The sequence below is a fragment of the Myxocyprinus asiaticus genome, chromosome 18 (genome assembly GCF_019703515.2).
Source record: "Myxocyprinus asiaticus isolate MX2 ecotype Aquarium Trade chromosome 18, UBuf_Myxa_2, whole genome shotgun sequence".
Lineage (NCBI taxonomy): Eukaryota > Metazoa > Chordata > Actinopteri > Cypriniformes > Catostomidae > Myxocyprinus > Myxocyprinus asiaticus.
In genome coordinates, this window is record NC_059361.1 from 15,594,450 (window position 1) to 15,666,538 (window position 72,089).

The following is a 72,089-nucleotide window of genomic DNA, read 5'->3' on the forward strand; positions in this document are numbered from 1 at the left end:
CCAGAGCAGATCAGGCAGATGGCCAGGAGACCCAGAAGGCCATCTCAGGGTAGGGACTGGATCAGAAGACCTGGTTGATGACCACAGAGCTGAAACAGTATCAGGAGGCCTGGGTGGTGAACCCAAATTGGAGAGTGGAGCCATGGAGGACTCTGAGGGTGAAGCCGTAGAAGGCAGAGCTATGGGAGGCTGAGCCGTAGGAGACTCGAGGGATGAAGCCATGGAAGGCAGAGCCATGGGAGACTCGAACGGTGGAGCCGTGGATGGCAGAACCGTGGTAGGCTTGAGACTAAGAGTCCAGGATGACTGAGAAATGACCTCTGTGGTCGTGGGCATGGACTGAGACTCTGGAACGACCTCTGTAGTCGTGGGCGTAGACAGACACTCAGGTATGACCTCTGTGGTTGTGGGCATGGACTGAGACTCGGAAACGACCTCTGTGGCCATGGGCGTAGACAGAGACTCGGGAACGACCTCCACGGTCGTGTACAAGAGCAGAGACTCGGAGACGACCTCTGTGGTCGTAAACCTGGGCAGAGAATTGGAAACGACCTCCGTGGTTGTGTACATGGGCAGAGACTCAGAGACGACCTCTGTGGTTGTGAACATGGGCAGAGACTTGGAAACGATTTCTGTGGTCGTGAACCTAGGCTGAGACTCTGAGACGACCTCTGTGGCCGTAACATGGGCTGAGACTCGGAGATGACCTCTGTGGTCGTGAACATGAGCAGAGACTTGGAAACGAAAGCCTTTCTCCTCCTCCTCCTCCTCCTCTGGGAGGCCGAAGTTGGTGGTGCAGGCTCTGGGACAGACGAGGCTGGCAACACAGGCTCTGGGACGGACGAGGCTGGCAACGCAGGCTCTGGGATGGACGAGGCTGGCAACGCAGGCTCTGGGATGGACGAAGCTTCCAGCTCGTTGGCTGTGGCAGGCATGGGTGTTGGCTCGTTGGCCGTGGCAGGCGTGGGCGTTGGCTCATTGGCCGTGGCAGGCGTGGGCGTTGGCTTGTTGGCTGTGGCAGGTGTGGGTTGTTGATTAACAAATCGAGAACATTGGAGCAGAAATCCCTTACATTTTGCTGGTGATCCATTGAATTTCTCAGGAAAGGCAAGCTGTGGGTTAATGGTGAATGTGCTAGGTGAGGTCAGGTAAGCTGCTGGATTGGATGATGAGGCTGAAGGATTTGGTGTTGGTAAACGGAAGCTTTGCAAAGTTTTAACAAGCTCCTCTGTTAACGATGACAGCCGGTCAAGCTGTTGGTGGTGTACGGCCAATACATCCGCTTGTGCTGAGGCCTCGTGGTGAGTTGCAGAAAAGCCGCTGGATCGATTTGTGGCAAAGTCTTCTGTAATGATGAGTCAACGGAGTTGAGATCCATGTGCTGCTTTAATAACATTAAACGTAGTAATACAGACAGGCAGGGGTCAATCACCAGCAACAGTCATATCAAAGACAATCCAGAGGGGTAGTCAATAAACAGGCAAGAGGTCAGGGCAGGTGGCAGACATTCACAGGTTATATCCAGGTAAATAAGGCAGTAATAGTAGACAGGCAGCAACGGGTCAAAACAGGGTAAACAGTCCAGGATCATATACAGGTAATACAGAAAACTCAGAGAATGCTCAGAAATGTCAGCCAGGGCAAAACAAGACTTCGAAATGACAGAGAGTGAGTGTGAGACTTAAATAGCTGAATGAATGGGAAACAGGTGAACAGGTAATCACTGACATGTACGGGGATTATGGGAAATGGAGTCCAGAGAGTCAAAGTCAGTCTTCAGGTGATGGAGCCCTCTGGTGGTGAGTGGGAGGAACAACAAAGGCGGGATTCATGACACCCATCCAGGTACTGTCCAGGCTCAACCCTGCTTAGCTTTAGTGGGCAACTAAGTGAGAGCTACAGGGTGATATGGCTGCTCCAGTTGCATTCACATCATCAACAAAGAAGGCAAACGCAATATCTGCCATTGCTTGTATGTAAAAAACTTTTTAAAGAGCCCATATTATGCTCATTTACAGGTTCATAATTTTATTTTAGGGGTCTACTAGAATAGGTTTACATGCTTTAATATTCAAACACTATTTTTCTCATACTGTACATTGCTGCAGCACCTCTTTTCACCCTCTGTCTGAAACGCTCTGTTGTAGCTCCTGTCTCTTTAAAGCCCCCCTTTCTGAAAAGCCCAGTCTGCTCTGATTGGTCAGCTGGTCTGTTGTGATTGGTCAAATGCTTAGAGCATGTGTCGGAAATATAATGCCCCTTACCATAAACGAGTTTCAGCTCCCCAGGCTTCCTGAGCACCACATTCCTGTGCGGGCATTATGCAAATGTGTTACATAGTGACATAGCTATGTCACGTAAGTAATGGCTGGACTGCAAACCAGGTATTTCAGGCAGTTCAGGAGCAGTGTTTTCTGTGGGAGAGAGTAACTCCCTTTGGTGTGGACTTTGTGCTTTGTTACTTTATAGACCTTTTACATGCACAAACAGCTATATTACAAACTAAAGGAAAGGTAAAATCCCAAAAAGCATAATAGGGCCTCTTTAAGTAAAATACTTTCTCCTGTCCCAGTAGGGCTTAACAATTAACTGAAATAAAATCGAAATCGCAATATGATCTAGTGCGATTTTCAAACCTTGAGGGCTGCGATTTAATTAAATAAATAAATAGTCTCAACGTGCTGCCCGCTTTGCTGCACCTATGTGCACGGCTGTTTTGTCTGTGGTGTGTAGTGCTTTCTTAAATACGTGTAAAAGGGATCATTGTATTACACATGTGGTTTCAGGGTGGTTCTGTGCTTCATACATACAATCTCTATCTATCTGGTGCCCTGAGTGACAGATGTGCACTGAGTTAAGATCAAGGTCAAGGATATCTTTATCGTCCCCGAGGGGCAGTTTGTTGCACAGTCAGCAGTAAACACACAACAATCAGACAAACATTAATAAATGGACAATAGATACAACATAAAACAAAACAAAAAAATCACATTTAATTATTTAAAAAGCCAATGGCAACTGGAACAAATGAGTTATTAAGTTTATTTTTCCTACATGTTGGCAGATTATATCTGCAGCCAGACGGAAGCAAATTAAACTCCTTGGACAGGGGGTGGCTAGAATAAGGCAAAATTGACTGGGCCTTCTTTAAAACCCTGACCTTGTACAGATGAGTTAAGTCATTCAAGGCCGTGCCTGCAATTTTGCTGCACACTTTAACGATACCCTGCAATCTGTTTCTATTTTTAATATTAAGTGACCCGTACCAGCTGACAAAAGAAAACATAAGGATAGATTCCATAAAACATAAAACATAGGAATAAAACATTTTCATAAAAGTACTATCAACATTAAAACTTTGAAGCTTACGATAAAAGTACATCCGTTGATGGGCTTTTCTACACACAGCATCCACCTGATACTCGAAGGTCAACTTGTCATCAATGACAGTGCCAAGATATTTGTACTGCTGCACAAACTCAACAGCCTGATCATTAAACACTACAGGGGATTTGTGTACGACTTACACAAATCTGTGAATTCTTCCACTACAGGGCCATGATCAGGGTCATTACTACTGAGGAGAGACATGATCACAGAATCATTGGCAAACTTAATGATATGAAGCCTCACATATTGGCTTTAGCACAGAGGACACACCCCTGGGGCGATCCGGTGGAGGAGAAAATCTGATAAAACTCCATTTACCTTCCCACATTGCGACCTTCCAGTTAAAAAATAAATCAGCCAACATATCATGCCAGGATCAATGCTGTGGATACTGCCTAGCCTTTCTGCTAAAATATGAGGCTGGGTACAATTAAAAGCTGAGGAGAAATCAATTCAAACGAATCATACAAAAGTCTTTGCACCCTCAAGGTGTGATTGAATCATGTTTAATAGGGTGCCCATTGAATCGTCAACACCCCGCCTGACCTGTAGGCAAATTGGAACGGTTCCAAATTTGCCTGCTCTATATTTAGAAGAGCACAATCCTTCACAATCTTCTCAAATGATTTCATAACAAGGGAGGTAAGCGCTGCAGGCCTGTAGTCACTGAGTGACTTTGGAACATTATTTTTTGACACAGGTACAATGATGGAATCTTTCCAAATATAAGGAACCCTATGGAGGTGGAGTGACAACTTAAAGATAAAACAGAATATATCTGCCAAATGTTCAGCACAATTTTTAAGAATACGACCTCCAATATCATCCAGCAAAGGACTTTTCCTTTCTTTTATGCCCCAGAAAAGTTTTATGACCTTGCCCTTATCAACATGTGCAATATTCTATTCAGGAACAGCATTTTTGAAAACTGTCAGTTCCTCACTGAAATCATGAACATTAAAACGATTATAAACAATTTTCAGTTCATTAGAAAGGTCAAGCTTGCCATCAAAGGAAATCTGACATTTCTTAGACTGCATCCCCATCATTGATTTTACATCTTCCCATGCAGGGCGTGAATTGCCAGTACTGAGCATATACTCAACTTTGTCCTTATAGCTATGCTTAGCAAGCTTAAGTTCTTTTTTGACTTGTTTCTGTAATTCCCTGAACTGAGTCACATCTCCTTTGTTAAAACTAATATTTCTCTGTATAATTGTGTTTTTGACAGATTTGGAGACCCATGGTTTATTATTTGGATAAATGGAAACTGATTTCCGGGGGATGACAAAAGCCTCACAAAAAGTGATATACTGTACAGTATGCTGACACAGTCTTTAAGTTCATTCAAATCGCCGCAGACATTTTTAAGCACGTCTCAGTCTGTGCAAGACAGTCTTGGAGACAAGTAACAGACTCCTCCGACCAAACCGGAACTAATCAACATTCCGGCTTGTTTCATTTCAGGACCGGTTTATAGGACAGAACCAAATACACAACATTGTGGTCAGACATACCAAGTGGAGCTCTACGAAGGGATTTATAAGCTCCTTTGAAAGATCCATAACAAAGTTCCAGACATTTCGTAAGTTGTGTCAAACAAGGTGTGCTATCGCGATCTGAGCGCATTATTTAAAGCACCCCAGATTTACTTTAATTGCACATTTACGTAATTTCACATACCTCTATGTTTGGCTGCTACAATTTACAATACACATTTAAAATAACCACATGAGAGTGGGTTTTTGTTGACAGCAAGGCAGATGAGAGCATTTCACTGCATTAAAAGGCTGATGTCAACTCAACTTCAAACATCCCTTCAGTTTTCAAAATAAAAGCTTCTACCGAAATTGGTTTGAAAAAAGGCTTGAGGGTTTACCGGGACTTCATAGTAAGTTAAGAAATTATTAAAGAAATAAATGATGGGGATGTTCCTACTTTTTATCTCCGATCTCTGACCATAAAGGCATTCCATTGCCTGATGCTTGGAAGATGACATGAAGGAAACAAAACTGCAATGCTCCTGTTAGCAGGGGTTCTCAGCGGGGGCGTTCAAAGGATGCCAGGGGGCGCTGAGAGCAAATTAGTGGGGGGGGGGGGGGGTTAGGTTATAAATGGGGGGCGTTTATCAGTCATAATAATCAAATCATTCATAAAGGCAAATGTAAAATATGTTAACTTGTCAAGTGGGTCATTCCTACAAATTTTAGGAATTTTTAATAGGTTTGTTAAAAGAATAACTGCTATTATAACGTTACACACTTCTGAGGCCGAACAGTCACATTTTAAATAATATAAATAATTTTAATTTATTGTTTTAGTGTTGTTTCATCTTGTCCCCAGAACTGTAAATAAAACATCTTTGACAAAAGACATTTAAATTATCATATTTTTTATTTTTCCATACAATAAATTGTTTAGTATTACAGTTACAGAAATACTCATACCAGCCCATCTGGCACCAACAATCATGCCTCGGTCCAAATCACTGAGATCACATTTTTCCCCCATTCTGATGGTTGATGTGAACATTATCTGAAGCTCCTGAACCACACCTGCATAATTTTATGCACTGCTGCCACACAATTAGATAATCACATGGATGATTGTTGGGTTCAGACGGGCTGGTTTGAGTATTTCTGTAACTGCTGATCTCCTGGGATTTTCACACAAAACAGTCTCAAGAGTTTACTCAGAATGGTGCCAAAAACAAAAAACATCCAGTGAGCAGCAGTTCTGTGGATGGAAATGCCTTGTTGATGAGAGAGGTCAACAGAGAATGGCCAGACTGGTTCAAACTGACAAAGTCTACGGTAATTCAGATAACCGCTCTGTACAATTGTGGGGAGAAGGGTTGGCGCTGTTTTGGTGGCACGAGGGGGACCTACAAAATATTAGGCAGGTGGTTTTAATGTTGTGGCTGATTGGTGTATATAAAGAATTTATCAAACCACTAAAAAGTATTTGTATAAGGTCCAAAGTATTTTATGTCCTTGGTAAACTTTTTGTGAGTGGATGGGTATTTTGGTGTGTAGTCAACTATAAAAATAAAAAATCCTTACCACAGTGGATAGGTTTCTCAGTGGACAGTGGGTTCTCTAATGGAAAAATAAAATGGTCAAGTCAAATATATTCATACAGGTTACGGTGGAGGGGAAAATCAATTCTCTGGCCTGCAGGATAGAGAGATACAACCATGAGGAAGCCCATAAGGACACATCTTATGCAACTCAGCATTTTACCCTGCAGAGCTTGGGGTAAGAGGTTTTAATGCACACCATTTAGTCGTGGCTCTAACTATTGCATTTTCATCTGCTGTCAGACTACTTCCACAAAACAATTATCAAGCATTCACAGAGTAGTCTGTTCAGTAAAGGTTATCATCCACAAAACCTTTATCCATTTGCTCAGTGTCACGAAAGAAAATCTTAATGAAATAGATATTGCAAATGCATTATTTTCGATGTGCAAAGGCAAAACACCATAATTTGTGAAAGCCATGACCAAAATCGAGTCTCTTAGACTTTGATCAGAGATTATTTAGCAGAGATTGGCCACTTCTATTAAAATGAATGGGAGAAACTGGAACGCTCAACCAGGAGCTCTGAGCACCCAACAGTCAACGGATGTAGACAGGAAGTCCCGCCTTACAGGTAAAAGAGCCAATCACCTCATAGATACTTCACAAAAAACTGTGAAGCCATCTTTCTCAGTTTCAGAGTTGGCGTAGTGTGTTTTGCCCAACCCGATTTAATGAAAATTCGTACATCATTTACGAGTTGGCTATTTCGTATGGTCTCGCACAATGTTGTTCGCATAAACTCGTACGACTTCATCACGTGCAAATTTCCGGATGTCTAATGCGGAAGTAAGCGCGAGTTCCACACACGAGGCGTTAAGGACATGCTTATTAATATTATGCCCTTACCAAACCCCTTATCTAAACTTAACCAATCAGTAGAGTGTGTAAACATGATAGGAAGCTGTTGTGTGTGACAGAAGCAAGTAATTGTCACGTATTAGATGGAAACGATGTCCAGCGATGTCATTGGCTGTAGTGAAAGTCGTAGGAATTCAAACGAGTGCAGTCGTATGATATCACACAAATTAGCCAAAGTCGTACAAATCCTGACGAGTACGCCTTGAGAGTGTGTTGGTTTGCCTATGTAGGGCGGTAATGTTTTCCTATTTCATGCACATTTTGGAAACAATATGTTACAGGGATCATGCAGGGAAAATGTTTGGTGCCAATGTTTTTTATTTTTTTATGTTTGCTTAGTACAAATGCACCACAGACCATATTAGAGAGCACATTAGATCTTTTCAGGAGGTATTTTTGTTTGCGCTTTACACAGCTCTTCCCAAACTCATGTTTCAGAGTAGAATTATGCTCATGATGAACCTAAAAGGAGACATCAATCCTTTGTCCACATCTGGTCATGTGGACTGTAAGAAAATGAACCCTCTTAAAACACTTTACACACTATCACTAGTTTAATTAAGCATATCCCCAATTCAAAAAATATATTTCCATAATAATTTATTTATTTGTTTGTTTTACCCAGACATACCTTCAGTTCACTTTCTTCCTACCAATGTCACAATATTTATTTAATGCAAGTACAATACATTTAAGAAATTATTCTTATACATTACTTTGTCAGTACATGCATATTTTGAGATCTTTTGTGACAGACTGAGGTGGCAGGTGAGCAGAGAAGGGATCAATATATTGCCAGTTTTTGACACATATCTGATCCAAAACAGGAGGAAGAGAGATTGCCAATGAAAGAAATGGATGAGCTGTACTAATGCTTCATGAATAGATCGATATGCAGTATCTGTGATCTTTAAGTGGCATTAGCATATAAGACACAGTTAACCTAATATTGCTATTATAATTAAGACAGCTGATGAAAGCTGGCTGTTCTTGCTCTGTTATAGTAATAAGTGAATCAAATGGAATGCAATGAAACTGACAGCCAAACTGCAGCTAAAAGACTATAGGGTGTTACTTTATGCATGTTTTCCGTGAATATATTGCCAGGTTCCTGTAATAGGTTACCATGGTAATTAAGTGACTTAGCTAAACAAAATCACGAAAAAGGGATGAACATATAAGCTGACAGAGTGACTTTTGCACAGAATATCTCATCTCTGTAGGTCCATATAATGCAAGTCAATGGTGGGCAGAAATTTGAAGCTCCAAAAAGCACATAAAAACAGCATAAACATTATCCATACGACACCAGTGGTTAAATCCATGTCTTCTGAAGCTATATAATAGGTGTGAGTGATCAATATTTAAGATTTTTTTTTATTTTTTTTTACTGTAAATCTTCACTTTCACATTCTTCTTTTGCAATTTACATTCTTTGTGCATACTGCCACCTACTGAGCAAGGAGGAGAATTTATGGTAAAAAAAAAAAAAAAGGACAAATATTGATCTGTCATACACATCCGGAATGGCATGAGGGTGAGTAAATAATAAAAGAATATACATTTTTGGGTGAATTTAAAGGGATAGCTCCAAAAAAATGAACATTTTGTTATCATTTACTCACCCTCATGTTGTTCCAAACCTGTATGACTTCCTTTCCTCCTTGGAACACAAAATGAGATGTTAGATAGAATGTTAAGGAGGGACTCACAGCCTCAGCTACAATTCACTTTCATTATCTGGGGGGGAAAAAAGAGAAGTATCAGCATTATACAAAATTTATTTTGTATTTCACGGAAGAGAGAAAGTCATATGGGTTTGGAACAACATAAGGGTGTGTAAATGACAACAGAATATTCATTTTGGGATGAACTTACCTTTTATAGTGGTAGCAAACTTGTTTACACCCTGTAAACAAAGATTGCAGGTACACAGATTAGGAAGTTTACCCCTGAATTGTGCAGTTATGAAGAAAACTCTACCGCCAATGTACCACAAGGCATCGTATTTTATTTTTAGGTCTTAAACTATTCTAAATGACAACTAGCCTAATCAAAAGCTTGAAAAGATCTCAATGCTATAACATAATGTTTGCAAGGAGAATTATCTAATTGTCCCAGTTTCTCTGACACATGAAATTTAATGATTAGGACTTATCTAACCAGATATCAACAGTAAGTACTGAGTTAAAATTTTAAGTATGTATGCATGTAAGGATCACAAGCTTACTTCCACCTAAATAGCCAAAAATCAAACATTCAATCAAACCGGTCAGTCAGTCATATAAATGGCAATTCTCTTTAAACATCAGTTAGAGAGTTTTTCTCCAGCTGGAGCCTGCTATCAAACACAGAGGAAACAGTCAAACACAGAGTGCAGTCTTACAACAGGTGCAGCCTGTTTCCTTGCTTTTCTTTCTTTTCTTTTTTTACTAACTCTCTGTCTGCCAACTCCCAGCTCTGCACAGCTGGGATCTTGGATTTCTATGTGTACACATGTGTAAATGTACTGAACAGAAACACACACACACACACACACACACACACACACACAAAACACTTCAATATACCTATTTTGTGTCACAGCAGGGGTGTCTGCAAGACTCTAAACAATAAAGAAGAGAATATGCTGCTAGCTGCCATGAAGCAAAAATGAAAATGTAAACACTTTCTCATTCAATGGACAGAGCCCAGAGAATAAAGCCTGTAGCAGTTTTCTAAGAAGGGGCACAGCTGCACTAAGATCTCTTTCCTTACTACACAGATTATTAGATGCAATATCATGACAATGTTCACTGTTTATAAAATCCCAAATATCTTATTATTCAATTATATTAAGCATTGTAACTTTATTATTATCATAATAAATAAATTTACTTTAATTTTCATTTGAACAATATATGTTGCTAGGCTGTTATTTGATATGGTGTCAAGGTATGTCTGGTTTCGCAGAGAGCATATTTACTGCGTATGCCATAGAATGAAAATGAGATTTTATCGATTATACTGCGCACACACCACTGCAATTATACTGTATGTCTCAAGCCCTCCATCCAACTGGTTGTCAAGCATTATGCTACATTGTGTTGTGAATACTTCCTAATTTTCATCTACTCTTCTTTCATGTGTACACTGAAAGAAAAAAGTGGTTTAGTAAATATAGCAGAAAATATGAAGTTATTTCTACATTGACTAATTTTATGCGTGAAATAGAAAATATTATGTAAATTCTACATTCAAACATGTAAAAATGAATACTCAAGGCAATACTAAATTGATATTATTTACTGTACATTACTGTATATGCATACATATCAAAAAATATCATGGAGAAGACAAAAAATTAAGGGATAATGTGTCACTGCCATTTACTGTGGAAACTGAGGATTTCACCAAGATAATACCAGGATGATATTTTCCATTAGGTATGGTATCCAAAAATGCAATCAATGTGTGTGCGTGCGTGCGTGCGTGCGAGTGAGAGAGAGAGAGAGAGAGAGAGAGAGAGAGAGAGAGAGAGAGAGAGAGAGAGAGAGATTTTGTTCGTACCATGCTACAGGTTTGTAAGTTTGCTTAGTTTTTTCTTCTAAACATGACTTCAGCTGTTTCACAAAGTCTGATCATTCTTTCGGCTTGCTTTTACAAACTCTCCATGTTGTAAAACCTGTTTTGGTGGCCCGAACATGCACAGCCTCTGATCGACATTTAGTATTCTGAGCGACGCATGAGTCAAAAAAAAAAAAAAAAAAAACTTAAGTATTTCCACTGTGTGGACATGGACAGAATTGAAACAAGCTATATTAGATGTCTCGCTCATGATTTGGCCCCTCCTCTTTCCGGCACCAGCGCCGGCAACAGTAGCTCCGGAGCTCTGATTGTTGCACTCTCCCTTTCTTTTAATGTTGGGAGATCTGATTCATTTCAGCGAGTCGGTTCGTTCAGACATTTCGGATCAATTATTCGATTCATTTGAGTCACTATGGAGTCATCACTTCAAAGTATTCCCAGTAGGTCCCCCGTGGAAGTTCGTAAGCTCTTAATTTCAAGTTTTTTTTTTTTTTTTTTTTTTTTAATACTATAGGCTATTCCATTTTAAATGGTCACACTGATTTTACTAGCTGGTTTGTTATTTTCGTACCTGCTTTTAAAAAGGATTTTGTAATACTCCAGTCTCCAGCATATCGAAAACCAATTTATACCTTCAAAGTTCTCTCATGCAAACGCTTCGCGAATCGGTTCGTCCGAGTCATGTGAAAGAACCAGCTCAATAGAACGATTCGTTCGCGAGTCGGACATCATTTAGTTCCTTCAGCAGAGTATTTCACGCGCTGCGCATTCAGTCTCTGGCGTCCGCCAGTGTTTGTGCGAGACAGTTGGCTCGGAAATTCCTCTGGCGGGAAAGCTACGGATCTCACATTCATGCTGCTGTCGGTTCCTGTAAACGCGCTCTTGGAATGTGGGATAAAGGCGCGTCTCGTTGGTGAGTGTGATCGACTTTTGCTCTTTCCCTTCAAGGACTGGAATGACTGATTTCGCAATAGGCTACATTTTACGTGGAAATCGCTCCACAGAGGGCAAATGACTCGCCTTTATCGTTCTTTCTTTTTCCTTTTTCTTTCTTTCTTTTTTTTCCAAACCACATTTGAAGCCATGAGTGGAGTAAACATGAACTAAATAATGTGGGCGTGATTGATTTTCAAACTTCTCTGTTGACCATTTTCTATTCTTATCATAGATCACATACCTGCTGATCCTTGACAACATGACAGGGGAGTTTAATAACTTGACGGCACTCTTGAATAATGCGACTGACTTTCAAAACCAGACGAGGGGATGCTCATTAACCAAGACTGGTTTTCAGTTTTACTATTTACCGACTGTGTACATTATTGTGTTCATCACTGGATTTATTGGAAACAGTTTGGCCATATGGATGTTTGTGTGTCACATGAGGCCATGGAGTAGTATCTCCGTATACATGTTCAATTTGGCACTTGCGGATTTTTGTTACGTTCTGTCGCTACCTTTTCTCGTTTTCTACTACTTTAATAAAACAGACTGGATTTTTGGACACGTGTTATGCAGGCTACAGAGGTTTATATTCCATGTGAATCTATACGGCAGCATCCTGTTCCTGACGTGCATCAGTGTGCACAGGTACTACGGTGTGGTCCATCCTTTGAAGTCACTTGGGAGGCTGAAGAAGAAGAACGCGGTGCGCACTGTCGCTCTGGTGTGGTTCGTAGTTGTGGTTGGAATCGCTCCAATTCTCTATTACTCGCGCACGGGTCAGAAAAAAGGCTACACTACGTGCTACGACACTACAACAGAGGACGAGCTGCAAGGTTACTTCATCTACAGCATGTGCATGACAGTGTTTGGCTTCTGCATCCCGTTCATCATCATCCTGAGGTGTTACGGAGGCATTGTCAAGGCCCTTATTTACAATGACATGGACAATGCTCCACTGAGGAAGAAATCCATTTACCTGGTCATCATTGTGCTCACAGTATTCGCAGTCTCCTATTTGCCCTTCCATGTTATGAAGAACCTGAACATGAGGGCTCGCCTGTACTTCCAAAGTCCAGACATGTGTGACTTTAATGATAGAGTGTATGCAACTTACCAGGTGACGAGGGGCCTGGCTAGCCTTAATAGCTGTGTGGACCCTATTTTGTATTTCCTGGCTGGGGACACATTTAGACGCAGACTGTCCAGAGCCACCAAAAAGTCCTCCAGGAAGGGAGATCACACTCTTCAGTCCAAGAGCGAGGAGACGGCACTTAACAGTCTACCAGAGTACGTCCAGAACGGGTTCAATCATGCCTAAGGGGTTCTCTGAGAAACATGTTTGTTGTGAATTGTGGACGTTGTGGAACTGAACACATTAACTAAGACCAAGGGTCTTCAACAGGGGGCCCGCAGATCATTGTTTGATCCACCATTGGCACTTGTAATAATCACTCACACACGAGCGATAGCTAGAGATAAGTGTATGAATTTTAATCCATTGACATGTTGAAGTTCCTCACACCTGCATTTCTTTTTAATCCTTGCTCATATTCACGCATCCTGTTGTATTTAGTTATGAACTGATTGGAACACTAAACACTATAAAGTGTGACGAAACTGAGCTAGTCACAGAAGCGCGCAGCGCGGACAAACCATTCACGCATCCATGCTCATCACGAGCCACTCAAAATGTGACACACATAAGGTTCAGCAACGCTGCAGTAAAGGGTTGCGTGGGTAAACGCTTTTGTTTTGCGTTGGTCGCGGTGCTGTGCGGTTGAGCTGCTGACAGCCTACAGTTTCTCTTATTATTAGTTGCATTTTGCTTTCAGAACAATAGCCTAATTGCCTGGTGTAAATAAATAATTACCACTGAGCATACACTGTCAAGCTGGCATAAACGATCCTTAACGTGCCAAACACACAAGACGGTGACTCTTAAAACAACATAATTAAATAATTTCCTCATTGCAAAGTCTTACTCCTAATGAAATTTAATTTTAAAATATATGTATAAATTTGATCACTCACATGAGATGAAGACTCCATATTAGTAACCTTATAAAAGTTTTTTTTATTCTGCATGGACAGGGTATGTCTGTCTGTCTGTCTGTCTGTCTGTCTGTCTGTGTCTATCTGTCTGTCTTTCTGTATATCTTGTCTTTTTATTTTTATTAAGAAGGGGGTATGGAACAGTGATTAACATGGAAAATGAAAAATGTCACTTCATGTCATGTTGCAGACCCATGCTGTAGATTATTTAATGATTATTTCAAAAGCTTTGCAATATAAACATCATAAAGTATGTACATACAGTAATATGGCAGCCTATCATACACAATTTTATAGGCATAAAACGCAACACTCAATTTTATACAATATGTGACATGGGATCTCGGCTCCGTCTCTCTACCCACCAAGGGGTCCTTGGTCCGAAAACTGTTGAAGACCTCTGCCTTAGACTGATGGGATTCTTCTTAGAATAAGAGTTAGCATATTCAAAATCATTGTACTGTACTCTAGACATTGTTACTCAATTGATTACTTTTAACACATATGTTTTTGTCTAATGTGATTTTCCTGTGAAGAATGGAACAAAACTGACTGCGGAGTAACTCTGAACTAAAACTGAACAAACAAACATTTTACTAACTGCTTAATGCTTTAACAGTAACAATTACAGCTTACTCTGACCCCAGCTTAGCTGGGATATGTGAAAAAAAGAATTTCACTGTATATGTGAAAATGTATAATGTGTAATAAATAAATACAATTATAATTATACACTGCAAATATTACAAGCACTGGCATTTTATTTGAGGATGCCTGAATGGCACCAAGCATTTTAGTCCCTGCGTTATGTTCTCAGTGAATAGTTAAGATGCACTATATATATGTGTGTGTGTGTGTGTGTGTGTGTGTAACTAATTAATTGTCTACCTGTGGCTGTGTCCAGGATTGTGTTTTTAGCTGTAGTCTGATGAATTTGTCTATTGCTCTGTATTCAACTCTGTTACTAGAAAGATGTATAACTCAGTGCTGTGATCAAATGAGTTTGAGCCCATGAATTATAAAGGGACTGTTATAACCATGTTTCAAATAGTCAGTAAATACTGTATGCTCATAATATATTTCCCTTTAATGTCCTGTGATATTTAAAGCTGACAAAAATACAGAGACCTATCTAAAAGATCAATGGAAATGTGTGTTTTTAAAATAGTGTTGTTTTAATAGTCTGTATATTTTATTAAGGTTGTTTAGTATACTGTAAATTAAAGAATAATTTCAAGTTCAATACAAGTTAAGCTCAATCGACAGCATTTGTGGCAAAATGTTGATAACCACAATTTTCTTTTAAACTTGTACCTCCTTTTCTTTAAAAAATAAAAAAAAAAATAAAAATAAATGAGAACAAATCTGGGTCACAGTGAGGCACTTACAATGGAAGTGAATGGGGCCAGTCCATAAACATTAAAATAGTGTTTGAAAAGTGCAGCCACAAGATGTTAACAAAATTTGTGTTAACATAAAATCACTTACCAACCTTTTCTGTATAAAGTTATATCCAATTTTGAAAATTTGTTGCCATGACGATGTAACACAAACCCTAAAACTGCCAGATAAACAACAATTTAAAGGAATATCTCCCTTTTCTGATACACTCAATTCAGGTCTTTGAGTCTCCACTAATGAGCTAATGAGTTGAATCAGGTGTGTTTGATTAGGGAGATATCCAAAATGTGTAGTGTTGGGGGGCCTCCAGGAACAGGGTTGGGAACCAAAGTGTTCACCCAAAAATGAAAATTCTCTAATTATTCACTTACCCTGATGCCATCCTAGATGTGTGACTGTCTTTCTTTAGCAGAACACAAGTGAAGATTTTTAGAAGAAGATAAAGCTCTGTCAGGTCCTTATAATGGAAGTACACGGGTGCCAGCATTTTGACCGTCCAAAAGTCACATTTAGGCAGCAATAAAGTAATCCAAACGACTCCAGTTGATCAGTGAATGTCTTCTGAAGTGAATCGATATGTTTGTGTAAAATATAAATCAATAATTAAAGCATTATTAACTTTTCAAAAGTGCTTCCTGCAAGCAGCTGATGCAAATCGTGATGTAAGCGCGTCAGCGAGTTCACACGAGAATTCGGAAGTGGCGCTTTTTTACAACAGAAGAACAAACATCACACAAGAATTCTGCCATTTCAAACCGCATCAGAGCCCTGGGTGGAAGCGCCGATTTAAAGTTAAAAACGTTTTAATTATTGACTTGTTTCTTACATAAACCTTCACTTCAGAAGACATTCATTGATCGACTGGAGTTGCATGGATTACCTTTATGCTGCCTAAATGTGAATTTTGGACCTTCAAAGTGCTGGAACCTGTGTACTTCTGTTATAAGGACCTGACAGAGGTCTGTCTTCTTCTAAAAATCCTCATTTGTGTTCTGCTGAAGAAAGACACACTGGAAAAAATGTCCATCATTTTAATGGTAAAAGACTGTAAAAATACTACAGTAAAAAAACTTAAATTGGTTAACGAGTAGTTACCGTAAAATATATGTTAACATTTTATAATATATTTACAAATATAATACATGTAGTTTTCTAAATTTTTAAGATGTAAAAACTATGATTTTCACCTATAATTAATGGTTAAAATTTATATTTTGTTCAACAAGAGAGTACATGTACTTTTTACAGTAAATTATTGTTAAAATTATGGTAAAAAACAGTAATAGGGCCTTCCCAGAATTCCTCAGAGTTCCCATTACATTTCATTATATCTTATGGGAATAGTTATATCAGTTATGTACTTTGGGATGTTCTGTGTTATATTTAATGTAGTTTAGTTAATGTTTATTGCATAATTATAATTTCACATGTGTTACCCTGATTGTTTTTAGTGTTTGTGTGAGTGACACTGTGCACACTGTCTCTACATGTTTATTGGTCATTGCTTCTTGAAGGGCCTTTATTGATGAACTTCATGTCATCATGTGCCTTTCTGTAATTACTACGGTGATTAACAATACATTATAAAGTGAAAAGCAGATTTTGACCGTTTCAGAAGGTTAATAGATTAAGTTTATAATTTAATAATGTAAACAACGGTACTGCACTGTAAAATATACCATAAAAACAGCCAATTTAAACTGTTAAATTTACAGGTTATTCTGTAAAGTTGTTTAAATTTTTACTGTATTGTTTTACATAATTATACCGGCAACCACAGCTGCCAGTGTTTTTTTTTTTATTTTTTTTTTTTTTTGTAAAAACAATGAGATTTTTTTTACCATGCAGTATACACATCTGGGATGGCATCAGGATAAGTGAATGATGAGAGCATTTTCATTTTTGGGTGAACACTTTGGTTCCCAAACCTGTTCCTGGAGGCCCCCCAACACTACACATTTTGGATATCTCCCTAATCAAACACACCTGATTCAACTCATTAGCTCATTAGTGGAGACTCAAAGACCTGAATTGAGTGTATCAGAAAAGGGAGATATACAAAACATGCAGTGTTGGGGAGCCTCCAGGGACAGGATTGGGAACCACTAATGCACAAGTTTTAACAGAAGACTTAATGTAAGTGCTTTTTTAAAATGACAAGCTTCACATTTCGGCCTTTAAACCCTCCAAAAATGTACCCTATTCACTTCCATTGTAAGTGCTCGATTTTTGCTTTTCTTAAAGAAAATGATGAGTCAAAATAATTTTTGTGGTAATCAACATAATGCCACAAATGCTGTCAATTGAGCTTAACTTGTACTGAACCCAGAATATTCCTTTAACAATCTAGAATAGTGTGATGCATTTAGCTGAATCGGTAATACTTTAAAATAATATTCCATTCGTTAACATTAGTTGTATTGGGTATCATGAACAAACAATTAACAATATACAGTTGTGCTCAAAAGTTTGCATACCCTGGCAGAAATTGTGAAATTTTGGCATTGATTTTGAAAATATGACTGATCATGCAAAAAAAAAAAAAAACTGTCTTTTATTTGAAGATAGTGATCATATGAAGCCATTTATTATCACATAGTTGTTTGGCTCCTTTTTAAATCATAATGGTAACAGAAATCACCCAAATGGCCCTGATCAAAAGTTTACATTCCTTTGAATGTTTGGCCTTGTTACAGACACACAAGGTGACACACACGTTTAAATGGCAATTAAAGGTTAATTTCCCACACCTGTGGCTTTTTAAATTGCAATTAGTGTCTGTGTATAAATAGTCAATGAGTTTGTTAGCTCTCACGTGGATGCACTGAGCAGGCTAGATACTGAGCCATGGGGAGCAGAAAAGAACTGTCAAAAGACCTGTGTAACAAGGAAATGGAACTTTATAAAGATGGAAAAGGATATAAAAAGATATCCAAAGCCTTGAAAATGCCAGGCAGTACTGTTCAATCACTTATTAAGAAGGATCTCTTGATACCAAGCCAAGGTCAGGTAGACCAAGAAAGATTTCAGCCACAACTGCCAGAAGAATTGTCCGGGATACAAAGAAAAACCCACAGGTAACCTCAGGAGAAATACAGGCTGCTCTGGAAAAAGACGGTGTGGTTGTTTCAAGGAGCACAATACGACGATACTTGAACAAAAATGAGCTGCATGGTCTAGTTGCCAGAAAGAAGCCTTTACTGATCCAATGCCACAAAAAAGCCCGGTTACAATATGCCCGACAACACCTTGACATGCCTCATAGCTTCTGGCACACTGTAATTTGGAGTGACGAGACCAAAATAGAGCTTTATGGTCACAACCAGAAGCGCTATGTTTGGAAAGGGGTCAACAAGGCCTATAGTGAAAAGAATACCATCCCCACTGTGAAGCATGGTGGTGGCTCACTGATGTTTTGGGGGGGGGGGGTGAGCTCTAAAGGCACTCTTGTGAAAATTGATGGCAAAATGAATGTAGCATGTTATCAAAAATTACTGCCAGACAATTTGCGTTCTTTTGCAAGAAAGCTGCGCATGGGACGCTCTTGGACTTTCCAGCACGACAATGACCCCAAGCACAAGGCTAAGTTGACCCTTCAGTGGTAACAGCAGAAAAAGGTGAAGGTTCTGGAGTGGCCATCACAGTCTCCTGACCTTAATATCATCGAGCCACTCTGGGGAGATCTCAAATGTGCAGTTCATGCAAGACGACCAAAGACTTTGCATGACCTGGAGGCATTTTGCCAAGACGAATGGGCAGCTATACCACCTGTAAGAATTTGGGGCCTCATAGACAACTATTACAAAAGACTGCATGCTGTCATTGATGGTAAAGGGGACAATACACAGTATTAAGAACTAAGGGTATGCAGACTTTTGAACAGGGGTCGTTTCATTTTTTTTCTTTGTTGCCATGTTTTGTTTTATGATTGTTCCATTCTGTTATAACTTACAGTTGAATATGAATCCCATAAGATATAAAAGAAATGTGTTTTGCCTGCTCACTCATGTTTTCTTTAAAAATGGTACATATATTACCAATTCTCCAAGGGAATGCAAACTTTTGAGCACAACTGTGTATATATATATATATATATATATATATATATATACATTTATTTTTTATAGTATTTATTCATCTTTGTTAATGTTAGTTAAAAAAAATACAATTGTTCATTGTCAGTTCATTTTAGTTAGTGCATTAACAAATTGTAACAAGGTTTGTCATTGAATGTTGAAATTAACATTAACTAAGATGCATAAATGCTGTAAAAGTATTGTTCATTGTTAACTAATGTTGTTAACTACTGTTAACAAATGGAACCTTATTGTAAAGTGTTACCGATAAGTTGCTGTAAAATAGTGTCCTGAATATTTTTCTGTTCATGAGTAAAATCCCATTTTAGGGTAAAACATCAGTGATGCAAAGATGTCATCAACCTTTGCCTGATGGAGCATCAGGCATTCCATTTTATTGTTAACTCTACTTCCTTTGCTCCATTGCTGTACTTTTCTCTTCTTTGTGTTTTCACACCCATTTAGTTCAAGCCAAAGGGTATCATGAAACAGTGACAGAGACCCCTTGCACAGTTTTCCATTGCTTTTCTTTTCCCTTAGCGGGTTGACTCTTTGTCCCACTCACAGGGAAAGAACAGGAAGGGAAGGAGAATGAGGAAGACATATATAATGCTGCATCTTCTTTTCTCCACAGAGTTCTCCTAGCCACTCTTTGTAAGAAGAACAAAAGCTGAATGGTTACTGATGCTGGGCAGCCTTGAAACGGGGTCCGGGAATCTAACACTGAGGCTGGGTTTTGATTTTGGGATTTTATAAAAATCGTATAGTCCAACTCTAAATTTGATTGATTGGATAAGCCACATTTGAAGCCGTTGTAAAATGCTGATAAACGCACACCTTTAACCACATATTCCATATTAATTTGCCAAATGCTTTGTTGCTTGGTAACCGTAAACAGCCCACAGTTAGGCTGATATTACTATATTACTCAACAGAAGGACTCAGAAGTCTTTTAGAATTAGAACTTTTTAAAGTTAAGGGACTTTATTTTTACTATACTTTTTTGACAATATCTTCACTTTCTGCTTTGCATCGTTCCCCAACCTGTGGTAAAATTATTGTTAATCTATGGCCTTTTGTGGCTTAATGCTGTAATAGGTTGCCACTTGAGGAATTATGAAAAATTTTCTGTTCTGTCTGTGAGTATTTAAGGGGAATTATTTGAGGAAACCTATTTTAATGGCATCTTGGTGTGGCACAGAATGTACTTTCACTAGACCCATGGCTCCTGCTATTGCTATTATCTGTAATGATGGGTCGGTGATTCGTGTATGCAATTGACTACAATGAGTCTGGCACCTGTGTAATTTAAGCGATGTTTGTTTTCTTTGTTATTAACATGTGAGTTTGTATTCAAAAGTGTGTGTGTGCCTAAATGGATGAATACGCTAGATGAATACGTGCTTCTGCATGCTTATGTGAGGGTGTATGTTTGCTTCTGTGGGTTTCTGTGTTTGCAGGAAGGAAGAGGCCCTGACAATGCCAGTCTCCATGAGGCCTGCTGAGGCACGAAAACCAGCAAGTCCTGACAGTCACTCCTCCTCCATCTCCTGCTCTTTCCTACTGTGACACCATTTAAACCTGCCCACTGTGAAGTTTAGAGGGGTGGAGAAAAGAGAGGAGGGGCAAGGAGAGAGAGAGAGTAAGAAAGAGAAACAGAAAGAACAAAGGTTTCTATTTGAATGTGAGAAACAGGCCATCCTGGAGGGTCAGGGTTAAGGCCATTACCGTGGAGATAGGGCCACGTGAAATTTTTTGAGGGTGCTTTGCAATTGCCACTTGTTTTGCTTCAGGTCTTAGATTTTACATTAGACATAAAGTGGCAAACACAACAGCAAAATTGTTTATTATGCAAAAGTAAACAAAGATATCCCTATAATAACTGAACATTGATATTTATTAATATTAGGCTGAGCAAAAATGGAATAGGCCCAGCAATATGCAAAATTATTGACAGCACAGCTGAATAAGAACATTTGCAATTTTGGGTAACACTTTGAAATAGGTTTAACATTAGTTTACACAGTAGATAAAATTAATTAACAATGAACAATACTTTTACAGCATTTAAGCTAACATTTTACAATAAGTCTCCATTTGTGAACATTAGTTAATGCATTAGGAATCATGAACAAACAATAAACAATATACACTCACTGAGCACTTTATTAGGAACATGGTCCTAATAAACATTTATATGGTCCAAATAAAGTGCCCGTTGTGGTTTTCTGCTGTTGTAGCTCATCCGCCTCAAGGTTTGATTTGTTGTGCATTCTGAGATGCTATTCTGCTCAATACAACTGTACAGAGTGGTTATCTGAGTTACCGTAGCCTTTCTGTCAGCTTGAATCAGTTTGGCCTTCCTCCGTTGACCTTTCTCATCAATAAGGTGTTTCTGTCCGCAGAACTGCCGCTCGTTTTCTGCACCATTCTGAGTAAACTCTAGAGACTGTTGTGCCTGAAAATCCCAGGAGATCAGCTGTTACAGAAATACCCAGCCTGTCTGACACCAACAATCATGCCAAGGTCGATATCACTGAGATCACTTTTTTCCCCATTCTGATGGTTGATGTGAACATTAACTGAAGCTCCTGACCCGTATCTGCGTGATTTTATGCATTGAACTGCTGCCACACGATTGGCTGATTAGATAATTGCATGAATAAGTAGGAGTACAGGTGTTCCTAATAAAGTGCTCAGTGAGAGTATTTTGTACAGTATTTATTAATCTTTGTTAATGTTAGTTAATAAAAATACAATTGTTCATTGTTAATGCGTTAGTTTATAGTGCATTAAATAATGCTTACAAATACAACTTGAACTGATTTTAAAAATGTATGTTAAAAATGAACTTAAACCAAGATTAATTAATGCTGTATAAGTGTTGTTCATTGTTAGTTCATGTTAACTAATATTGTTAACTAATGTTAATTTATAGGAATACATTAAAAGTTAAATGTATAGATTAGTATATGTTAACATTACTTAATGTATTATGAACTAATAGGAACTAACAATGAACAATAGTATATTTATAAATTGATTGCAATTTAATAAATGTTATAAAAAATAATTGTTCATTGTTATTTCATGATACCTAATGCATTTACTTATGTTAATAGATAAAACCTTATTGTAAAGTGTAAATAACAAATTGTAAAACAACAGAAGAATTAACTGTGTAAATCAATGTGTCCAAGTTTTATTATTTATTTTTTATAGGATCTATTTTTATTATTTTCATTTAGCATTGTGTTTTCCCTGCTGTTTGTGACCCTATCAAAATAGGCCTGTGACCCACCAATTCAGAACCACTGCTCTAACTAATTATAAGCAACAAGTAATGTATTTTCTTAAAATAATGATTTCTTTAATTAATGTATGGATTGTTGATGCAAGTTGATTACTTTTTAATTTTTTTATGCTGTGTGATTGTCCAGAAGACTTGCACAGCAATAGTTCCAATCAACCCCAATTTCATCTCTCTTTTAGTCTTATTTAATGTGTGTGCTATGTTCCCACTTTTGGCAGGAGACAAAATGCTGCCAGAGTGTGATAAAGTTGAAATAAGCATGGTCAATTGCCATCCAGCGCTGAAAATTTAAAAATGGCCTCTTGGAAATTAAATGTCCTAAAGAATATTGACAGCATCTCTCAGATACATTACTCTGTTATCGAGTCATCAGCTTCCTTGGAAGACAAAATCTTATATATCAGTCAATATGGTCATTTCTAAACCTATTGCTACAGCATTCCTTCAGATCAGTAGTACATTGTGCCTCTCACAAAGCAAGATGACTTTTATTTAGAATTCGCTGTCTGTAAATAATGTTGAGGAGAGATGGTAAAGAAATTGATGATTTCTCAGGTCAGGCCTCAAATAAGAAAATGAAATGAAATTCTTTAGATAAGTGTGATTATAGCTTCAATGTAACTCCTGGAAAATGATTATTTGGAACATCCTCAGATTCCTTTGTAGGTTTGTACAACTGTTCTGCCACCACACATCTTAAACTCTGACCGCAGTTTATCACTGAAATTGATTCTCCCTATGTAACTCTTTTGATGCAGCATGGTGTTATTCCCTTAATGAATTCAATCACTGTAGTATAAATCTCCAGGTGCATTAGATAATGGAGAGCAAAAGGAGCTGCTTTGTTGCATAGTCATCAATGATTTGGATGACTATTATTATGAGTATGAGTATTATTTCGGTTGTGCACATCTCTCTGCTGTATCTTTGGAGAATCATTTCAGACATCCTGTTTCATCCAGTCACCAAACGGAAGTACCATGTTTATTCTTCAAGGCCATCTTACTGCATTCAGTTATTTATTTACACATGATATGTTTGTGCATGGAGAAACAAGGAGTGAAATACAGGAAAGGCACATTTATGTTTTGATATGATTTGTTAGGAGAGGTTAAGCCTCTGCTCTGGTTGTCAAACAAGGTCTGCAACAGCCAACTTAAGATAACATGTTTCTTGTTTTATATTTCCTTTCTAGAGCCTGACCCACATTAAAAAAAAAAAGAAAAATGAAAAAATTGCTTCGTAGAATACAGTGGGAATGACCCTGTCTTTTTTCCCCTTAATTTCTTGTGCCCCAGTTTTATTTGAACCAGAAAAGCTAAAGACTTCATTTCTAAACTTTATTTCAATGCTATTTTTAAAGGTGACACTTGGCTGAAAATAAAGATGGGTCCTTTTGCAAGTAATTTTATTAATGAAATTTCAAAGTTATCCAATGGAGGGAGGCAGATCTTTAGCAGCCAACAACATTAAAATGGCTTAATTATTATTATTATTATTATTTTATAATGACACAGTATCTTTAAATGTATCTGTGTGACTACATGGTGTCTATAACTCAACAAGTGTTGCACTGAACATGTCCTGCAAAGGAACCGTGTAACAAGTATGTACCAATAGACTTTTCTGTCACAGTAGCAGTAGAGGCTTGGCCAGAACATCTTCTTGTCTGTTTTTTCTTACAGGGCACTGGGTTTTATATCATTGGTGAGCCTGTGACCCTATACAAATAGACATATCTATGGAGAAAAGCTGACCTTTTCCAGCTAGCACGCCTTTACATGTAAGCACACACCTGTTGGTATAAGAAATTATTTATGATAATAAATTCTGTGAAAGCTAGACTGTCCTCCCATGTTTGCAAATCCCACATAGTCTACTGGTTGTGAGTAATACAGGTGTCATGTTTTGAGCAAATCCACATACATTACTGTGTTGGTGTGTGGTTTGCTACAACACTGACCTCCTCAAACATGCATGTTGTTTCTAGTCCATAAAATCAGCCCTGTTGCTATTGTGGTGTTACTTGTTGCCCAACTACGTTGACTGTGTTATTTCATACAAGAAATGACACAATAAAATGAAAGGAATCTCAGTGGTTTTCTACTTTCCCAGATTAAATTTTTGTACAAACCTGTACAATTAGACAGCAGTCTCCGATATACAAGCAGCAGCAAAACCAAAACCACCCCACAGAGGACAATTACATAAATGGAAGCAATACTAATCTCAGTCAACACAAGTGTATAAAGGCAGTATAATCACACAAATTAAAGATGTTCATTTGAGGTACACTGCTAAAAATGGACATGGAACAAGACAAAATAGACGTGTATTCAAGATGCATTCTCTGAAGTCTAAATATCTTGTGCATTTTGCTTCTGAGGTCACTTTTTGGCTGATTTGAGTATTTCTGTAACTGCTGATCTCCTGGGATTTTCATGCACAACAGTCTTTAGAATGTACTCAGAATGGTGCCTAAAACAAAAACATCCAGTGAGCAGCAGTTCTGCGGACGGAAATGCCATGTTGATGAGAGAGGTCAACAGAGAATGGGCAGACTGGTTCGAACTGACAAAGTCTACGTTATTTAAATTACTATTTTAAAAAGTAATAGGCAGTATTCAGTAATGATTAGTATTTCATTCCTAACATGTCATTGATTAGGAATAAAATTAGCAGTATATGCCCTCAAAACAATTTTTAATATACAATATAAAGATATTGTTCAAGATATTGCAGTAAGGTATAAACTTTCTCAAGACTTTACAAGGTCATGATTATGACATTCTTCCTCAATACTGTGGGATAATAACTGAAACTTTACTTTAAGCCTGAGACCAGAGAGTATCCGAGAAATAAGCTCTGTGGTCAAAGTCAGCAACCATGACCTTTTAGCCTTATTACACTGTAGTGCATGTAGTGTATGCTATCTGAGTCCCCTGATGGAACTGGGAGATGAAGGGGCATAAAAAAGTGATATCGACTGTGCCAGACAGCGATGTCAGAATGCAATTTGGGGAGAGGATTATGGTGGCGGGATGACAATGACTGGCCGTGCAGGCAGATATGACAGAAGCCAATAGAGGTTATACCAGATAAAATTGTGTGGCAGGAATAAACTGCATCTCTTTAAAGTGGCAGATAAAGTAATGTGTGTGTGTGTGTGAGAGAGAGAGAGACAGAGAGAGAGAGAGACTGTCAAGATAGCAGTGTGGATGGTGCAGGTAATCCTGGAGGTCTCGTTTAGACACCCAGATGAACTGTTGCCATCACTAGAGTACTTTTGGATCCTTGCCCAATTATCAAGCCAAAAGACAGAGAGAGAGAGAGAAAGAGATTTATTGATAATGAGGCCAAGTTTTTATAACCTGTCTGTGAAACCGCAATCTGCTGTCAGGGAGAATTTAATTAATCGTGCTGTGTGATTAAATGTATTCTACAATATAGAATGGTCAACCACATCCTTAATTAACACAAAGTATGTTTTTGGCAAGAAATAGTGCAGTAGGACACAGAATCATTGCCAAGATCAATTCAGCCGTTCTTGCACACCACAGTGACAAAACTGGAACAAGAGCTAGACACAGCATTGCAGGTTTATACAGCTGATATTTGCAACTATACATTTATATTTTCTTTTTTAAGCTGAATAAACCTGTAGAAAGGAGACAATAAGCCCTGCACACTGTTGTAGCTTGCAAAATTCCTTATATATTTAAACAGCAGTTCTTTGCCATATGTCTGAGGCCAAAATGTTGCTGTTTAAATAAATCTAAGTACTTTGGAGGCTATGGCAGCGTGCAAGACTTATCCTCCTCTTTCTAGATGATTAACTTTGTCCAACCACCCAGATGTATGAGGGGTGTTTATTTGTTTTCATAAACCTGATACTATAAATATAGTATCATCAGTGTTGGGAGAAATCAAATTACAAGTAATTATTTACAGTAATAAAGTTACTTTATAGTCAAAAGCAGTGTAATACATTACATTTTAAATTCATGTAATCAGATTACAGTTACTGACTTTTAATAAAGGTGATTACTTTAAAGGAAAATTCCAGGTTCAAGTTGAGCTCAATCAACAGCATTTGTGGCATAATGTTGATTATCACAAACAATTATTTTGACTCGTCCCTTTTTTCTTTTTTTTTAAAAAAATAAGCAAAAATCGAGATTACAGGTAGGCACCTCCAATTTTTGGAGGGTTTAAAGGCAGAAAAGTGAAGCTTATCATGTTATAAAAGCACTAACATTAATTATTCTGTTAAAACCCATGTATTATTTGAGCTGTAAAGTAGTTTAAATCGTCATTTTTAGGTTTGTTGACATTACATCGTCATGGCAACGAAGTTGTAAAATTGGCTTTAACTTTAGACAGAAAAGGTTAGCAAGTGATTTTAACACAATAAAATCATGTTAACACACATATTGTTTATGTCTCTTTCTATACTTTTGAAACAGTGAGAATTTTAACGTTTATGGATTGACCCCCATTGACTTCCATTGTAAGTGCCTCACTGTAACCCAGATTTTTGCTTTTTTTAAAGAAAGGGAGAAGGGGAAGCAAGTCCAAAAAAACTTTTGTGTGGGGAAGCAATATTATGCCATGCATGCTGTCAATTGAGCTTGACTTGTATTAAACCCGGAATATTCCTTTAAATTGTGTTACCTGGGTTACGCATATTTCTAATATAACTTATGTATAATCCATTTAAAATATGAATTCATATACTGTACATCTGTTTGCATTTCCGTGACAACTTCGGGGAGTGCAAAAATGAATTTGTTGAGCGGGAAACAAACTTTTCTGTGAAGTGTTTTAGAAAGTAGCTTAAAAGTCAGGTAATTAGTAATGTGATTACATTTTTTATTAAGTAATCAGTAAAGTAATATAATTACATTTTTAGAGAAGTAATTAGTAGGCAGAACTAGCAGAGGATTACTTTTTTAAGTAACTTAACAACACTGATATAATTAACTGTAAACTATAAATCTGGTGACATATAGACATTAATTAACAGATACATTAATCTCAATAAAGCTGGCTTATTATCTAATATTTACAATATCTGAAGTGAGTGAAAAGTTCTACAATAGAATAAAAATGCATAACGTGAAAAGTCTTTCAATATGTACTGCATTGTGATGAGACAACTATAACTCTAACTGCAACAAACATAACTATGCTAATATCATTCAAAACCCTTACAAAACAACAAAAAGCCTTTTGATAACACATTACCACTGCATATATCAACAGATTGTTTGACCACACTGAATCATGGTAATGGATACAAGACTGCAATAGTGCTTTATGTAATAGAAGAACACTTCTTGCCTAGTCTGGAAGAGATATTAAAGAAAAGACTACATATGCAGACTGTCCATTGCAACACAACACTGATACAACCTGAAAAGTGGCATGATTAAATTTTTCTGCTAGACTTTCTATGGCTGGTAGAGTTCTTTCTTTCTTTATTTTTCAATATTGGTTTCTCATTTGTTTTTCATTTGAAACAGAGTGTTATTTCCTTTGTTACTACAATTTTAACCACTCTTTAACTGATCCTTGCACATCGGCATGCACAAGTACATGCCCTCATTCACTCACACATCTTTTCTAATATACTGTAGTAGTTTGGCAGAGGGAATGAAATCCAAGTAACCTCCATTAGCTGGATAAGAGCATATGGAGAGGGATGAGCCAGCAGGTGGTGAAGAAACTGATTAAACACATTTCCCTTCGTGGAGATCAGCACACACACTATTTAAATACATCATTGCCCTCTTCCTCTTTCTGCAGTATCCTTGTTCTGTTTTGTTTAGTTTCTATCAAAACTTCCTGCTCCTCTTGACTGACCCTATTAATTCTGTGTGCCTACAGACTGGCTGTAGCACAAGATTGAGAGAAAGAGCGAGAGAGAGAGAGAGAGACCAAGATCGAAAGGAGAAAAAGGTATTGAGAGACTGTACCCCTGTAACCTTCTCTGATTAATGACCCAGGTAGCCACTTTTTCACACCACTATAGGTAGGAGTCTCTTGCCCGCCGCTGTTTTAATGCCACTGCCTCATCTGTACCTCTACATTTTGTCCTCTACCCTTTACCAACTCTTTTCTGTATGCCTTCTTACCCCTAATGGATAATTTATCTCTTTAATTAAAGACTGTCTGCATCAATTGGCAGTGCAGTCAGGTCTCCAGTTCCTTGTCATCCTTGTTATTTATTATTAGATGCTATTGTAACAGCCAGGGTAGATCAATTTCAGTAAAATCGTGATAATACACCATGAAACTGGTGAATTTAAATGCCTATAATCTGTATTGTTTTGATGTATAAGTCTTCTGTTTATAATCTAATGTCCACTGTATGATTTTTCATATGGATGTGCTCTGTGTGCAGCATTTCAAATAAAATACTGTATATATACACAATAAAGTCTCATCATAGTCTTTGCAGGTGTTATTGAATTAGTCATTTGAAAGAGCATGTCCTACTTGTGAAAAACTGTTCAGAAAAAAAAAAATGAAGAAATCACCTCTAGTAACCTCACAGCAAACATCTGGGTATTAGGATGGGCTCTTAACTTCTAGACAGAATCTGCGTGCGCAGAATTGCCATCACTTGCATGCTTGTTTTATGAAATATTTTGAGTGTAGTACTCTCAGGAACATCCAATACATTTTGATATGTTTAAATCCCTTCCGCAGACTTTCCCTAAAAATCAGCGCAGAAAATGCAAAAGTAGTCTGCAAATTCCGTCTGGCCATGGGCCAACATTCCTCACTATCAAACTCATTGATTGGAAGTTAAAGTTTACAAGTTTCAAAAAGTGCTGGAACAAGTCCAAACAAGTGGAAGAAATGACAGGGACTTTTTCCACAGGAAAGTGTCTGTGACGAGGAGGCTAATCAGCCGAGGAGAGGGATAAGTGCAGCGGAAGGTGGCAGTTCGAGAGAGAGAGAGCCACATGCAGCTGCCATGTGTGTGTTTGTGTTGTGTGTCTTTTTGTTTAAATTTAAATATTATTTTGACTGTTCAGCCAGTTCCCGCCTCCTCCTTTCCCATTTTAACCTTGTTACATTGGTGCCAAAGCCCGGGAAGGAGGAGGGATGCGCTGTCGTAGAGCCGCCTGGACGCGGAGGAACGGCCACCGCCTGCGAGGGGAGGAAGGGCTCGCTGCCGGCCACCTGGAACGGTGGAGCCGCAGCCATAGGCGGAGGAGTTCCCTACCAAATGCAGAGGGGCGTTCCATCCACCAGGGGTTGGAGGACTGGCTCCAGTCCGCCCGGGGAGGAGCAGCTGTCGTCCGCCAGAGGGTGGAGGAGTGATTGAGGACCAGGCGACGCCGTGTCTGGGGACCGGCGAGCAAGTTTTTTTTCTCTCTCTCCTCACATGCAGCTGCCATGTGTGTGTTTATGTTGTGTGTCTTTTTGTTTAAATTAAATATTGTTTTGACTTTTCAGCCAGTTCCCGCCTCCGCCTTCCCCATTTTAACCTTGTTACAGTGTCCTGGAAGTCAGTACCCAAAATAATGATGCACAATAATACAAATTCAGGGAAGAACCCAAATGAAAATGTTATTGTCTATTTCATGAGTTAGCCTGCCCATATAATCTTTGAGCGATAAAGGGGAAAGCGTATGTGGCTTGCTGTCTGCAAAGGAGGGGCTCGAGGATAAGGCTTGACTCGAGCTCTAAATTTACCCCCTAAGGGACTACTTAATATATGGGGGAAGCAACAGGACAGGAACTCTTAAAGGAATAGTTCACGCAAAAATGAAAATTCTCTCATTATTTACTCACCCTTATGCCATCCCAGATGTGTATGACTTACTTTCTTCTGCTGAACACAAATGAAAGTGGAAACTGGGGATTTAGAGTAAAAAAAAGGGCTTTTGATCTGAAATTTTTATCTGTTTCTCACCCACCCACACCTATCATATCACTTCTGAAGATATAGATTTAACCACTGAAGTCATATGGATTACTTTTATGTTTTGAAACTACAAAGGTCACCATTCACTTGCAATGTAAGGACCAACAGAGTTGAGATATTCTTCTAAAAATCTTTGTTTGTGTTCAGCAGAAGAAAGAAAGTCATATACATCTGGGATGGCATGAGGGTGAGTAAATGAGAGAATTTAAATTTTTGGGTGAACTATCACTTAAAAAGATTGAGGATGGAGATGGGGAGGTGGAAGTTTGCTGGAAAGTCTGTTGCTAGAGTAAGGTAAGCAGCGGCTTGTATTATATTCTGCAGCCTGCAGTTGATTGGCAGATTAGATGAACAAGCTCCTCCCAAATTTTGGTTTAAGAACTCAATTTAAAGGTCTTTATTTTTTTCATGCATGTTAAAGGACTGTTCCGGGTTCAATACAAGTAAAGCACAATCGACAGCATTTGTTGCATGTTGATTATCACAGAACATAATTTTGACTCGTCCCTCATTTATTAAAAAAAAAAAAAAAAAAAACTTTTTAATTATTATTTTTTTTAAATAAATAAATAAATGAGGGATGAGTCAAAATTATATTTTGTGATGCCACAAATGCTGTCAACCTTAACTTTTATTGAACCTGGAACATTCCTTTAATTGTGGGTTTCTATGGTTGGATTTCATTGGCACCTAAGTAAATTCAAGATAATCCAGTGAACTTGAGATACAAATAAATATTAAATAAGTTTGTTTGTAATGGTTGGATATAAATGTCTGTTGCTTTTGGACCATTTAGAATAGGTGTTATGAAGCGTGATAGGATGGCACAGAGTGGTAAATCTCTTCAGAGGGTAGGAAGTTAACAGGGTAAGTTGATATGGGAGAACTGAACATCTAGCTAAAATTAGCCCAGACTTTGTGTTATTCATAACACTGTGTAATCGTACACCCGACCTAAATGAAAACTTATTTTTTGCAAGTCTGCTCTGATGTATTAGTGTTTGAAGCCAGTGAGCAGTGAATTGTCTCTCGTCCATCCAATCATGCACACTGTACATACAATGTAGCACACACAAACACACACACTGGATTTCTGGTCATTACTAGATGATTGAGATAACATTTGTTGTAACAGTGAGGGTTTGTTTGTCCCCCTAACAACTCCTCTTCAGTCTGACTCTCTGTGGTTATAGGTGTGATTTGCATGAAAGCAAATCTTGTTGATTTTGAAATGACAAAATCAAAGTTCCCCAGAAAAACTCTTTTGTGATTGGCAAAAAAGTGTAACCATACTAACTGACATTTCATTTTGAGCTTTTCTTTCCATATTCTATATACAATATATAGCCTTTATATTTTATTTTAGTCTATATTTCTATATTCTGTTTTCTAAATATGTTACATTTTGAATACTTTACACAAAACACGCAAGAAAACAAAGTAAATTTTCCAAACGTTATTACCTATCAGAAAGGAAAACATCAGTTGGATCACTTTGCCATAACACTAATCAGTGCACATAGAGCAAACAATTGAAAGTTGAACTGTGAGTACACCACCCTCTGCACTCTTAGAGTGTTTTGTAGTCTAATGCGCTCAGACTTAATCTCCAGCTACTCCCGGTCACAACCCCTAATGCCATCTCCATTGACTTCTCCATTATCACCATATGTAAGGATGATCGGGAAACACTCAACTTCACTAATTACTTCCTAATGTTTTACGTTTTTAAAGCTTTTAGTTACATCAAAGTCTTCACTTGCTAATGAGGATGCAACTGCCCAAGACCATCTCATACTGTATGCTTTTACTGTACTTTTTTCCATCTTCAAATTTGATGCTGTACATAAATTAAGAGACAAGGCACATATACAGACAGTGTTGGGTAAGTTACACAGAAAAGTAATCCACTACAGATTACTAATTACTTATTGTGGCATGGGGGGGGGTGGGGGGCATAGTCATGTGTTGGTCTGCAGGAGAGGGAGAGCGGTAAGGCTCGTCACCTGGGTCATAATTATCTCTAACACCTGTCTCTAGTGATGGTGGAGGGAGACCTGAAAAGGCACGCCAGAGAGTCAGAGAGAGGGGAGAGTGACCAGCAAACACAACATCCACACACAGAGAGAGTGTTTGCCTATTAATAGACTGTTTATTTTGTATCGACGGTTACCATCGACAGTCTCTAAAAAACTGAAAATTAAAAGACTGACCTTGAATCTGCCTCATTGTCTCTAGACTCCTCCATTGCCCATGAACTGAGATCCTTTACACTTATCTAAAAGTATAATTTGATTTCTCAATACTTAATGGGCAAGTAATTACATTTCTAATTACTTTACATTTAAGTTACTTGATAAAACACTTTTCACAGTGTTTTTCAACTCATGTTCTCAAATTCAAAATAATGTCTGTATTTCCTCCATGTTCATTGTCATACATTAGTCATACACTCAGAACCTCATGTTTCTCCCTGAAGCACAAACAGACATACATATGAACATAATTCATGTTTTAAAACTATTCTACATTAATAATATTATTTTAGAAATATTTGTCTAAACAATGTGCTTAAAAGTAAAAGTTAATTGACCGTCAGTAACTGTAAACATTCCTCCTTTACAGGTCATAACATGCAGACTGTAACGTTGTTGGCTGCTGACAATGATGACAATGACGAAGATGACGTGAAGTTGAAGAACCCAAGTGCAGTTTATTAAATATAACCAATAAACCCTAACTACAAACGTGAAACATAAATCATAAACATGAACTTGACTAGAACTTGACTATAACTTGACTTGACTTGACTTGACTTTGGCTTTGGCTTGACAAACACATACAATCACATTCAATACTCGACAACTAGACAATGCAAACATGAGGGCTTAAATACAAGACATGGGAGAACATAAACCAATGAACAAACAGAACTCATAAGCTAATTAAACAATAAACCAATGAAAACATGACACATGAACATGGAGGGAAAACAGAAATCACATGACAAGGGAAACAGGAACTAGAATTTTAAAATAAAAGACATGAATCAACAGAATACACCTGACACAGACAAGTCTCTATGACTCCCCCATGAGAAATCCTACCCTTTGTTCCCAGGCCTCTGCCATGTGGACATCTGCTGCACATACTATACCATACCCATTGTGCAGCACATAACCTCCCATACGACTATTCACACCAACATGGTGGCTAAGGCTGTGCTAGCCCCATTGGCACCATTAATGCTTGCCCAATGCCCCCAGTTTTGTATGGCATAACCTCTCAGCCGACCATACACACCGACCTGGTGGCTAAGGCTGTGCTAGCACCACTGGCAACATTAATGTGCACTCAGTGCCCCCAGCAGGGGTGGATCTGCAAAGGTGGCCTAACACCCTATGAAAAAGCATTGCCACCCCAACTGCCACCCCAGCATTTAGTATCCTAAAGTATAAAATATTAATGTAAGTATATTATAGTTGATGTCGACATTATGTAAGAGTTATTCATTTATGTCAAACTGTCTCAACTCTTACCAAACGCATTAATGACTACACACTATGTCGAATGATTACAGCAGTGGCCAATCGTATGTTTGGCTACTGCAGCACGTGCACAGTGATTCTGCATCTGATAGGCATAGTTTCCAAGTCTGCTTATGACTTGCAACTTTGGGCTTATTTTTTCATAAAGTTGCTTATAAATATGGCCACTCACAGCTTGCTGATTTTGGCATATTTCTAGAATACAGTAACGTTTTTGGCACTGCTTTCGGCACTCGTGGTCTCGAACACACTGTAAATGCTGACTCACGTTTTTCTTCAAAACTGGATGTGAGTGACACTGTCACAAGAGAACTCAGTAAATTTTTCCTCAACCATGATAATAAAGACAACATGGAATGAAACATGGAAAAATAGAGGTAACATGAATTTCTCAGTTGCTTCCAAGTTTTCACTTAATGATTATTAGATATGTTGCATTAACCCTTAAATGCATGGGAATTTCACCAAACACTCACGTACCAGCACGTACAGTATGTCTATCAAAAATGGATCTAAAAAATGCCCAGATAGGGTCAAATGTTTCCAAATATATTCAAGACAATAAGAAAATAATACAATTTTTATATATTTTGATGTTTTATTTTTCATATTTCAAAAATAAAAAGCAACAAACCAGGACAAATTTAGAACAGGAGATTACTTTCACACTGAAATTTCATGAGATGCATGAAATTGAGCTACACATGAGCTACACATAAGTATTTTCTCAGGCACATATTGAGTCTAAATAGATGCAAAAATGTCAGTAGTACACCCAAATGTCAATAGTCAAATCATAGTGTTCATGTGTTACACTTGCTATAGTTTACTTTGATGTTGTTTCTTCATCAAAATGGCAATGTCAAATGTAAACCAAGTCAATCACTGAAACAACAGGACCACCTTGAGTAAGAAATAGCATGTATATTATGTATGTGTACACGCATATGGGATACAGATAATTCACCACTGTTGCACAGAAAATCAACGTGATATAGTATTTATTTGTATGAATGTAGTACTAATTTGTCTTGTAGCCTAATAAACAAAGAAATAGATATCTTGTGATACTAAACTTATATAGATATGAAATAATCATAAAAAATATAATTTATTGATGTGCAAAAAACAAAAATCAAAAAAAAAAAAAAAAAAAAAACCTGACACTATTACATTGCAACATGATCACACGTGAAGTCGGCATTATGTTTCTGATAGTTTCGGTACCCTTGGATCGCCGACTGTATGCCAACGCACTAACATGCAGCATTCTTATCAGACATGTTTGCAGTCATTTCAATGTGTTTACCTTTCCACCTGGTGCGATTGGCAGCGTGCGTAGCATCAGCTGCGTGGGAGACTAGGGTTCAAAGCCAGGCAGTAATGATGAGCAAGATTCAGAAGTTGCACTTTTCCCTCTAACATTACTTTTGGGTTGGGGGATAGAATCTGTAAATATATGCTTTTCTCTTCATTGTATAACGTCCTGTAAAGCTGAAAACAACTTGCTTCACTACTAGCTTTTGGTGACTCTCCTGGACATAAATGGAGCTCACACATGCCCATATGCCCCACAACACTTACCGCTTTGGCCACTGGGGCAGTGTTTCACAATTTCGGTCAACATATATTGATTTTGCCGAAAAAAATGTTGGTCTACTCTTTCCGATTTCACTGTGAGATCGAGCTGTACATACCTAGGGTGTCTAATGACCCTATGCACTTTTGGTACTTAAACTATTAACAAAAAAAAATAAATTTACAAATATTTTGGTGTGTGTGTCACTATTTAAAAGAGATCGAGGAATACTAAAGAGGTGAGGCCACAAAAAAAAAAAAAAAATACAAAAAAATAAAAATGGATGAGGTACAGGGGGTGAAATGAGGATCCGGGTCTCTAAAAACCCGAGGTATGCATTTAAGGGTTAATACAGATACAGAGTTGGAGTGCAGTTTATTTATTTTTTTATTTTGGCTTACTTTGTTATGTTCACCCTCAGAATACCACTGTGACAAAATGCAGACTTTATTAGCCGTAGATTAACATAGTTTGTGCATGCACTCTCCATCCATGGGTACATCAGCGTTTAACAAAATAAAAAATTTGGCCTGCATAAGGTGACTTTTAGTCAAATTCGGCCCTCAGTGAGTCTTCACCCCTGCTCTATATAACCCGTCATTATTAACTGCGTAGTTTGTTTCTCTTTTCGTCCCGTGTTTCTGCCTTTCCAAGCCCCTACCCCAATGATGCTTAGTAGTGTGATGTGTTCATTGATTTTAGATTGCCAGTTCTATATGTGAAATATTGTTATTATTTTTGAAGAATTATGTAATTATTTAAGCGAGAATATTTTGAGAATATTTGAAAAAAAATTTTTTTGTTAAAAGTTTAATTTCACAAATGTGTGTTTTCTCCAACAGTGGTTTTGTATGCTGGTTTCAAACACCTAGTTCCAAACCCTCTTAAATTAGAGTATTATTTTGTTAATTGTATACAGAGGGGTCCAAAAGTAAACCTGGAAATAAATAAATAAATAAATAAATAAATTCAAATCTTTCAAATCACATTGAAATCTATAAGCAAATTTGTGACCTTGATCATGTTATCTCATTTGTACAAAAGGTCAGATTTCCTTGCTTTCACTGAAGGACACAAGATGCTCTTTGAAACCTTCTCAAATCATTTTGATAACATGAGTCATCAGGGTTTGCATGAACGTGTGAAGTCCATGCCATCTTGAGTGCATGCTGTCATCAAAGCAAAAAAGGAACATACCAAATACTAAAAAATTCACGAACATTTTTCATGCACAACTTTTGAATGAAATTATTATGCTGATAATACAACTTGTAATACATTTTTTGTTTTGTTAAATTAGGTTAGAAAACAAAATGGAAGCATTTTCACTGGATATTGGAACCCACATTATATAGTAGCTCAAACCTAATAGCTTGTGTTTGATTTTAAAAATCCCTACAGTTTCTTCCTCCTTCTCCAGCGATTTTGCTTGACATCCATTTAACATAACCACAGCACATTCACCTTTAACAGGATGTATATAGCATTGCAGAGTGCCTTTCTTCAGCCTCTGAGCATACAGCACACTCAAAGTGATAATGGCCTCGACCCCAGCCCAGTTTATCTATCCACAGCTTTGCATGTATTATTAATGCCTGTGAAATGTCAGCCATGAAAGACTGTTATTGTCGGAAGAGTGAAAGAGTCTGTGTCTGTTTTCTCTCTCCTCTGTTCGACCGCGTCCGGCTGGTCGGATGCTCAACGGCTCCCCACAATCATGTAGCTGTGAGGTGCGGCCAGTTGAAAAAAATCACTTAACAATGCATGAATAGATTCAGTCTAGCTAAGTGACTGGGGAACTGTGCAATGGGAATAAAGCAGCTCTTTTGTATTCATTCTGTTGAGACTAAAGTAACTTTTTTTTTCGCTTCTAAATGTGGAAGTTAAAAAACGCGTTCAATAGTTAATTGAAATACAGGGCTAAAATAGATTGTCATTGTGTCAAACTACAATGAATTAATCAGAGTGAAACTGTCCAGAGTTTGAAAGTTCTAATTCTACTCACTTTTTCAAAATCAAACAGCTATAACATTTTTAGAAAGCAGAAATGAGCACAGGAAAAATGCAACACACCCACAAATCACAGCATTTATGCCACTGAAGCACGCAGACAATGTGTCAGACTTCCTGTAGAAATTCATTTTGAAGCATGCATTGACACACACACACACACACACACACACACACAAACAGTTGGCTTGTTGTTTCAACATAATATAGTTAAGTGAATTATGTGATTAATAAGCAGGGTTGGGGAGTAACGGAATACAAGTAATGGGAATGCGTATTTAAAATATAAGAAACTGTATTCCAATACAGTTACAATTTAAATCATTGGTAATTAGAATACAGTTACATTCAAAAAGTATTTTGATTACTGAAGAGATTACTTTGCATTTTATTGTCATTTGTTTCATTTAATATTTAGTCCTTTAAGACGGAAAACATTTATACATATAAATGATGCAATCCAAAGTGCATTTGAACAGCGGTGAAACACTTTCTTATGATGTGTTACATTCATATGAGCAGACAGAGAAGTAAGTTTGAAGTAAGTTTGGAGCAGAAGAAATAGAAATAAACCTTGTGTAAATTGTCAGCTTTACGCTAAGCTAAAATGCTATTTCTAGCCATTTTACATGCACGTTACCAGGCACCATCATATTTTTTTATCAAGAAAATTCACGTTGGATCATAATTTCTTTTTTTCTAGTAACACCTTTGATATTAGGGTAAAAATCGTATTCTTGATAATAATTTTTATATTGTTTTCCTGTAAAAATATCTAAAAATCCTTAAAACAAGATCAGTTTGATTTATCTTGTTTTAGAAACAACACTGCATAAGATATTTAGGTTTTTCAGAGAATGTATTTTTAATGTGTATTTTGTCTTACTGTACTGGCAGAGTTTTTATAGTCAAAACAAGTGAAAAAATCTACCAGTGCTGAAGAAGTAATCCAAAGTATTTAGAATACGTTACTGACCTTGAGTAATCTAACGGAATACATTACAAATTACATTTTACAGCATGTATTCTGTAATCTGTAGTGGAATACATTTCAAAAGTAACCCTCCCAACCCTGTTAATAAGTCTGTTAATTTAATGCCAACTATTCTAAATTTATTCATCCTTTTTTGAATACTCTGAAAACAGGAACATAAATTTGGAAAACACTGTTACTGATTAGAAAGGAATACATTATCATGTTCTGTAAATACTACAGTAAAAGGGATAGTTGGACTCAAAAATGAAAATTCTGTCATCATTTAGCCTACTACCACAGGTCTTTCCAAACCTGTACAACTTATTCCCCCTGTGACACAAAATGAGATGCTATTGGCAGAATGTTCCCAGTCACCATTCACTTTCATTGCATCTTTTTCTCCATACAATAAAAGTGAATCATGACTGCAGTTAACATTCTGCAAAACATTTTTGCGTTCCACAGAGGAAAGAAAATCATATGGGTTTGGAGTAAATGATGACAGAATTAAATTTTTGGGTGAACTATTCCTTTAACACAGAGATGGGGAGTGTTACTTCGGAATGATGCTTTACTCTGTATTAATGCAGTAAATAGGTCAGGCAAACAGGAAGAAAAACATAAATAAATGTATTCTAGACCTCTCTGTGAGGATGCTTTTTATCTAGCAATAAATTAGCCAGTCTGCTTCCTCTCAATGTTTACAACCAGAGGTGGAATAATGGTTTATTTAATGCTGCCCTCTTGTGGTTAACTGTTGACACATCCATTTGTGACACATCAAAGACTGGTATTTTTGTTTATGTATAAACTATTTGTGATCTCTCGACACGATCGTTTTTGACAAGAGCCATCGCTAAGTTATATAAATTTATTATGTGTGCATTTAAAATGACTGTCATTCAATGCGATCACTTATCAATATCCTCTCTAAAGCGCTTTAAATCAATTCTCCACTCCACCACTAGATGGCTCTACAGCTTTTGTAATCACAGACACAATCGCATTTCATAAAACGAGTTTAGTTGAAGAAATATAATCAGGTATACATTTTTATGTTTCTCATTTAAAACATTGACACTATTTTTCAATACTGTAACGTCTTTAGTGTGATCTTTAATTGTCTGGCCATTATTAAATTAAATTTAAAATTAAAATTGACATAATCCAGTTAATGTCCTGTTCCTTACCAAGGTATGTTGTGATGACCTTACTGTTCCCGATGCCCTCGTGTAATAGGCTATTGTTTATAGTTTCTTCCTGATGGGGTAAATTACATTTTTTACCTTAGACCATAATCATTTATACATATAATATGTTACATACATAATGTATTGTCAAAATAGAAAACATAAACATTAAGTGAAAGCTACATTTGCATTTTAAAAGCTGCATGTGCTATACAATTTGAAATTCAAATAAATAATAAATGAAGCAAAAAAAAAAAAAAAAAAAAAACACACTACCAGTCAAAAGTTTTGAAACACTTGACTGAAATGTTTCTCATGATCTTAAAAATCTTTTGATCTGAATGTTTGAAATTAGTTTTGTAGACAAAAATATAATTGTGCCAACATATTAATTTATTTCATTACAAAACTAAAATGTAATTAAAAAAATAAATAATAAATTGATGACTTGGACCAAATAATAAAGAAAAGCAGCCAATAAGTGCCCAACATAGATGGGAACTCCTTCAATACTGTTTAAAAAGCATCCCAGGGTGATACCTCAAGAAGTTGGTTGAGAAAATGTCAAGAGTTCATGTCTGCAAATTCTAGGCAAAGGGGGACTACACTGAAGATGCTAAAATATAACACAGTTTTGATTTATTTTGGATTTTGTTTAGTCACAACATAATTTCCATAGTTCCATTTATGTTATTCCATAGTTTTGATGACTTTACTATTATTCTAAAATGTGAAGAAAAAAATATATAATAAAAAATTAGTATATGTTTCAAAACTTTTGACCGGTAGAGTGTGTGTGTGTGTGTGTGTGTGTGTGTGTGTATATATATATATATATATATATATATATATATATATATATATATATATATATTTCTCTTCATATTATTATTCTGCTTGAGGAGATTCTTTAACAGTTGATTAGTCCCAGAACAGTTGGTCATCACTTTAATTGAAAAGAAGTATGACACTACTACTGTAGTGTAGGAAATATCTTAAAGGACTTGCGGGAAAATACCCTGAATCCTCTTATCAGGGCCAAGAGAATGATTAAAAACCAGGCGGGAAATCTATACAGCCTGCAAATTAGGACACATATACTCTTAGTAATTAATTAATCAGGCTTAGCCAAAAGTTTCATTTGCTTTCAGGCTAAATGGAGAGCAATGACACTGTATTTTTGTTTAACCCTTGTTTGCCTGGATGATTGAGATCCATATGAATAATCTGTCTGGGTTACATGAAAGCCACTGATGCACCAACACTGATGTCATTGATCAGGTCTGACCAAAACAATGTCTAAACAGGTCCATCAATCAATGAATTCACAACACACACACACACACACACACACACATTTTGTGGTGAGCATGTTGTGTAAATTGCCTGCCTTGTTACCCTGTGTCCCCTGAATTCACAGCATGTTTCCCAGTGGAGCGTGAACAGACCAGCTGTAATTCCAGTTTAAAGGATCTGATGAGTATTCAGTAGCAGCCTCAATAAAGGCATGTGAGCACTGTGTTTAACTGCTGTCAGAACCTGCTTCAAGATTCACAGCACAGCTTTTAATTTTTGGACCACTAAAAGAAAGACATGATATATAATTCAAATAAACAAAATACATATTAATAACTGGTTGAATATCTTAATTAGATATCACAGCAACATATTATTATAACTTATTACATGGCTCTCTGAAATACTTGATGCTGATTGGTCAATTGTGGCATTCTATGGAGAAATGTTCCTACAGTATATATAATCTTAAGTAAGATCATGTATCTTACAAGATAACGCTTTACATTGGGGTCCTGATCACCTTGATGGGGTTTATTTTGAATAATGACCTACTGAGTTTCCATTTTCCTTTACATATTATTATATAAAACAAGTAAATATGATAAATAAAAAAAAGAAAATTCTCTCATTATGTACTCACCCTCATGCCATCCCAGATGTTTATGACTTTCTTTCTTCTGCAGAACACAAAGATTTTTAGAAGAATATTTCAGCTCTGTAGGTCCGTACAATAAAGTGAATGGTGACCAGAACTTTGAAACTCCAAACACCACATAAAAGGAGCATAAAAGACTCCACTGGTTAAATCCATATTTTCAGAAGTGATATGATAGGTGTGGGCAAGAAACAGGTCAATATTTAAAGCTGAATTATGTAATTTCTGCACCACTAGAGCCATCAAACGGAAAACAAAAATATTCTTTGTTTTTTAAAACAGCTTTCTAAATATGCCCACCATCTGCCGTTGGTCAAACAAAGAGATAGTCCCGCCCCTAACTCACGACGAGTCAATGTTATTGTGTTTGTATAGATGGGTCGTTCAAAATAAACAGAGGAATTTTCATAACGCTACAGTGCTTGCCCTTTTCAAGAAAATGTACCTACGAATGTCTTATTTATAGTTGTCTCTGCATATAAAGCTTGGATAGGAGAAATCATTTTAACACAGAAAAAGATCCATACTTCTGCTTTAAGCCTTTTTTTAATATAAATGTCCTCCCTGCCCAGTAGATGGTGATATGCATGTACAAAGCGAATTGCCAAAAAAAACAACAGAAGAATGTGAAAGTGAAAGTGGAGATTTATAGTAAAAAAGGACTTAAATATTGATCTGTTTCTCACCCACACCTATCATATCACTTCTGAAGGTATAAATTTAACCAATAGATTACTGTTATGCTGCCTTTATGTGCTCTTTGGACCTTCAAAGTTCTGGTCACCATTCACTTGCATTGTATGGACCTACAGAGCTGAGATATTCTTCATTGTGTTCAGCAGAAGAAAGAAGGTCATACATATCTGGGATGCCATGAGGGTGAGTAAATAATGAAAGAATATTAAATTTTGAGCGAACTATCCCTTTAACATAAAAAAATGTTGATTCGGCACTTTGTTTCCTAGCCTTTCATGTTTGATGTGTGCTAAATGGCACAGTGTCTTCAATTAAAGTGATTAAGCATGTTCTTTGAAGGTGTGATGGCCTCCCATGTTGTCTTAACCTCACAACTGGTGTTGGATGGTCTTTTATTCCCCAAAGTTACATGTGTTTGGTCAATCCACAACTATATTGTGGCCCCTTTGGCAATCAATGAAAACAAAAGGCACTTGCTGCTGTGCATGACTGTAGTTCAAAGACAGCTTCATTAAGAACTTAAGTTAATTAGTTTGCTGCATACCTGTTTGGCGATAAAAGATGTCCTTATCCACAGCATAATTGTGTTTCCCTCACTGTCTGCTGTCTGGAGTTCCTGAACCCAGACTGCATTGACAAAAGATCGCAACTCTGTGTAAAGCTGAGCAGTATGAATATTGTGTAATATTTATTTATGCTTCTGCTAGCATTTACAATAGTTTTTTATAATCATATGTTGATGTTAGTACACTGTTGTTCAGATCACTGGTACTGAGATATTTATTGTGCTGACCGCTGACTACTGATATGTTTTACTCCAGGCAGCTGAGTGTAGGATGATAATTAATACGCTGTACCTAGATCAGATTGATTTCAGATTGGTTGAGCATATGATACACTGGGGAACTAGTGATCAAGAATTGAGATGCAACCAAGAATTCTGTGAATACTCTTTGTGATAATGTTGCACATTGCACAAAAGCCCTTGAGGGTAAAAAAAATGTTTCCATCATCCTATCGATACACAGGCCTCCATCAAGATAAGGTCACTCCCGGGAATGCTGTTAGTCATCTTATAGGTCATGCCACACCATACTTGTATGATAAAGGAACTGAAGCACACCTTCAGGATATCTTTAATCATGTTAAACCATCACCTTGGTCCGTTCCTGACACACAGGAAATGGACATGAGTCATGCCTGTGTTACAGGTTTGATGCTATTTATAGTCGGTTTCAGTTACTCCTGACATAGTCTTACGCACATATACTGATTTCATAATTTGTAATCATCTGATGGTCACATTGAGGGGAATATCCAACTTTACCAACTAAATTATGCTGATGTGCACAACATACATGTAACAAATCTATTTGGTCTGTAGAAAACTGAAGTTAAAAAGTTTTGTTTTGGTATTACTTTGGAAATTTTTGTTAAGCAATGCAGGTCTGGTAGATAAAGTTGTCTCGCTGTATATTAGTGGTTATTAGTAAACAGAAATAACTGGTAACACTTTACAATTAGGTTCCATTTGTAAACATAAGTTAACATAAACAAACAATGAACAATAGTTTTAAAGCATTTATTTACTCTTGGTTAATGTTATTATTATATATTTTTTATTAATAAAGTTGTATATTTTAAAGGGATAGTTCACACAAAAAAGAAAATTCTCTTATTCACTTACCCTGATGCCATCCCAGATGTGTATGACTGTCTTTCTTCAGCAGAACACAAATTAAGATTTTTAGAAGAAGATAGAGCTCTGTCAGGTCCTTATAATGGAAGTACAGAGGTGCCAGCACTTTGACCGTCCAAAAGTCACATTTAGGCAGCAATGAAGTAATCCATGCGACTCCAGTCGATCAGTGAATGTCTTCTGAAGTGAATCGATAGGTTTATGTAAGAAACAAGTCGATAATTAAAAAGTTTTTAACTTTAAATCTGCACTTTGATCCAGGGCTCTGATACGATTTGAAATGGACGAACTCTCGCGTGAATCTGTTCTTCTGTTGTAAATAAACACCACCTCCAAATTCTCGTGTGTACTCACCGACACGCATACATCACAATTTGCGTCAGCTTCTGGCAGGAAGTGCTTTTGAAAAGTTAATAACGTTTTAATTATCGATTTATTTTTTACACAAACGTATCGATTTGCTTCAGAAGACATTCATTGATCGACTATAGTCGTTTGGATTACTTTATTGCTGCCTAAATATGACGTTTGGACTGTCAAAGTGCTGGCACCCATGTACTTCCATTATAAGGACCTGACAGAGCTCTATTTTCTTCTAAAAATCTCATACACAGACAGTCATACACATCTGGGATGGCATCAGGTAAGTGAATAATGAGAGAATTTTAATTTTGCCATTAACATAATTAATGCACTATTATCTAACAATGAACACATTAACAGAGATGAATTACTGATATATATATATATATAGTTCATTGTTAATTAATGATACCGAATGCATTAACTAATGTTAATGAATGGAACCTTATTGTAAAGTGTTACCAATGTCCTTTAGTATATGAGCACAAGTATCTAAACTAACAGGTAGGCCTAATGTTTATATCAGTGGAGCATAAACCTTTCAAAAACTTGAACACATTCATTTTTTTGTCTACTGACATTTTTTGGAAAGATGTTTTTTTTTTTTTTTTTTTTTTTTTTTCAATGTTTTGCCAACTGAACATCAGCATCAGTTTAAACAACAGTACAACAATCCATTAAAAAGATCCCTCACAGCCTCGTTTTCATTTCCGTCAAAAATCAAATATGGCGCTACTTTCCATAGTGACTTGTTAATTACCCACCCTGGACACCCAGCTCTACTTTTTGTTCTCAAATAAGCTACTCCACAGTTGTATAATTACATAACATCAGTTTATGATAAACTGAACCTTTAATGATTTCTCGCTCTGACCAGAATCAACCATGACTCATCCAGTTCTGACACGCATTTTTCACCTAGGCGTGGTACCCTCAATAAAGCACAACTTTTTGCGGGTGTAGAAACGAAACTTGACTGCGCCTTTAAGAAACTCTGTATTGGTGACGTGAAGACGTGACGCACTGTGGACGGAGGGCAGGAAGAGTGCGCGCGTGTGTGATCGCAAGAGGCGCATTGATCAATCCCGGAGCACAGACACAGCACAAGGTCCAACATGACCCGTTTCTAATGCTGGGGCACGGTCATAATCAAGCCCACTCTCACCCCAGAACACAGATCGTGCAGCAGCAACCCCGCCCGAACCCGGAGATCGGGTTGGATTCAGGAGGCGCACCGAAGGTCGGCGGATTGAAAACAGCAGGGCGGCTGAAATCGGGTGCACGCGCGTTTTAGAAGAGAGAGAAAGAGAGAGAGGGAGGGACTGCCCGTGCATTTGGAGCCATGAGAGAATACAAAGTGGTCGTTTTGGGATCCGGCGGCGTGGGAAAATCGGCTTTGACCGTGCAGTTCGTCACCGGATCGTTTATCGAGAAGTACGATCCGACGATAGAGGATTTCTACCGCAAGGAGATTGAGGTGGACTCGTCGCCCTCGGTGCTGGAGATCCTGGACACGGCGGGGACCGAGCAGTTCGCCTCCATGCGCGATCTGTACATCAAGAACGGGCAGGGCTTTATACTTGTTTACAGTCTGGTCAACCAGCAGAGCTTCCAAGACATCAAACCCATGCGGGATCAGATCATCCGCGTCAAACGGTACGAGAGAGTGCCCATGATCTTGGTGGGGAATAAGGTGGATCTGGAGGGAGAGAGGGAAGTCTCTTCCGGGGAAGGCAAAGCCCTGGCGGACGAGTGGAACTGCCCGTTTATGGAAACTTCAGCCAAAAATAAAGGCTCGGTCGACGAACTGTTCGCAGAGATTGTCAGACAAATGAACTATGCCTCGGCGCCAAACGGAGACGACCAGTGCTGCTCGTCTTGTGTTATTCTTTAAAAAGAAATGCATTTGTTATTATTATTATTATTCTCGTTTGCCATGGTGAGTGAGCCACACTTAAATAATGACTCCGTAAGACAAAAAGAAAACTATAAAGTTTGCTCGAGGACAAAAACATACACATCGCTTATTTCTGGTGTTAACTGTCATCACAGTATTCCTATAAAGTGTCCTACCATGTCTTGCACATGACAAGAATATTGAAACCAGTGTTTACATGACAGAATACTTGAATGTTCTGGGATCTAGACAAACCAACACTTTAAAATCACGGGCACTTGAGTTCCCCCCCCCCATCATCAGACATTGTTGCCAGGTGCCTAGCTGTGTGGTATTGTCGTTTGCAACACAAACGATCAGTAGTAAATCATGTTGTTGTTTTTTTGTTTTTTGTCGAGGTATGTTGCAGGACTTCTGTTCTTTTGAGCTACATGTCTCCCCCTGGCCATGGCTTTTTTTTTTTTTTTTTTTGGAGTTCCTCAAGGAGACCCCCTGGAATAGTGGATGACTCTTCAGGAATTACGCTCGAGTTGGAGTATCTCTTCAAGCACACTGAATGCACACCATTGATGGCTGATAGTCGCCCGTTTCGGCTTGCACTCATAACTGGAACTTAAACCCCAAGACGTGATAAAACTGAGACACGGACGTTTCTAAAGCGGAGGAGTTTAACAGAAAAAAAAAAAAAATTGCTATATTTTACATGCTGCACATTATTTGGGTTGAAGGAGCGCGTGGACTTGGCAACCCGCGTTGTGACTCGTTCAAAGTATTTTTTAGTTTGCCGGCGGATGACGTCACAATTGAAAACCACTTTCACGTGCCACTTTCCCCCCCTTCTCCTTTAGCGTGCGCGAGGACTTTATTGTTGTGACGTGACGACGTCGGACCTTACGTCACCGCGTCCAGTGCCTTCCAAAAAGCTGTTCACGAGTTTAGTGCCAACCTGCAAGGGTCTGCAAGGAGTCTCAGTTCATGGCAATCCACAAAGTACTTAACTGTTACACTTTGCTAATTGTTTTGGGGGTTAACAACATTTTAAAAGGCCTATTGTCAACGGAATGTGTTTTTTTTCTTTTTTTTTTTTTTTTTCTGTTTTTTTCAGCCTTTTGAGTAAAACATCTTTTTGGCTCTTTTCTCGAAACTGGTCTAGGTTCGGTCAGATATAGTTTGAAACACAGGTACTCAAGCCCCCAGACTCAAAACCACAAACCACTGTCTCTCATGACCAGTTAAATCAGGTCTTTTGTTATTTTGTTATTAACAAATGTGATGTACCATTGAAATTCTAATCGATTGTACGTTTAATTTCAGACTGGCATTTTAACAGCTGTCTGATTGTTTTAAAAGAAAGACTTTTAATACAAATTGCATTTTTTTTAAATCATCCACCGTGTTTGTCCTGATTTTGTATGCTCTTATTCAGCCATAGGAATGTTATAAAAGTCTGTCAAAACAGTCCATTTATGGTGAGTATCTATTGCATTCACAAATAATATGCAAAGCTACAATTCTCTCCCAGTCACTGCTGTTTCTCAGATCGCGTGAGTAAGCAAATAACCTTGAGCAACTGCCAATTATGCTAATTTGTGATACTGCTCTGATTGACTGGACCCCAGTCTCTTGGGACTGACCTTGTCTAATGCACTGATGAAACTGTAAACAAATAAGGTGTGTTTGTGTAGCATTTGGACAAGACTTGGTTATGAACACTCAGTGGGGAGTTACAGTAATGGGGTCATGTAGCAGAAGCCGACAAGTCGTGTCATGTGACCTGGGCATGCTTTAAATTGAAGTAGGAGGGTCACATTCCACAGCTGCATTCTAGCCTGTAGGCTATATATGCCATACTGGCCAGTGTGTTAGAATGGAGACGACTTCCAAGATACTCGCGTAGGAGTGCAAATGCAAGCGGAATGATTTTAACTTAGACTTCTTGTTAAGCATGGGCTAAATCAGATGTTCCAAATGTTTTGTCAAGGTTTAGCTGTGTTTAAGATGAGGCTAGGCCTTGACACATAATCATATGTGTGAAGTATTCATATAATTAATTCCTGTCCAGACTGGTTATTATATGGATTCTAAGGTAATATTGCACATGTCTTTGCTTAAACCTCAGGAATTTAAGGTAAAAGTTGCAGATGTGTGCATTTCATCTTGGAAGAGTCTATAGTTGTCATGCTGGGTGGAGTTGGATCTTTTTTTCTTTTTGTGCTTGCCACTTGAGGTTGTGGTAGATGAAACAACATTTAAGTTTTCTGAAAAAAAAAAAAAGTGCAAAACTCACTGCCACAACCTTAGATTGTTGTGAGTGGTTTTTAGGATGTTGCTATGTGGTTGCTAGGGCATTCTGAGTGGCTGTTAGCTTGTTGCTAGGTGGCTGCTTACTGGCCCAAGTCAAAAAAGCCCACCCCAAAGTCTTTATTCTTTTCTGTAGATATGGCTCGAATCCCTCCGTCAATGCAAGTCTATGGGACTTAGATCAGATGGCTTTAAGTAATAGCACACCTCTCCTCAACCTGCCACATATTTTGATGTATCATTCATGTAAATGTGGAGAACCAGTTGCATGCCAACGTTTTATATTTAGGGTTAGGGATTTTGTTCCAATCCCCTAAATTGAAACCCTTTAAAAGTATGGGCAATAGCTATAGTGACTACTAATAAGTAGTAAAATTTAGTATCTAAAGAATGTGAGCTTGGGCTGTTAAACACTAAGTTGGTCAGTAATATGATAACCTTTACCCTGCCTTTTGTTGGTTGCAAAAATTTGATGACATGCCTGTTTGCCCTATTAATTCAATAATAGTCCCAGTCTGGTAACTTTAATATACTCTGGGCATTTTTAAATGTACCTTTTAAAGGGGAAATTCTGAATGAGTAGGCCTATTTTCCTGTTTGTTTTTCTTTCTGTTCACTCATTACTTTGCGAAGATGGTAAAAGTTTCACTTCCTCGACAGTTTGCAGACATGTGATTTATTTTTTATTTTTTTCCTCTCTTTGACTAACAGGAAGTGTTCGTCAGCTGATTTGTGACTAGTTAGCACCAGTGTCTGAGCAGTCACAGGTCTTCTAGTGTCAGTGTCATGTGATCTTGTTGCCATAGAGACAGTAGCCTGAGGACTTGCTATGTGAAGATTTTATGTTTTAAGGGGATTAAAAGCCACCGTGTGACCCTGATTAGGCCCTTAAGACTGCAGTCCTATCTATTGATTCTTCATTGTGCCATGCAATGCAGTGTTGTTACGGAATGACAGTGATTGGCTAAGCCCTTAAAAGTAGCTCTTCAGATGCCATATATTGCAAACATGCACATTTTAAAAGTCTAATTTAACTTATTTGAGACAAACTGGTTTTGGCGCAGAGCCTATTTATAATTAAGTCAACATTTAGGTCTGGTCATCTGTATTGATTTGTGTATTTTTATCTTTAAGATATGTAATAAAGCTCTAAATGCATTGGCTTGTTAAATCAATTAAGTGCTGTAGTGATTAGGCCTTTGCAATGCTGTGCCAGCCCTCTGTTGCAAGACATTGTTGCAAGTGTGTTATAGGAAATATTGCACCACAGCTTGAGTGCATGTGGGTGGTGTGTTTGTTTGTGTCTGTTCGTGTGTGCCTGTGCTGATTTGTCTTTTTTCTAGCTTTCTTTCCATAGCAGTGTTTATAACCATTTGAGTCCCAGTTCGATTTATAGAGTTTCTTATGCCATCTTAAAATATCTTTAAATGGAATTAGTTCACCCAAAAATGACAATTCTGTCATCATTTACTCCCCAACATGTCATTCCAAATCTGTATGCTGTTAATGGTTTCTTTGGAACACAGATGTTTATTTAGTTTTTTTTAAGAATTGTTATGTAGCTCTTTCATACAATGCCGGTTCACAGTGATCAGGGGCTGTCAAGTTCCAAAAAGGAAACAAAGAACACTATAAATGCACCATAAATTAATAATTTTATGTTCCATGTAAAAAAAAATAACACACTGATTTGGAATGACTTGAGTGAGTATATAATGACAGAATGTTCAATTTTGGGTGAACTGTTTCTTGGAAGTTCCTTTATCTGGGTTTACACAGTCTTATATTACAATACCAATTCAGCTCTGGTCATAAGATGATACACTGTAAAAGGTTTCCCTTTGTATTAATCATTGAGACCTGTTTTCTCAATATAATTGAGCTTTATCCAGTCTTGTATGTTAACTGATGCGGTTTGGGTTACATCCAGACATGAAAACAAACCTATTCCACCCCTCATTTAAATTATTCATCCCTAAGGTGTGGTTTCATCTAGAGTGTCACAGGAGGAAGATGATGAGGTGTGCTGATGCCAGAAAGCCAGGACAGAGAGTGATGGAGGCAGCAATGCCTACAGGTACAACCGTGGGTAGTTCTGGGAATACCCTCAGATTCCAGTCATTTTTCTCATTCCTGCTGCTGTGCAGTCTGGGCTTGTGTGAGGCAAGATCCCTGTTGGTAAAGGGCTTTCATATGGAAGAGAACAGAAAGAAAGTGAGAGGGGCCTGTCTAAACAGATCCCGGACACCACCCTGACACAAAATGGTTACCTTACCATAACCCGCTCCACTGTCTGGTGCTTAGAGCTGCTTTGTTTAAAAAGCTGTACAGATGTAAAAGCTGTACGATGTTCCAGTGACTATTGAAAGGTATTTCCAAGCCGGGGGTCTGCTTCGCAATAATTTTGTTGTACATCAAATGTTGTTTATTGAATATGTCCACACCTGCAGGCTTTTAAAAATTGTGTAATTTACCTTGTGAATAGAGAGAAACTTGTTTGCCTATTGCCCTCATGCATAGAGATTGATTAAAAAGGGGGAAACATTTTTAAAATGGAAGCTTCAGATTTGATTATTTTCATGGTTTGAGTGCTCTTTGGATATGGTAGTTATGCTTTCACTTGGCTGTGGGTTTCAGTGGAGGGTGTGGCTCTTTACAGGAGTTTAAATGGCAAATAATCGATCTCTGCTATTCAGAGACAGACTCGAACTATTTTGTGTCTGCAGCTGGGATTGTTACTACTGGATTATAAAGTGTTTTTTTGTATATTGTGGGTCCAAAAGTCTGGGATTACATTAAAAATCTTTTTTGCCAACAATTCTGAAATTCATGTTTATGCTGATGTGATTTCGGGACAATGTTTATTTTTGCAATTCCATTTGGTGACACTAGTGTCACGTAGAAATTACAAACTTCAGCCTAAATAAAAAACGAGAACTCAAATTTTCTTGTGCCATTTAAGGGATTAAGAGAAAGTGGTTTAACACACCTAGGTTTCTCCTTGAGAACGCGGCTTAATGTTGCCATGTAAGCACATAAGAGATGTTCTGATGGGTGTTTGAAGAGTGCGCACATGTGTGAGTAGAACGAATAGCAAACGTCATAGGATGGAGCCTAACAACAAGTCAACATAGTGGAAAGAATTCAACATTTCTGGGAGTACAGTGGGAAAAGCACATACACTATAAACTATACCCATTTATACACACCAATGTAAAATATCAACGGCCCCTCACGTTCTTGTATATTCACTTACATTGGGGGAATCCCAGAGTTTTAAGGAAGTGGGAAACTACACTATCGCAGCACAATTCTGCTGCAGATCGCGATGCTAAGTTAAGGAAACAAATGCAGCAATAACTCTGGAATATCTTGAAAAGAAGCGAAGCAACGGAGAATAAAATAGCGAAGTCTTCCATATTTGTTATTTACACAAGCGTCGCAAGGAAATTACGTTGTCATAGTGAAAGCTGCTTACTGACCAAGCTGCATCTATACGGTAGTAATGAGTATGCCGCTTATACAGTGCATGTAAACCGGAATGCTGCTTTCTCACAATGAACTGCTTTCTCAGAATAAGCCGCTTTCTGTTGTCCATGTAAACATAATCATGGTCATGTAAAACCCGGAAATATCAGGGGTATCAAATTTGGGGTTTTCTGGCCTGGAAAAGTCTTGGAAATTTCTGTTGTGAATACAAATTTTTGTAGTTTTGCTCTGCCCTAAAATATTTCATTGGCTAGAAATTGTCAGTCCAGTCTGTATTAAACGATTTAAAAAAAAAAAAAAAAAAAATTCATTATCTAGTCATCTTAATAACTGGAAAAATCATGTAAAAGTCCTGGAAATATAGGAAGTTAAAGCTCAAAAAGTTTGGGAATCCTGTGAATGTTGATATTTGGATTGTGTTCAAGATATTTAAATCACACTTTTTGTTATAGCAAGCTTTTAGATTATTTTGTATAATATTGCAAAGGGCTATTAAAGTAAAACTTTTGATTTACTAACGTGTCCATAAACATATGTGTTGCTGAATTTAGTTCTTGAAAGTTTTTCAAGACACGTCATGTATGACATGAAGACAACGTGTGGTATGGTAAACTTATTTATAGCAAACTCCAGTCTCAAGAAGTTTGCCTCTCTAAAGCATGTGGCTTGCCCTGATCCTTGGGTCATGTGACCTGCTTCCTTTTGGCATCCTTTGACTGGGCAAAAGTGGGGTTAGCGCAGAGTCTGACATGACATGCCCTGAATTCTGTGCCCCTTCCCATAGCCCCTGTGTTTCCTAATCCTTTTTTTAAATGGTGTATGATTCAGTGTTAAGGCCTGTTCAGAGTCAGTCTTTGTCCAGTCAGAGCTGTCACCTTGTTTAACTTAAATGCAGAGAAGTCTAGTAGTACATTATATGTAGAGTAGTTACCAAAATCATTGCCTTGGATGTTTACTTAGTAATTTGTTTTCTATGACAGATGTTCAGAATCATTACATTCACAATGTTCTTCACATCACCCGCCCCTGCTTGTTGGTTTATGAAATATTTTGGCTAATTTGATCATTCTTATTTGATCTAACTTAAACAATATAAAATAAATCTATTCCACCCCCAGAAAAAACTAGAAACATTTGTAAAGTGTGCAGTTTCCATCTGGGCCTGGTAATTTGACTACAATGTCATTGTAATGTTTTTGAGCATTATCTGTATGCTATTATTGATGGTTGTTTGTTTGTTACCTTTTGTCAGAGAGCTTGCAAAGCAGGTTTTAGTTTACAAGAAAGTATTCATATAATGTAATAAAAGTCCTTGTTTCTGTTCAGCCACTGCCAGGAAAGTAGGTGAAAGAGTAAAGACAGGCTAAAGAGAGACGCACGTCTCTTCTTGTCACTTTGGTTCCCCTCTCACCTCTTTACAGCAAAAATGAGTACGTTTATGCAACAGCGCTTGTGAAACCAACTGTTGAAAGTTCACATCCAGACTCTCTTGGGAGAAAGTTTCTCTGCAGCCAACATTTGTTTTCTTTAAGCCTCCTTGTGTGAATGTCAGCCACCTGATAAAGTGAGGATTTCAGCAAGATGTTTATGTTCATACTGGCAGTTGCACATTTCTGCAGAGCAGTGAGGTAAACGCAGGCCGGCCTGTATCCTGTGGGCAGTGATTTGAGTAATTCAGGTTGTGTGTTTGCGCAGGGGTCATTATCTTCTTCCTCTTTCCTCTCTCTTTTCTCCTGTATCACTTCCAGCAGAAAGTCTGTCTTCTCACTTTGCAGATTCTGCATTGTCTCTTGCTCTTGGGAGAATTCACAACCTAAAGAGTCTTCCAGTGACCTATATCTCAAACATTGCAAAGCTTAGTCATTATTCATTGTACCACACATACCCCATTCCACAGGAATGTGACTTATTAAACTGCCCACAATTTTAGGTGCAAGTAATGTCGTGGAAAAAATAAAAAGCTGTCAGTGTTGCCTTCGGAGTAGTTGGGACTTTTAGTCCTATTTCTGTAGAAAAAGGAGCCAGTGATGCATGTGTAAAAATAATTAACCTCATTTCTCCTTCTACCATTTTTAATATGTAGTCCGAACACACAATGCAGATATTATAGAAGATTCAACCCTCAGGTTGGTTTACAAAGTAGGCATAGAAATTTCAGAAGATCCAAAATACTTACACTATTTCTGCATTACATATTAGGGGGAAAATACAGTAAAACAAATCTAAAATACACATTTGGCAGGAGTAAACTGCTACAGTGTATACCAAAAAGAAAATCTTAGAATGTGAAAATTCATTGCATTTATTTTTTATATCTGTAATACAATCAACATAATGGTTTAAAAAAACAAAACAAAAAATTATCAATTTTTCTCCCTATTTTAGTATGCCCAATTCCCACTGCTTACTAGGTCCTCATGGTGGCATGGTTACCTCAGTCTGGGTGGCGGAGGACAAGTCTCAGTTGCCTCCGCTTCTGAGACAGTCAATCCACACATCTTATCAAGTGGCTCGCTGTGCATGACAACGCGGAGACTCACAGCATGTGGAGGCTCATGCTTTTCTCCGCGATCCACGCACAACTTGCCACGTGCCCCATTGAGAGCAAGAACCACTCATCGCGACCACAAGGAGGTTACCCCATGTGACCCTACCCTCCCTAGCAACCGGGCCAATTTGGTTGCTTAGGAGACCTGGCTTGTTTCGAACTCACGACTCCAGGGGTGGTAGTCAGCGTCAATACTCGCTGAGCTACCCAGGCCCCCAAAAAGATTCAACCTAATACTTCAGTGTTAGGTAACAAAATACAAGGGCTATGATTTAAAAATAAAAAATGGAGGGTTGGCAAACATTGTAAGTAGTGACCAACAACACAATGTTGCCTCGCACCTTTATTTGTTTCATTCTTTACTTTGTATACAGATGTTCAGCATCTTAATAACAAAATGAAGAAGTTCAGTGCAGTGAACCAAAAGATGAATCAGGTTTTAGCATAATGCAGCTAGACAAATATATTATACTTGGCGTCTCTTGAGACATGAATAATGTTTAAACAAAATCATGAAGGACATTTTTAGTTCAATACATTTAGTTGCATATTTTTATCAATTAGATTTAGTTGTCATACTGTAAGATTAGAAAAGGTCAACCCCATATTTCAAGCATGTTCAAAATGTACCAAAACATTATAGAATTTGCCCCTCCCAGTTATAGATGCCCCTCTGAACTACTTTTAGCCTTTGCTACCTTTAGGTTTTTATACCCTTTGCATTCATATCAACCGTACGGTCATGCATTATTTTGAAAAATTCTGGCATACAAGTAGTTTTGTATTTCTCATATATTTTATCATATTTCTACTGTTTAACCCCTAAACTATATATAGCAACATTATGGTTTGATGCATACTTAGTTACTTTTTTCACACTACTCTTTGATGGCTAATCAGCACTCCTGCTGTCACTACAGCATTGAGAGGGCCATCCACCCATGCCAACAGATAAGGGGGTGGGGCAGTAAAACTGGGGGGATTGTTCTTTTGTCTGTTGTATGTGAAAAACATAAAATGCCATTAGGGTATTCAGAATATGCCCCCTTTTATAGGGGAACTACCCACCTCTTTTATCAGTAGAAGTCTGTATGTGTGTGTCTCAGATGGTTAAGCAACCACACCTTGTGGTTAGCCACTTCCATGTTGATCATAGAGGACAGCATAGCACTCTCCGGCCTGAAACTACTGAAAGAATATTTGTCAAAACAGGAGATGGCAAACATGTTGCCACTGAGATGTGTGTATCTGTTAACACTGATACTTCCCCTATACCTTACACCCAACTCACATTAATTGTCTTATGTAGATTAAAGCCTTGTCTGACCCACTTTTCATAAAATGACACAAGGATAAACTACTATAGTGCAGCTTTTCATGTGTGCTGTATGTCGAATTTGTGTACCTTGACTTAAAGGGATAGTTCACCCAAAAATGTAAATTCTGTCATCATTTACTCACCCTCATGTTGTTTCTTATGACTTTCTTTCCTCCGTGGAACACAAAAGGAGATGTTAGGCAGAACAGCAGCCTCAGTCATCAGATATAACTCAATACATAGTTTATAAGCCTAATTTTAATACCAACATTAGTAATATTAATGAAGGAATGGCCATTTAGAGGATGCGCATTTATATTGGCAGTTTGGACATAAAATGAGGGCCCCAGTTTCCTGTTGTTCCAGAAAGCAGGAAGTGCATTTCTTGCGACATTGTGCATGCTCATGTGCACTTATTGCTTCTTAAAGCTGACCTACCCTCTACACAGCATAAACAGACATGTATTGTCTCTACATGCAGTCAAATTGCTATGGAATGGTTTTTAAATAGCAACTGCACATTTCTTCTATTGTTATCTGCCTTAGCCAGTTTTTGTTTCCTTGTTGCATAGTTTATCTATCAAGCATGATCTGTGATTTGCATTTCACAATACCGACACAGTGTGTGCGTGTGTGTGTGTGTGTCAAGCGAACTGCCTGCCTGTGATCCCAACGTTGGGCAGGAAGGAAGGGTGGTTCCATTTGAGACTTCCTGTCTTGCACTGTGACTAACTGTAAAGCTGTGTGCTCCCCCACTTTTTCATTCTCTCTTCTTTCAATTCCTGTCTTCCCTCTCTGTCACTGGAAAGAAACAGAGAACTTCCTTGCTCTTGTGTTCGTCAATCTCAACCATAACTTCTCTTCAGGGGGGCTACAGTACTGTGTTTAGGGATATTTCAAGGGTCAAAGGTCACTTTGGGCTCGGATGGGGGTAGTTAGTGATAGCATTACTTTCTGCCTCCATGGTGTCATGCGCACACACTGAATCCAGAGTGTAATGATGTTTAGAGAGGCATCCAAGGAAAACACCACTCATGGCATTGCTGTGGAAACTTCCTAAAGGCCGAGCTAAGGTGTAGGACTAAGGTGTAGGGCTGGGCAAAAGTCTATGTTTTTTAGTCTTTTGAGGATATTTAATTTCTCAATATTTGTGTATTTGGTCTGAAATTACTTAAAATACTAAAAAAAATCTATTTTTTTTTAGCATTTTGAAGCTAGCTTTGAAATTGCTTGAAAAGGTGATTTATTTCAATCAGACAAACCATAATTTTTACCAAACAGCCATTGTTATCAAGTAAAATGCATTAAACATCTAGTCAAAAAAACAAATATGTTTTTAGTAAGTTTTGAATCAATTCATTGAAACTGATGATTCATTTTTGCCACTGATGTTTAAATTAGAGACACAATCTAAAATATGTCCCATACTTAAGTCTTGAGACAAGAAGAAATCATGAAACTAATAAATAGTCTAATAAAGCTTAATGCCCAAATAAAAAGTGCATTAAAATGATCCCAATATCCACAATGCAGCGTCACTATCATTACGAATATATCATGAATATTCAATATCACCCAGTCTGTTGCAGAGTACATTATACATTTATGAATGCTCTCCGCTTGCTTAGATGGATTATATTTGTAGCAAATGTTTGCTGGTCAAATTTTATTACGAGGAAAGCTTTCTTGCTCAATCTGCAAGAGTGTTCAGAAGTGTGTTGACAGTTCCTAGTCTCGTAAGTTCATGGATAATTTTTTTTATGTTCTCCCATTGTTAACTGACTGTATATTTGTGCTGTGCATTATATCTGGCTGGCATGATATCTTACTGCATGGATGAGATAATTTTATTAGGGTGGGTGGATCATATGACTCTAAAGTCATGGCTGATCTTTATTTATTTACACGTCAAACACTGTTTTTGTCATTGCAGGACATGCCCCAAAACTGCCTCACTGTTCCCACTTAAAGGGATAGTTCACCCAAAAATTACAATTCCCTCATCATTTAATCACCATCATGCCATCCCAGATGTGTATGACTTTCTTTCTTCTGCTGAACACAAACAACAATTTTTAGAAGAATATCTCAGCTCTGTAGGTCCACACAATACAATGAATGGTGGACAGAACTTTGAAGGCCCAAAAAGCACAAAGGCAGCATAAAAGTAATCCATAAGACTCCAGTGGTTTAATCCAGGTCTTCTGAAGCGATCCAATCAGTTTTGGGTGCGAAACATATCAATAGTCCTTTTTTACTATAAATCACCACTTACACTTCCATATTCTTCTTTTTTCTTTTTTTCTTATATATATATATATATACTGATCAGCCACAACATTAAAACCACCTGCCTAATATTGTGTAGGTCCCCCTCGTGCCGCCAAAACAGCACCAACCCGCATCTCAGAATAGAATTGTGAGATACTATTCTTCTCACCACAATTGAGTGGTTATCTGAGTTACTGTAGACTTTGTCAGTTCGAACCAGTCTGGCCATTCTCTGTTGACCTCTCTCATTAACAAGGCATTTCCATCCACAGAACTGCCGCTCACTGGATGTTTTTTTTTTTTTTTTTGGCACCATTCTGAGTAAATTCTAGAGACTGTTGTGCATGAAATTCCCAGGAGATCAGCAGTTACAGAAATACTCATACCAGCCCGTCTGGAGGAGACTCTATAGTAAAAAAAATAACTTAAATAGTGATCTGTTTCTTACCCACACCTGAAATATTCTTTTAAAAATCTTTGTGTTCTGCAGAAGAAAAAAATCATACACAACTGGGATGGCATGAGGGTGAGTAAATGATGTGAGAATTTTCTGTTTTTTGGTGAACTATCCCTTTAAAAAAAAGAAGCCAAGTTAATTACCCAATGTCCCAAACCACTTTTCCCCTTACCCCTTCTTATGCTTTGCCCCCAGGCTCTATTCAAATACAGAACAGCACAAAACGGAGTTACTCATCCTCAACAGGACTACCCATAGCCTGAATTTGGGGAGGTGGAATTTATAAAGGGGTGGGTTTTGAGATCATAGTCTTCAGGGAGAACTCAGGTTAGATGTGATTGCTCTATGAATTTTGTTATAATGTCGGTGAGTTATTTTGTCAAGTGTAAAATCTTAGGGGCAATCATTCAAGTTGCATTCTAACGTTAACTAGATGGAGCGCAACAGAATTGAACAAAAGGTGAATTTTTAGGCTCTTTAACTCCCATACATTCAATCTTATATAAACACTCAACGCACTGAACTGCACGTTAGAACTATTTTCAACTTGACATTGTGTCTTCAATACATGTCGCCTCTCATGGCAAAAAATAAAAAAAATAGCAAGACATGCCATAGTGGCCAGTGATGTCAGTCTAGTGCATGTGTACATAGACCAACTATTAAAAACTAGTGGAGACAGAATGCAAGAATGCATCATGCATTAATGGCCCCTAACAAGCCTGATCTCATGAAAAAAACATGACTATGGTGACATCTTTGCAAAATGATATTACATGGATCCTTACATGAATCGCTGCAGTTGTTGTGAAAGTTACGTTTTCTCCCAAACAGAGGTTAATGCTATCCTCCCTACCTCCCTACCCTAAACCAAAACCTAATCGTAAACAAAATATTAATAAAAAGCAATATAAATATTAATGAAATTAAAAATGCAATGACTGAAGCAATCATTTTATTTTGTGGTGCTTCTAAGACACTTTCTGCTCACATATTAACTTGTGTACTCTTTGGGACTCATACCGTGGTCCTTTAGGCCATAAGTGCAATGCTCTCAGTTGAGCTGCTCCAATTCAATCTTTTATGAAAAAACTTATAAATGTAGTTGGTTATGTAATGCAAACATTAAAACCTTCCAGGTATGCACCATAGTAAAAGTGTTTTGATGCCATAAGATAGCATTGGAGGAACAAGGCCAAAAATAAGTGTTTATGAACTGATAATCTGCCATTTACTCTTAAATAGTGTGAATGGAAACAAAAGTCATTGTTGTTTTAGCACCTCTAGTGTTCATTTCACCAGAAAAAATGCCGTAATACGTACAACAAGCATTGTACAAACCGTTTTGCTAAAATGATGTTTGAAGTAACGTGTTTCTATGAGACCAGGTAGCCCCTACCACATCTCACATGTTCATTCCTGTGGGTTGTCCTTGAATTTAAAGTAATAAAGTGTTATTATATTCTGCTTAATTTTGTAAAAACTGGGAATTGTGTATATTGTTTTTGTTTAACAGATGGGTCAGTCAGGAGGAATATCTGCCTGCCTAGCACAGCATAGAGACTTAGAGTGATACAGCTCTCTCTCTCTCTCTCTCTCTCTCCAAATTGTTTCAGCCAGCCTGACCAACTGAAGTCAAGCATCTTTGTAATGTATGATTTGAGCTGTACTTAATTAAATTGTACACATTGCATGTAGTAATGTAAAAGTTTATCTTTGGTCATTAGAAATGTTATTTGGTTCTTTGTGTGTGGGCGGTGGGGGGGACAGACTGTCTGTCTGTCTGTCTGTAAGGTTTATCAGAACCCAGCAGGCACCATATGGCCCTCTGAGGGGATTCCTTAAGCAGGCCAGATTTTCCCATGTCCATGTCTGAAGCAGCAGAAACATGGCACATTTGGTTGCGATAAACCTCTGTACACTGTCTTAAAGACCCCAGGAAGTCAAAATGGGAGTTTTGAGGCTTTTAATTCATGTCTGTTAACTTTGAGGCCATCTATAAGCTAGTGTACTCCTAAAAGTTGACAAAATGAACTTTCAGCAAGTATTAGCTTTTAATATATGTATAGTCTTTCTCTTCCAGGAAACTGGGCCAAAAATATTGATGGCTCATCTTGCATGACAGATTTGTGTCCAATCAAAAGCTCTCTAGAATGAGAATGAGAACATCCCTCCTCCTAATACCACCTGCAACCGACTAGCAAGTAGGTTCAAGGCTGTGAAGTTGCTAAAGTACTATGGCTTTTTAGTGCCACGTCAAAATAAAATAAAAAATCTAAGATTTCGAGAATAAAGTCGAAATGTTTTGAGAATAAGTCATAAGGAAAGTAACATCAAAGTGATGTGGTGGACAACAGCAGTGTGCAACATCTGGGTCTTTGGGTATGGTAAACATCACTGGGAGATAACACTGGCTATACAACTTTGTTGTCAATTAGCCGAGCTGAATTTGTGGGAAGGTTTTGCGAGTTCTCTGTTATAATGAGGCATAATTACAGGAGTTTTCAACCTGTGGGCGCCTATCAAGGGAGGCACAAGATATAGGCTTAACTTGAACTGTTGTGAAGTATATTGGTCCATTTCAAGACATTGTATGTTGTAACATCTCCTCAGTTATAGTATAGTTTGAGAGCAAAAACCAACAAAAAAAGCAGACAAAGCCTCACCAACGCCGAGCGGTACTGCATGAATGTCTGTCTGGTTCTTTATCCTGAATAAATTCAATTTCCTACATAACTTCTGCAGTGTCCAGATACAAATAATAACTCTGTGTTGATGCACCAAAAGACCAAGGATTTCTTTATTGCTGAATCGTATCCAAAATATGATTTAACTAAATCCTCCACATCCATTTCTTGCATTAATGAAGCTGCTGGCTCAGTGTCCATTCTATCGTTGTAAAAATGAAGGGCTGTTTAAAATTGTGATTTTTTTTCTCTCTATATATTTCTACTTTATTCACGCAATATACTACTTTATTCTCATAATGTTACGACATTATTCTCGTAATTTTGACTTTATTCTCAAAATATTATGACTTTAATTTCATAATGTTACTATTTGATTCTTGAAACTATATGACTTTATTCTCGAAAATCATGGATTTTTTATTTTTATTTTGACGTGGCACCGAAATGCTGTTGTACTAAAGCCCATTGACTGTTTAAGAAAAAAGGGATGAGCCCTTTCATAACGTCCACCCAAACTTCCAGATTAAGGAAATACGTCAGCACAGAAATCTGCACTCATCAAATTGCTTGAGGTCTTTAAAGAATTCTTAATGTGTAGCATTGTCATCATCTTTATGATTTCCTCCATCTCATTCTCCCCCATAGAGAGCTGCGAAACCATATGTGCTTCAGGCAGCAAAGCTCATTACCAAACCCACAAGATATTTACAGGCCAAATTATTGCTTTAATAGATCATTCTGTGAGGCCTTCGGTGATGTTTGTTAAATCTTAGCCTTTGGAATGCAGTGCTTGTAGCCTTGGAAAAAGCAACAACTAGATATTTGAAGGTTAGTTTCCCAGTCTATATAAGCAGTGAATGATGAACATATACAGTGTTTGAAGTGGGTCGGTACTCACTGGTACACAGAAATGGCAAATCTGTGCATTGCTTTTCGCAGTACCATGAATTATTCTTGCATTCCGGCTGTGGTTATAAATTGCTGGTATTTTGTTTTGTCCTTGCTCATCAAGACAGTATGCCCTGTCTCTCTCTCTAGACAAAGACTTTTAGTCTCACAGGTTAAAGTTTTGACTATCAGCATCAAATCTGCTGCATATTGTGGTTTATTCTGTCCAAGAATTCATCCATGCTTTCATTCCAATAGAGTGCAACAGTTGGGTTCCAAAAGTTAAAATCATATTTATTTTTTCTATAGGCGAATTGATTTTTAATGATAACTTATGAACCTTTAAAGAAGACCTACTGTCTGAAGTTGTTAAAATGCTTGGTATAAGCCATTAATCTGTGTTATTTCAACTTTCTTTAAAAAATAAATAAATAAATGTGTTTCATAGCAGAATTTCTGATGAAGAACTACACTACCCATGATCCAGCAGAGAAAGATCCACGAATCAGAGAATTGCGGCCAACAAAGTGCACCAAATGAGCCCAGCAACCACTGCCCACTTCCATGACACACTGTAAATGATGCAGTTAAGTCTGTCTCCCTACACTCTCAAACTACTTATATATTTTTATATATTTCTATATTTAGCAATAAACTTTAAATATACCTGTTGATAAATAACATACAAAAACGTGTAACTTTTTTCCATCGTGTTTAATTTGATTACCTCATTCACGATGCTTCGTGGCAGTGTAGTTTATTCCTTTATGAAAGATGGTAAGTATACAGGCTTTGTCTTTTTGTCACATTTTCAAAAAATTTTTGTTTCAAATCCACATGCTTCAAAAGTTTGTAATGTTGTGATTCATCTCAGAGCTGATTGGTTTGTTTCATAGCTTAAAACTCTTTTATGAAAGATTTTATGAATTCCCTAAGGACAAAATGAATGGGAAAAATACTTCCAGAACCAAGGCAGCTAAAAAATAAAAAAACTGGGCAGGCACTATTGTGCTCTCCTGTGAATCATACCAGAGTTCACATGAACTGTAATGTAGACCACCTTTAAAAGACGACTCGGGTCTTAAAGGAATAGTTCACCCAAAAATGAAAATTTGCTGATAATTTACTCACCCTCAGGCCATCCAAGATGTATCTGAGTTTCTTTCTTCATCAAAACAGAATTTAAGACTTTTAGGATTTCATTTAAGGCCTCCTCCTCTAAACAATGCAAGTGAATGTACTCCATTTTTTGACGGTCCAAAATGCATATTTAGGGGTGCATCAAAATAATCCACACGACTCCAGTCAATAAATAAAGTTCTTCTGAACCCAAACGATTGATTATTTTGAGAAACAAAACAATACTTGTATACTTTTTAACTACAAATGTTCGCTTCAGTACATCTCTGTGATGTGCGCTCATGAGAGGGATGACGTAAGCTCGTTGGTAAGGTCACGCGTCAGGAAGCGCGTCATTGTTTACAAGAGAAACTTGTGCCGTTCACAAACCATAACAGTCCAAAACAATTGAAAAACAATATAAAAAAAATAAAAAATCATTTCCAAATAATAATAAAAAAAAGAACAATGTAAACAATGACGTGCTTCCTGACTCCTCCTCCACATGACGCGTGACCTTACCAACGAGCTTACGTCATCCCTCTCATGAGCGCACATCACAGAGATGTACGAAAGCGAACATTTGTAGTTAAAAAGTATATACAGTGCATCTGGAAAGTATTCACAGCGCTGCACTTTTTCCACATTTTGTTATGTTACAGCCTTATTCCAAAATGGATTAAATTCATTATTTTCCTCAAAATTCTACAAACAATACCCCATAATGACAACGTGAAAGAAGTTTGTTTGAAATCTTTGCAAATGTATTAAAAATAAACAAATGAAAAAAATCACATGTACATAAGTATTCACAGCCTTTGCCATGACACTCAAAATTGAGCTCAGGTGCATCCTGTTTCCACTGATCATCCTTGAGCTGTTTCTACAACTTGATTGGAGTCCACCTGTGGTAAATTCAGTTGATTAGACATGATTTGGAAAGGCACACACCTGTCTATATAAGGTCCCACAGTTAACAGTGCATGTCAGAGCACAAACCAAGCCATGAAGTCCAAGGAATTGTCTGTAGACCTCCGAGACAGGATTGTATCGAGGCACAGATCTGGGGAAGGGTACAGAAAAATTTCTGCAGCACTGAAGGTCCCAATAAGCACAGTGGCCTCCATCATCCATAAATGGAAGAAGTTTGGAACCACCAGGACTCTTCCTAGAGCTGGCCGCCTGGCCAAACTGAGCGATCGGGGGAGAAGGGCCTTAGTCAGGGAGGTGACCAAGAACCCGATGGTCACTCTGACAGAGCTCCAGCATTTCTCTGTGGAGAGAGGAGAACCTTCCAGAAGAACAACCATCTCTGCAGCACTCCACCAATCAGGCCTGTATGGTAGAGTGGCCAGACGGAAGTCACTCCTCAGTAAAAGGCACATGACAGCCTGCCTGGAGTTTGCCAAAAGGCACCTGAAGGACTCTCAGACCATGAGAAACAAAGATTGAACTCTTTGGCCTGAATGGCAAGCGTCATGCCTGGAGGAAACCAGGCACCACTCATCACCTGGCCAATACCCTCCCTACAGTGAAGCATGGTGGTGGTGGCAGCATCATGCTGTGGGGATGTTTATCAGTGGCCGGAACTGGGAGACTAGTCAGGATCGAGGGAAAGATGAATGCAGCAATGTACAGAGACATCCTTGATGAAAACCTGCTCCAGAGTGCTCTGGACCTCAGACTGGGGCAAAGGTTCATCTTCCAACAGGACAATGACCCTAAGCACACAGCCAAAATAACAAAGGAGTGGCTCTGGGACAACTCTGTGAATGTCCTTGAGTGGCCCAGCCAGAGCCCAGACTTGAACCCAATTGAACATCTCTGGAGAGATCTAAAAATGGCTGTGCACTGACGCTCCCCATCCAACCTGATGGAGCTTGAGAGGTCCTGCAAAGAAGAATGGGAGAAACTGCCCAAAAATAGGTGTGCCAAGCTCGTAGCATCATACTCAAAAAGACTTGAGGCTGTAATTGGTGCCAAAGGTGCTTCAACAAAGTATTGAGCAAAGGCTGTGAATACTTATGTACATGTTTTTTTTTTTTTGTTTTTTTTTTTTTTTTTTTTTGTTTGTTTTTTATAGATTTGCAAAGATTTCAAACAAACTTCTTTCACATTGTCATTATGGGGTATTGTTTGTAGAATTAAGGAAAATAATGAATTTAATCCATTTTGTAATAAGGCTGTAACATAACAAAATGTGGAAAAAGTGAAGCGCTGTGAATACTTTCCGGATGCACTGTAAGTATTGTTTTGTTTCTAAAAATAATCAATCGTTTGGGTTCAGAAGAACTTTATTTGTCGACTGGAGTCGTGTGCATTATTTTGATGCACTCTAAATATGCATTTTGGACCATCAAAAAATGGAGTACATTCACTTGCATTGTTTAAAGGAGGAGGCCTGAAATGAAATCCTAAAAGTCTTAAATTCTGTTTTGATGAAGAAAGAAACTGAGAAACTCAGGAATAGTTCACCCAAAATGACAATTCTGTCATTATTTACTCACCATCATAGCATCCCAAACCCATAGTTTATTTATTCTATTGAACAAAATAAGGATGTTCTTTCAAGGATGTTCTGTTTGCTGATTTACATACAATAGTAGTTGATAGTGACTCACTTTAAAGATAAAGAAGCACCCAAAAATGTCATAAGAGTAGTCCATGTGACTCGTGCATCATATTCCAAGTCTTCTGAAGCCATATGAGGACTTTGTATGATGAAATTTAAGATTATTCACTCTCAAATTAAATAATTGAACAACTTATTTATAAATGTTACATACAATGTAAAATGGGATTGGGTGTATATGTGAATTGGTGTATTCAAAGTGTGTAAAATGTGAATTTGTTCACAGCTACATGTTTCCATAAAACCACTAAAATAAGCACATTTCTTAAAGGAATAGTTCACCCAAAAATGAAAATTCTCTCATCATTAACTCACCCTCATGCCATCTCAGATATGCATAACTTTCTTCTGCTTAAGAAGAAAGTTTTAGTCACCATTCACTTGCACTGTATAGACCAACAGAGCTGTGAAATTCTTCTAAAAATCTTTGTTTTCAGCAGAAAACAGAAAGTGATGCACATCTGGGATGTCCCTGGGAGGATAATAATGAGAAAATTTTCATTTTTGGGTGAACTATTCCTTTAAGTTTGCCTTTTAATGATAAATGCATGAGTACGTCAATGATAACAATGTGTTATCTATTCACTGATCATTTGTTGGGTGCATTCACTGCATTTAAAAAAAAGAAAGAAACAGTCTCAGACTAACCCTGACCTCCAAAAACCTGTTCTTTGGCCCTGTAAACCTTTTTGCTTTTTTATGTAGATAGGAACAGCATGTGCTGGTTCACTGCAGGGAAAAAACTTCAGTAACATCAGGTGAAGGAAGAAATGGGTACATACGTAGGTTGTTGGAAGAGACTCTTATTGAAACAGCATCTCAATTGGACTTAATGGCCTTTACTAAAAGGCCTCGGGTGACATGAAACTAATGAGCCATTGATAGCGTGTGCTCAAACCATACCAACCATGCTGACAACCAACTATCAGTTTTCGTCAACATAATAAAGTAGAATTATTTCAGGATATAAATTAGAATTGCCCACAAGATATTTGCCCTTCAAAAGGCACATGCTCTCTTTACTCTTGTCAGAGCTTATTATCATGAGACTAATTGCTATTAATCCGAGCAAATTACACTCTTGGTGCTTATAACAACCTGTGATTGACAGGTCAGAGAGATCAGTGTGAGGTCATTGCAGTGGCTGGTATCTCATGGAGAGAGCAGGATAGTACTAATCCACATATATTTTTATATTTCAGAAAAGTGTGTGATGCGATGGCAACAAAAGAATAGCTATCTGATGCAAAATTTCAGAGGTTCTTTTGTGGTGGTTGCTATGGCAATATAATTTACTCACACACACACCAATGTACCTGAGAGGCTCTGTAAGCCTTATCACTATCACTATATTGAGGGCTAGATGGATGCACATCATTAACAATTAAAGTAAAGTATACAGTATAAAGACATTTAAGGTGATATTAAGGGTTTTGGAACACAGCCAGAAATATATAGGTTTAAAACAAATCCACAAGCATACAGAATATGCCAAATCCTTAAAGGAATATTTCACCCAAAAAAAATAACATTCTGTCATAACTTACTCACTCTGATGTTGTTCCAAATCCTTATGACTTTCTTCTGTGAAATGCAAAAGGAATAATTTTGAAATATGTACTGGTCACTCTTTTCCATGCAATTACAATGAATGGGAACTAAAGAAGAAAAGGTACTGTAAAAGAATAATACAAGTGGTCCATATGACTCGTACCCTATATTGCAAGTCTTTTGAAGCCATATAATAGCTTTGTGTGAGAAACAGACTGAAGTTTCACTGATAATCTTAGTGAACCCTTCAGTGAGCTGTTGGCTGCTGCGATGGGGTTACTTAGTCAGTGATTTGAACAGGTCAGTCCATTTTGAACCCTATCAGCCAATTCATTGAAAAGATCTGACTCAAAAGAACAATTCGTTCATAAATCGGACATTGCTATTTATAGTTGAAGTCAGAAGTTTAAATACACCTTAGCCAAATACATTTTTCACAATTCCTGACATTTAATCGTAGAAAACATTCCCTGTCTTAGGTCAGTTAGGATCACTACTTTATTTTAAGAATGTGAAATGTCAGAATAATAGTGAGAGAATAATTTATTTCAGCTTTTATTTATTTCGTCACATTCCCAGTGGGTCAGAAGTTTACATACACTTTGTTAGTATTTGGTAGCATTGCCTTTACATTGTTTAAATTGGCCAAATGTTTTGGGTAGCCTTCCACAAGCTTCTCACAATAAGTTGCTGGAATTTTTGCCCATTCCTCCAGACAGAACTGGTGTAACTGAGTCAGGTTTGTAGGCCTCCTTGCTCGTGCACGCTTTTTCAGTTCTGCCCACAAATTTTCTATCGGATTGAGGTCAGGGTTTTGTGATGGCCACTCCAATACCTTGACTTTGTTGTCCTTAAGCCATTTTGCCACAACTTTGGAGGTGTGCTTGGGGTCATTGTCCATTTGGAAGACCCATTTGCGACCGAGCTTTAACTGCCTGGCTGATGTCTTGAGATGTTGCTTCAATATATCCAAATAATTTTCCTTCCTCATGATGCCATCTATTTTGTGAAGTGCACCAGTCCCTCCTGCAGCAAAGCACCCCCACAACATGATGCTGCCACCCCCGTGCTTCACGGTTGGGATGGTGTTCTTTGGCTTGCAAGCCTTGCCCTTTTTCCTTTAAACATAACGATGGTCATTATGGCCAAACAGTTAAATTTTTCTCCAAAATGTAAGATCTTTGTCCCCATGTGCACTTGCAAACTGAAGTCTGGCTTTTTTGTGGCGGTTTTGGAGCAGTGGCTTCTTCCTTGCTGAGCAGCCTTTCAGGTTATGTCGATATAGGGCTCACTTTACTGTGGTTATAGATGCTTGTCTACCTGTTTCCTCCAGCATCTTCACAATGTCGTTTGCTGTTGTTCTGGGATTGATTTGCACTTTTTGCACCAAACTACATTCATCCCTAGGAAACAGAATGACAGGTCCACATTTCTTTTTTTTTTCTGAGGTCTTGGCTGATTTCTTTTGATTTTTCCATGATGTCAAGCAAGTTTGAAGGTAGGCCTTAAAATACATCCACAGATACACCTCCAATTCAGTACACCTCCTATCAGAAGCTAATTGTCTAATTGTCTAAAGGCTTGACATCATTTTCTTGAATTTTTAAAGGCACAGTTAACTTCTGACCCACTGGAATTGTGATATAGTCAATTAAAAGTTAAACAATCCGTCTGTAAACAATTGTTGGAAAAATTACTCGTGTCATGAATAAAGAAGATGTCCTAAATGACTTGCCAAAACTATAGTTTGCTAATATAAAATCTGTGGAGTGGTTAAAAAATTAGTTTTAATGACTTCAACCTAAGTTTATGTTAACTTCTGACTTCAAATGTACTTTGTCAAACAAAGCTATCATATGACTTTAGAGGACTTGAAATATAGCACATGAGTCATATGGACTACTTTTGTGATACATTTATTGTACTTTTGCATCCTTTTTGAAGCTTAAAAGCTGCAGTGCCAATTCTTTATATTTGTATGGAAAACAGCAACTAGTAGGCCTACAATTATCAAAATGTCTTTGTTTTTGTTCCACAGAAGAAAGTCATACAGGTTTGAAATAACATAAGGGTGTGTAAATTATGCCAGAACTTTCATGCCAGTGACCTGCAAAGCTCCCCAGCGTCACAAGAGCATTGGCACATGCATATGATTTGCAACACCATGCAGTAGCAAAAATGATCATTTCCCCAGGAAGTTGTGAGAGATGAAATCTTATTTATCAGAAATGTGTGAAATCTTAATATGACACATAGTAAAGAGAGACTCTTTTTTAAAGCCCTAATCATTAACACATTAAACATACACATGCTTCCATTGTGTAAGACAAAATTGCAACAGCATTACAATATGAATTTTAAGAACAAGATTTTACAGAAGGGAATATTCCCCTTCATACTTGATACTATGGAGAGTAAATATATATTTAGTAGTCAGTATAGAAAGGAACCATAATAATATTTTCTATGGAAATAGAAACAGTGAATAGGCAATAAAGGCTAGAACAATCTGCACTGCAATTGAATCTGTTTCAGTGGGTGACTGTGTGAGCATATATTAATGCTAATATGAGAAAATGTAAATCTGAGATGGGTTTGAACCTTCACAGCTGATTCAGCAGCAAAAGTGGCCATGTCATAGCTGAAATTAAATTTTGTTGTCACAGACTCCAAATCACATTCCTTAAAACACACTCACATACTGTTCCCATATCATCCACATATTTTGCTGAAGTAAACTGTCACATTCATTGTTTCCATATCACTTGTTTTGTGGAGTAGTTGTGTATGTATAGGTCTGGTTTTTGAGTGCATGTTCATGGATCATTTTGGTTAAGCACGATTCGGCGTTTCTGTTTTCCCTCTAAGATTGCATTTTTACTCCACTGATGGTTCGGTTTAGGGTTGTGGTTTGTGTTTGGGGGTAGAGTTCATAAAACATGCATTCCTCTTCACTGTTTTACATCATTTACAACTAAAAACCACTAATTTTTCAACTCGCTTTTGGTGCCAATCTGTGGACATTTTACCCAGAAACTGGAGCTCACATGTGCCGATACATAAAATGAAAACACTTCCTGTTTTGGCCACTGGGGGCAGTGGTTAGAATTTTGATAAGAACAGACCGAGTTTAGCTCAAGAATTTTTAACCTACTGTTGCGGAATTAACAGTGAGTCAGTCTGGAGCAGTTGCTGCTGAGCTCTTTTGCCGTGATTTCTTTTGCCGTGATTTCGTCAGGATTACCGGTAGTGTAGTTCTTCAGCACAAGTTTGGTTTTTAAGAACTTACTGAGTAAGTTACTAAAGCACTGAACTGGTAAGCAAAAGGTTGTTGGTTCAATTCCCACAGCCACCACCACTGTGTCCTTGAGCAAGGCACTTAACTCCAGGTTGCTCCAGGGGGATTGTCCCTGAAATAATGGCACTGTAAGTCGCTTTGGATAAAAGCATCTGCCAAATGCATAAATGTAAATATCATTGCTTATCAGTCTAAAAGCTAATAGTATTTATATATATATATATATATATATATATATATATATATATATATATATATAAAAAAAAAAAAGAATATAAAGGTTTATATGTTATCGTTAAAATTCAGTTGTCCTTCCATTTGAACAAACAAGTAGTCCCGGCCCAAACAAACACCAGTGATTCAGCCAGAATTGCTATCGGGCCATTCAAACAAACTTTGCAGTGTTGAAAGCTCCACAAAGCCACAGTGTTTACACTTTTCAGGAAATCAGCTAACGAATGGCTTACTCATAGTTGTCTCCGCACATTAAGCTGGGATAGGAGAAAGTATTTTAACATTAAAAAAAAATGCACACAGCACCATTATCAATTTTCACACATATTGTTAGTCTAACGTGTTGGAAGCTTTATACAGTTTGGCCACAGTCTAGTAGCTGCGCGTGCACACACACACACACACACACACACACACACAAAAACTCACCCTCTCAGCTGCACATTCTTTTATGGTGAATTCAGCCCTCATGCTTTTCTCCTAAAGAGACTTGTGTGGGGAGGGAAAAGGCCCTGACTGTCTTTCTTACAGGCCTGTTTCTTGGCCTGCAGCTGATAAGATAGGGTTGGGTTACACGCCTGTAAGCTGATACTACTGAGACCGCTTAAATGAATCAAACATGTCTGAGTTGGACGGAGCGAGTTAACAAATGGTTTGAACCAAACATCAGACAGTGAGATGTAATATATTCTTTGCTCTGCTGAAAAGAAGACTGTGTATTGCCATGCTGATGCCGAGCTAATGAGAAGAATTGT

General features: G+C 37.8%; 2 protein-coding genes and 1 long non-coding RNA gene across 3 annotated transcripts; 2 read left to right on the top strand and 1 right to left on the bottom strand.

Annotated features, from left to right (window-relative positions):
* The first annotated feature begins 11,624 nt into the window (after positions 1–11,624).
* On the top strand, positions 11,625–15,618 carry LOC127455808 (P2Y purinoceptor 1-like). The gene is made up of 2 exons (XM_051723952.1): positions 11,625–11,810; positions 12,066–15,618. The coding sequence occupies exon 2, from the start codon at positions 12,093–12,095 to the stop codon at positions 13,158–13,160; it is 1,068 nt and encodes a 355-aa protein (XP_051579912.1). The 5' UTR covers positions 11,625–11,810; positions 12,066–12,092; the 3' UTR covers positions 13,161–15,618.
* Positions 15,619–45,664: 30,046 nt separating this feature from the next.
* Positions 45,665–47,925, top strand: LOC127455809 (ras-related protein Rap-2b). The gene has a single exon (XM_051723953.1). The coding sequence runs from the start codon at positions 45,984–45,986 to the stop codon at positions 46,533–46,535; it is 552 nt and encodes a 183-aa protein (XP_051579913.1). The 5' UTR covers positions 45,665–45,983; the 3' UTR covers positions 46,536–47,925.
* Positions 47,926–53,277: 5,352 nt separating this feature from the next.
* Positions 53,278–56,464, bottom strand: LOC127455810 (uncharacterized). Its single transcript, XR_007899747.1, has 3 exons — positions 56,338–56,464; positions 55,945–56,061; positions 53,278–54,161 (listed from the first exon to the last, which is right to left on the bottom strand). It is a non-coding gene; the product is annotated as an uncharacterized LOC127455810 (long non-coding RNA).
* Between the last annotated feature and the right edge of the window lie 15,625 nt (positions 56,465–72,089).

Bases quoted from the DNA above. Each gene is read 5' to 3' on its own strand.
- LOC127455808 (XM_051723952.1), top strand. From the start codon at position 12,093: ATGACAGGGGAGTTTAATAACTTGACGGCACTCTTGAATAATGCGACT.
- LOC127455809 (XM_051723953.1), top strand. From the start codon at position 45,984: ATGAGAGAATACAAAGTGGTCGTTTTGGGATCCGGCGGCGTGGGAAAA.